General features: G+C 43.4%; 1 protein-coding gene across 1 annotated transcript; it reads right to left on the reverse strand.

Annotated features, from left to right (window-relative positions):
* Positions 1-51,316: 51,316 nt before the first annotated feature.
* LOC147429277 (ras-related protein RABH1d-like) lies at positions 51,317-58,028 on the reverse strand. Its single transcript, XM_086495168.1, has 6 exons — positions 57,900-58,028; positions 53,869-53,942; positions 53,648-53,736; positions 53,443-53,554; positions 52,322-52,412; positions 51,317-51,928 (listed from the first exon to the last, which is right to left on the reverse strand). The coding sequence occupies exons 1-6, from the start codon at positions 58,026-58,028 to the stop codon at positions 51,794-51,796; spliced, it is 630 nt and encodes a 209-aa protein (XP_086351294.1). The 3' UTR covers positions 51,317-51,793.
* Between the last annotated feature and the right edge of the window lie 14,061 nt (positions 58,029-72,089).

Here is a 72,089-nt window from a genome sequence, read left to right on the forward strand (position 1 = left end):
CGCCCACTTGTTGCCAATGCAAAAACGTTGGCTGATCTGGTCCAAAAAGTTAAAACGCCAGACTTCTGCCGTGATGCAAAAATGCTAGGCCTCTTGAGTGTTCTGTTGAGAAGTTGCCTGTTGAGCGTGTGTTCCTGCTCTTATATATTATCTTAGCAAAATTGCCCTACCTAGTTCCCAACAAAAGTCACTTAATAAATAAGTGAAAAATGTAAAAAATAGGGAAAATAGGTTTAATGCACTCAAAAATTTCCCTGATGGATTCTGATGGTAATGCTCATGATCATGCTGTGTTCAACCAGAGGATATGCATCTACTCTAAGTGTCTGGGCATGCACGGTTTGCAAACAGACTCACAAAAGTGTCAGATCACTTCTTATTCTAGACTGACTTGACTGAACTGAACCCTGGTCATGCTGTAGCTTGTCCATGGACACATAGGGTTGGATGTGTCACGTGACGTCCCCTCCTTTTCAAAGTGAGGTTCTAGTACCAGACTCTATGGCGTCGAGGGAGATCGCCAACAACATCCAGAATCCTCGAAAGGACTCTTCGCCGGCCCACTCTGAGGTGTGGGTCATGCGATACTTGAACTTCATAAAGGTCTGCAATGCTTGCTTCTTTGGGCCGCGCCAAAAGCGATACAAAGTCTTCTGTGGCTCCTTCAATGCTTCAACTATGCTAGAGGCATGCGTCTTCCTTCTTCAAGAATCTCCATGGTTGAAAATTCCTGAAACCACTTCCAACACAAAAACCTTTCCATGTAAAGTGACTGGAAAAAATCTTGTCTTCCTAAAAGACTGTGCATGCAATGTAGATGAACAAACAGACGGAGTGCCAAACCGTTCACCACACATGCAAACAATGAGATCGAATCTTGTCCTGCTGATCTAAATCAATCAACTGTGGCAATTCACAACGGAAATGCCCATGCTTGGTGCTCATACTTTTTTGTGCTCTCTCTACAACTGTGTCGTGCCAAGGAAGAGACATGGAATGTGACTTCCTTGAATGCATACTTTTCAGCTTTTCATGAGAAATCCGCATATAGCTCATTCATGAGTGAAACGTGCTCAACGTACAATATATCATGCCTAGGAAAAGGGATCACATAAAGACGTTGACTAAAATACAGGAAACGATCACGAATGAAACACTCGAACAATGCGTGCTGATTAATCATTCGAACACATAGTACTTCCTGTAAGGGTTCTTTGGACCTAGGCTCGAGAGCCAAGATCTGTTCGTTGTGTTTGATCGAATCTTCCTGGGGAGGTGTTGTGGACCTCGACTTGAAAGCCAAGATCGATTCTTCGTGATTGATCGAATCTGCAACGAGGTTAGCTTTGCTAGAAAAGCATCAACTAAACCATCATCCTGGTGAACAATCACGTCTTGATCATACAAATCATCATGCTTGTGAGAAATCACATCGTGGTCATCATGCAAACCATCGTGCTTGTTAGTGTCATCCAAATCATTCAAATCATCATGCAAATCTTCATGTGTGTCATGCTTTGGAGAAGAAGAGACCGAGGGAGTCTCCTTCTCCTGATTCTGTTCAAACTGCACCTGCACAATTGAAAAGAGTCGCAAGAACTCTTTCATGTGTTGGTCGCTCTTCCTTTTTTTGTTCTCGCGATCAAATTTTGCTTCTCTTGCTTTGTCTTCCAAGCGGGCTTGCTCGTACTTACGCTTGATGGCTACCAATCTTTTGTCGCATTCACGTGCTATGGTTACCATTCGTTCTTCGTATTTCCGTTCTATGGCTGCCATTTTTTCGTCGCTTTCTAGCTTACTGTCCATCATTATCTTGTCGAAATCCTCCATAGGAGTTAGTGCAATCCTTGGCGTAGATGGGAAAGGGGGAGGGTCAGAAAAACCTCCTGGTGGGGAAAATTCTTCTTCGCCTCTCTCATGCTCATCACCTCCAAGCGAAGTATCCATTCCGCTTCGAGTGATGACCATCCACTGAAGTCGTGGGTTCTTGTGGTCTTGGGTTCTTAAGTTCACAAGGAACTTGGGTTCTTGGAAGTCTTGGTTCTTGGGGTTCTTGAGGGTCTTGAGGTTGTTAAGTTCTTGCGGTTCTTCTTTCGCTTGCCATCTGTGTTAGAGAAGGATCTTCTCTTCACCCGAGTTCTGCTCTTTTCTGCGGGCGCACCCCTTGGCGGCCTTGCGCTCACACCAAGGTTGCTTTTTTCCACCTCACGTCGATTGGCCGGCCGCTAAGTGCACGGTCCGCTCTCAATGAGTGAAAAGAGGCACAAGGGGAGGCTCGACAAGCCCTTCTTTCCTAGGATTCCTGTCACTCTTCAAAAACACGATTAGGAATCGACACGCCTAAGCGAACTTGGGTTCGTGCGACCTCAACAAGCAAAAAAAAATTCTTGTCGTTCTTTCCTTGAGTGATACAGAACACTGCCAAAGCTCTGATACCAATGTTAGGTGCAGCGGAATGAATGTTGAACTTTGCTCAAGATGAGTGCTCCGAACTATGCTCAAGGATTCCTTTTACTTACGGAAGGGAGAGCCTTCCGTTCCTTTAGTGAGAGAGTGCAATGGACACAAACAACGTGATGAACACTGTGAATGGAAGTGCATGAGACTGAGAGATAGAGAGAGAAGAATATGACACCAGAATGTTGTCAAACCCTCCTCCGAAGGCCCCACTCTCTATGGGCGAGAGCGGTCTACTTATCATTGCACAAATCTCTACAATGTTTGGCCTTGCCGACGATGTCGACGACAATGAGGACGACGACGAGACGGGCTGAAATCTGAAAATGCTAATGGCTGAAATCTGCAAATCTTTATCTGCTGAATTCTGACTCTATGTCAGTGACGATGTCGATGGCGACGATGCGACGACGACGCGCTGAAAACGCAGATGCTGAAATCTGCGTTTTCCGGGCTGAATCTGTAAACCTTGTGGAATCTGACCGTGCGGCGAGGATCTGTTGCGGGAAGGTGAGATCTACGAGGTTCGGGACTTGTTCTGCGATGTCCAAGTGCTGAAAACTAAAAACGCTGGTGCTTGTGTTGGTTCCGTCGCGGTAGATCTGCAAAACGCTGAAATGCCTGGTAGATGCAAGAACGCTAGGGTTGAAAATGGTCTGGTTGTGGTTGGGTAATCTGCTAACGCTGGGAGTCTTCTGCTTCTTGATGTCGCCAAGCTGTTGCCAATGCAAAAACGCTGGCTGATCTGGTCCAAAAACGCCATCCTTTTGTTGTGATGCAAAACGCTAGGCCTCTTCGGGGTTCTGCTTAGAAGTTGCTTGTTGAGCGTGTGTTCCTGCTAGCTCTTCTGCTAGAAAGTGCTAGCTCTGGTTTGCTTATATATTATCTTAGCAAAATTGCCCTACCTAGTTCCCAACAAAAGTCACTTAATAAATAAGTGAAAAATGTAAATTAGGAAAAATAGGTTTAATGCACTTGAAAATTTCCCCTGATAGATTTTGATGGTATTGCTGATGATCATGCTGTGTGCAACTAGAGGATATGCATCTACTCTAAGTGTCTGGGCATGCACGGTCTGCGAACAGACTCACAAAAGTGCTAGGTCACTTCTTATTCTAAACTGACTACTTGACTAAACTGAACCCTGGTCATGCTGTAGCTTGTCCACGGATACATAGGGTTGGATGTGTCACGTGACATTTACAGCTTTGTATCACCAGCCACTGGTCTAGCAACACTGAGTTATCCCACATCCCAACAGCCAAAAGAATGAGCTGGGGGTTGTCAGAGTCGACCAAGTAGAGAAGACTAGAGAGGGCACGGCCGAAGATGTTTTGGTTGATGAAGAGGGTGCTATTTTTTGGAGTATAGAGACATCAGGAGTTGGTGGTTGATCAATAGTGAATTCTGCATATGCTTTTGTAGACATCCTTGGGGAAGCACGTCGAAGGGTACTTCTCAGACACATAGGTGAGCTTTTTCTTGGTAGGATAGTCAAACATAAAGGAGGTTGCGGGTTGGGTGAACTCATACCAAGGAGATTTCTTTCCTTTGCTATGGTTAATAGGCTCCTCAAGCCCAAAGGCTTTCACTAAGAGAGTAGCTGAGTTATCGGCCTCTTTGACCTCCACACATGCTACTGGTTGAGGTTGTTGGAATTAGGGTTGCAAAGAAACGCACACAGCTTGGAGAAGACGAAGAAAGCTCAAGGTACACAACTGAGAGTGTATTACTTAGTGTGCAATGGAAAGATAGATAGCGGAAAGCTTCGAGATTCTCACGAGACAATGCTTTTGTGAAAAGATCTGCAAGGTTGTCCTGTGTTGGCACATAAGCCAAGCTGATCTCTCCTGTTGGACTGTTACGAAAGCCTTGTTTGACCAAATGAGTGTCAGCTTTCTCATACCAAGCACAAGGAGATTGCTTCAACCCATACAAAGCCTTCTTACATCTGCACACTTTGTCCTCTTGTCCGTTCATGAAAAAACCGCGAGGTTGCGTTACATAAACTTCCTCAAATATGTCACCATTCAAGAAAGCAGTAACAATGTCTGATTGATGTACATCCCAATCAAAATGAGTTGCCAATGCACATAGAAAACGAACAGTAGTCATACGACAAGTGAAAGCAAAAGTTTCTTCATAATCTATGCTTTTTTGTTGCGCATAGCCTTTTGCAACAAGTCGAGCCTTATGGCGATCAACCTCACCATCCGGCTTGCGTTTCAACTTGTAAACCCACTTTGTATCAATGGCCTTTTTGCCACGAGGCAAATCAAATAAAGTGTATGTATAAGTGCATCATATTTTGATTGCATGGCAGCCATCCAATTTTCTGATGCTTCATCAAAAGACAGAGGTTCCTCAACATCATGTAAGCTACACACAGCCAAAGCATAACAATCTGATGCATAAGATGCATGGTCAGAGTTTGAATGAGTACGACTAGACAAAGGTGTATCCAATTTACTGTCACGCAATGTATGCACCAACCATTTTGGCATACCTTTAGCGTGCTCATTTTCAACCCTTTCCTCATCAAGTGTATCATTTACATCTGCATCACTAATAGGCTTATCTGTAACATTTTCGGAAACCCCCATAGGCTGTACATTTGCCTCATTGGAATTTACATTCGAACTTCCACCACTGAAAAGAGGCAACAAAGGGTCATAAATGTCGTGTGAGCTTATATACTGTCTCTAGTACATGACAACAACGGTTGAACAGAATCTTCTACAACCACTACATCCCGTGAAACCAGAATACGCTTTGTTTGCGGATGATACAACCTGTAACCTTTGCTTTCAGCACTATAATCAACAAAAATACATTTGACAGCCTTATCATCCAATTTTTTGCGCTGTGTTTGTGGCACCAAAGCATATGCCAAACAACCAAAAACACGCATATGCTCAATAGAATGCTTTCTATCATCCCATGCTTCATATGGAGTAATAGACTACAAAGCTTTCGTAGGACACTTATTAAGTACATAAGTGGCACACACGATGGCCTCAAGCCAAAAAGAATGCGGCAAAGCTTGACTTTTGACCATACATCGTGCCATTTCCGTAAGTGACCCGTTTTTCCTCTTAGCTACACCATTTTGTTGAGGCGTATAAGGCACTGTACATTGGTGTTTTATCCCACGACTAGCCAGAAATGCATTAAATTCAAGAGACATATACTTCCCCTCTTGATCGGAATGGAGGGTGCCCATAGTACATTTCGAGACATTTTCAGCCATAGCCAGAAATTGTTTGAAGCACGATGTGAGGTAATGTGCTTTGTAGCACCACTGTCGAAATACCACACATGTGAATCTGTAGCAACTCACATGCATGTATCATGGACAACAGGATTGTAAGTGCATTCTACACTAAAAGCCCATTCTGCATCAATATCAGCATCACAATCTTCTTTCACAGAAGACTCAACAATGGTTGTATTTGTAGTGGAACCACCCTCTTTCTTCTTAGCCTCTTTGGCCTTTAACTTAGGACACTGCTTGATCAAGTGATCATTAGCTTTACAATAATGACAACGCATCTTCTTTTTGCCCTTATCACGAGAATTTCCAGATGAATTGCTGTCTGCAGAAGCATTAGGAACAGAAGTTTTGCCACTCGTAGCAGAACCGTAAGAAGTGGCTGCATTGCTGTTACCACCCTTTCTTTGAGAAGCAATAAAAGCTTGTTTAACTGTACGCTGCCTACTCCTGTTTTTTTTGGAAAGTGACTCTTGCAACAACAATGTGCATAATGCATCAAACTTGACAACTTCATAATTTTCTTGGGTCATAAGTCTCCAAGTACTAGCAAAAGTCTGTGGTAAGAATCTGGTAAGGCATCAAGAACAGTCTGCATAAGGGAACTGTTTGAAATGACTTCACCTGTAGAAATGAGTTGCTCATTGATATCCTTGACACCAGCAAGGAAAGTGTCCATATCATCTTCCTCATGCATAATCTTCGATTCTAGCTCTTTACGCAGCAAAGCAATTTTAGCCTCATTGCCGCTTGCATAAAGACCTGCTAGAATATCCCAAGCCTGTTTTGTAGATTTCGCTGAACGAATGTGAGGAGTAATGGTGCGCTTCACAGACAACGCAATCAACGCATCAGTCTGCGTATCCTTTACATCCCAACGAGCTTGTTCTGCCGTAGGCAAAACAACTCTAATAGCAGCAATCCTTGCAGCAAGACCTGCCACATCCTCAGCATCGCCTACATCCTCAGAACTAGGACGTACATCAATGCCGTGCACAATATTCCAGACGTCCTTTGACACAAGAACATGTTGCATCACGTAAGCCCACATAGGGTAATTGTCCCCATCCAATCTGTCCTGAGCAGCAAACATCTTGAACACATTTGTGTTGTTGTCAGCCATGGAAAATGCTTGCACCTGATGTGAAAACTGCTCGAAATGAGGAGAAACTGAGTGAGACCAGCACGTGCTATATAGCACAACCCGCAGTAGACTGTATGGGACCTTTTATGCTGTATTAGGCACTGACAGAAATTCTGCACAAAATGACGAAATTGCTTGCGCAGACCTGCTTGTAGTGGAAACGGAGGCCGAAATGAGCCCGAATCAGAAATCTAAGCTCTCTTGAAAATTTTATTGACTTGCGAACGCTCGCTAAAGCTCACAGAAATCGGAGAGAGTGAGCAAGCGTATGCTAGAGCTGCTGGCGACTAAGCCCGGGAGGACGCAACCTGCTCTGATTTAAATTGTTGGAATTAGGGTTGCAGAGAGACGCACACAGCTTGGAGAAGACGAAGAAAGCTCAAGGCACACAACTGAGAGTGTATTACTTAGTGTGCAATGGAAAGATAGATAGCCCTAGAGAGATGGGCGTATATACAATGCACGGGGGGAAAAACCTCCTAAAGAGGGAAAAAATTCCCCGGCGGTCCTAGTGTGTTCACACACATCACTACCACATGTATATGGTAACAAAGGTGGCTAACTAGGCTCAACTACTGTAGAAACATTGGAAGAGGGTGTATCCGTAGGCAAAGATTGAATAGAGACTCCATAACAAGGCGTAGACTTGGTAGCTTTCAACCACTCGAACAGGTCTTTTACTGACGTGTTAGGTGGAGTAGGTTGTTCCAGCTCAAGGTTGGACTCCATTGACAAGGAACTATGTTACATCACAGGATCCATGCCTCCTTCAAGTTGAATGTGTTTCATTGGGGAGCCAAGAGTATGTATCCACATTGCATCATTTCAAATGGTGCTAACTGCTATCAAATTGATTTTGGGAAAGGTGAATTTAGGTTAGCAATGTTGGCAAGGAGGACACCCTTCTGGCGGAAGAGGACATTTGCTTTGGTACTACCCATATTCCCTGCGTCTGTAGCACAAAATGGGCCGATCGGATGGGCGAGTCGGAAGACAAGGCGGTTTTTCCTCCTGCTACATGGAGGTGGAGGCTGAGGGAGCACTAGCTTGATAATTGTTCTGAGATGGAAAATTGCTCTACATACCCTGCATGGGGTGTGTATTCGTTCTGAGATGGAAAATTGCTCTGCATACCCTGCATGGGGTGTGCATTCGGCTAGGGTGGCATGTAGTTTGGATGGCCATAGAGGGAAACCATGTTGGCTATAGGTGCCATCCCTTGTTGAAGAGTAGGAGCAAGACTTTGCTGTATTTGCGGTAATCCCTTTAGGTAATAGTAGTCCTTGTCCTCATGTCCAGATTTTTCAAAGAAGTGGCAATAAGCCCGAAGGGGGCATTCATGTGGGGGGTGCTTTGGAGAGCGACATGAGCTACACCAGACCACAGCCTTAGACTCCTTCTAAGCCCTGAGCTCTTCTAGCTCTTGCTTGATCTGGTCCAAAGCCTCACGATGTGGAGGTTTCTCCTGTCGAAGAGAGAATGATCTCTACTTTTGAAGAGGCCGTTGTGACTTTAGTGCTTCTAGTTCCCTGTGTAAAGAGGTCAAGGGGTCAGATGGACTTTCCAAGAGTAGTGAGGTAGTCTCTACTTGAGGAGAGTCATTGAATATCTTTCTTTCTCCTTCTATCCTAGTAGCAACAACGACAAACTCCTCCAGAGTAGCTTCAGGCTAAAGACTCTCTCGAAGTTTTTGCTTGGGAAGAGCCTTCTCCACCCACTTCTTGACCATGAATTCTCCTGGTTATTGGGGAAGCTTGGCGACCAAAGATTTTGTTCTTGTCATGAGTTCTGCAAAAGTCTCATTTGGTTGGAGCATTAGGTTTGCCAACTTATCCAGAACCTTCTCTTGGAAGTCACCTGCTCTGAAAGCTTCACAAAACTGCTGTCTTAGTGCTGCCCAAGTAGCGAAGTGGTTCTCATCAAACTGACTGTACCATTTATCGGCTAAGCCGTCCAAGGTTGATGGGAAGAGCACGAGGTAGGAATCTTCTCTGTTCAGACACGACCCCTACAGAGGGAGACAAACCTCCTAGCATGGTGTCTGCATCCTTTGTGGAGAGTCCTTTGAACCTTGGAAACTTTATATTCACATTAGCTAGAATGTTGGTCAGCTCCTCCATGAGCTTGTTGCTCAAGAGTGGGTGAAGATTGTACTGGGGAAGGTGACCTCGGAGGTGAAGAACTGGTTAAGAGAGTGAAGGTAGATGCGTGGGAGGGTAAGGGTAACGGAGCTGGTGGACTTCTACTTAGCACGAAAGGTTGGCGCTCGATGGCAGTACTTCAGAGGGCTCAGTAGTGGGATTTGTCGATCTATGGACTGCCTTGTATGTGTCATGCAGTAACCACAACCCACCCAAGCTATGGGCGCCGTGATCCTTGAACTTGCTGGATAGTCTAGACCCACTGGACCAGGCTCGACTAGACCAAGCTAGACTCGGTTAGACCACTCCTGCTAGATAGGGGCGAGAGAGACTAGACCGGCTAGACCAAGCTGGACGAGGCGAAGATGGACTAGACCAAGCTGGACTAGGGCGAAGCTGGTCTAGACCAAACTGGACCACACGGGCAGACTAGACAGACGAGGAGCTGAATCCGCTAGCTCCTAAATATGTAGGCTCAATGGAGTGGAGTGAGACTTCAATTGCCACCGGGCATGCCAAAAATGAGAGCACTTATAGAAGGGACAGTGTGCCGTGCTCTCTACAATGGGTGCTCCTCAGTGCAATATGTGAAAAACCTAACACCAACAGAAAGAAAGCATCAGACAGAAATGAAACAACAACTCAAAGCACAACAACAGACTCAGAACTTAGTGGAACTCGACAAACTCATAGAACCATACAGACTCTGGCTGACAGCACACTCAGCTCCAAGCCAAGGACTCACAGGTACAATGGGGGTGTCCGAGGTTCCAATGTGCAGGAAGAGTGTGTGTGTGGTGCTGGACTCAAGACTCTAGACTCAAGACGATAGCCCATACAAAATGGATGATGATCATGATATCCGATGACTGGAACCAACCACACATATGTACAACCATGGAGAGCCACCAATGGCTAGTAAAATATCCCAATCCACCTAAGCCTATCTCCAAACTGCTGTGCCAGTGATACTGTAGCCCTGCTACTGGCAGGATATTAGAGAGGTAGAGGAGCAGCGACACGAGTTCTTTCATCATTGCCAGGATTCCCAATAGACTCAGTTGGGAGATAGGGTGATAAGAGAGTTCTTTGAGATTACAGGCCCACGCCATAGGGATGGAACAACTCAGGAGACTGGATGGTACTATGGCCATGGAGCTGACAGAGCTGCACGAGGTAGCTACTGATTCTTATCGGGAGCTACTTTCAGCAGATGCACCCACCGAACAACATGATGTATGTAAGTAGTTGTGGGCACATGTACAGTGGAGGGTTGCTGCTGATAGTATGCGTGCTGCTCTAACACGGCCCTTGTTGAAGGTGGAGCTGTATGATGCTTTGATGGCACTGCCCTGTAGTAGTTGCCCTGAGGAGGATGGCTGACCCTAGCCTTTTGTTATGTAGTATTGGGAGACTCTGGGGCCCGGTCTTTGCAGGGGCTTTCAACATATTTAGGATTCTAGGAGGATGCCGCAATGCTTTTTAGAGGGTCTCATTTTTCTCATCCCCAAGGAGGAAGGAGTGTCAGATAACACATTGTAGTGGAGGCCCATTACGATCCTCAACACAGTTTACAAAGTCTTGGATAAGGTGAGTACTGTAGAATTTAGCGAAACTTGAACAAACGCTCGCTGTTGCTGCTCCCACTCCACCGACGTGTCCCAATCCCCATCGCCTTGCACCTGGCCCCCTCGCCATCGTCACCCCCCCACCTCCCCCCTCGCACTGCGCGCCTTCCCATCCATTGTTTGTGGGTTGTTCTCAGCCTGCCAACAATCATTTCATCACCAATGCCGTCCTCCACAGCAGCAAACACGAATGGAGGCTCATGTTGCACCTCAGAGGGACTTTGACGAAGCTCCTTGACCGATTCCGCAGAGACCACGTTCGACTTGCTCTGTCGCTAGCAGAGCAAGTGAGCCTTGCAACAGAGGTGGAATGCCTCCAGGTCACCTTTGCTATCTCCAAGATCATTGGCAGTCGACCTAGAAGAGGCAAGGTGCACGACCTCCTACAGGCCCGTCTCCTAGCAGAGGTAGTAAAGATCATCGACATATAGCTATGTTGCACCTCAGAGGGACTCTGACGAAGCTCCTCGACCGATTCCGCAGAGACCACATTCGACTTGCTCTGTCGCCAGCAGAGCAAGTGAGCCTTGCAACAGAGGTGGAATGCCTCCAGGTCACCTTTGCTATCTCCAAGATCATTGGCAGTCGACCTAGCAGAGGCAAGGTGCATGACCTCCTACAGGCCCGTCTCCTAGCAGAGGTGGTAAAGATCATCGACATATAGCTTCTCGGGCGAAGGTACTACAAGATCGAGTTTGAGACTCCCGAAATGGCTGCGAAGGTCATTTCGATGAACTTGCTAGCCATCCGAGCAGTCAGGGCTCATTTCCGACAGTAGCACCGTGGTTTTGGCCCAAATTCATATGTTCTTGCCGAGGAGGAAGATCTCCACATTTTGGTTTTCTTTCCCAACATCAATCAGATACAAATCATGCTTCAGGGCAAGGCCTATGCATATGGGTTGGGTTACGACCTAAGCCAAAGACTTGGGCAGACTTCTAGACGGTCTTTCGTGCTTACTTTGTGCAAGTGGATAAGATTGAATGCTATAAGAAGATGTTCAAGGCAAGAAGACCCTAGACGCTTACTCACAGGATTTCAAGGATTTGTCCACAAGAAGAAATCCTCAGGTCATATTGCAGATGCTCTATCTGTTTGGATTGTAGCCGGCTTACCAGAACAAGGTATTGCGGAATCCCATCACATCGCTTGAGGACATCTACAAATTTGCGAAAAACTACAACACTTTGGCTGTATCTGGGAGTGGCCCGATGACAGGAGAGACCTCTCACTGTGGTGCCTTCACGTCAAAGTTGAAGCGCCTCGCCATGCAAGTGCGGCCTCCAATCAATCTAATGAAGCTCCGCAGAAGAAGTTTAAAGACAATGGCAAAGCCAAGTCATCTAGAATCGAGGACCGGAAGAAGAACCACTACTATGATTGTCATCAGACCGGCCACTTCTACGGTGACAAGGATTGTCCCAAGCGAAAGAAGAAGCCATTCACCTCCGCCACGACAAAAATTGTGGTAAACACCATCAACGAACCAAGTACTTTCAACTTTGTCTTGTTTTGATTCAAAAATTTTCATGTGAATGCTCGTAGATGTCGCATCGACAAGGCCGTTTTTGGCCCCCATGACCTTCTTCGTGTCAAAGGAGCGATTAATGGCCGAACCGTTTTGGTTTTGTTCGACAACGGCTCTTCTCGTGTGGTACAGGATCTTAAGCTCCGGACCGTTTCTACAGACCATCCATACTTGGTCCGATACGTGGAGAGTCAGAGTTCGGATCAGTGGATTGAGGTGGTACCGCAGGTCGACCTTTGCATTCAGCACTATCATGAAGTCTTCGACTTTTGTATCATGAGTTTACATCATGCAAATGTCATCTTAGGCATGCCATGCTTCTTTAGTAAGACAGCTTTTTGTCTATAGATTATTTATCTCATACCATGTTTTTTGAGCTTGATGGTGTGTATCATGTGGTCAAAGGTTCTTCATCCTCCGAGACCACCAATTCTGATATAAACCTTATTTCAGCCAAAGAATTTAGTACATTTTGTCATGATCCTCATGTTGAAGTGTCCGTGTGTTTTGTCAAAGATTGTAATGTCGACTTTTCTTCTCATTGTCACTCAATTACTTCACATTCAAATGCATATTTTTTTGAGCATGATGTGCCTCTGTCTGATCACGACGCTATAAAAAGAATATTTACATTTTGTTTTGACGGAAGTCACTGATGTTTCCATCGGACTTACCCAATGGGCTTTCTCCGTGGACCCGATCTTGATCACAAGATAGAGCTTTTTCCGGGTAGCCATGCCATCTCTCAGCAACCTTATCGGTTTAGCCTGATAGAGGAAGACAAGATAGCTAGGCAATTGCAGTCCTACCTTGCAAAGGGTTTTTATTGAGCCTAGTAAGTCTTTATGGGGTGCAGGGTGCTCCTGTTCTTCTTGCCAAAAAGGAGGATGGAGGGATGTGCTTCTGTGTGGATTACAAGGGTCTCAATAAGGTCAACGTCAAGAACAAGTATCCGTTAACTAAAATGAATGACCTCATGGATCTACTCACGGATGCATGGCATTTCACCAAGATCGATCTTAGGTCCAGTTTCCATCAGATACAGATACATCTACGTGATGTCCCGAAAACTGTATTTTGTACATGGTATGGACATTATCAATTTTTAGTCTTACCTTTTGCATTGACCAATGCTTCCGCAACTTTCTAGCAGATGATGAATGACCTATTTCGTCTGTATTTGGAAAAGTGGGTGGTTGTGTTTCTTGATGATATCTTTTTTATAGTTTGCTAACACTCGGGAACATTTGCATCATCTTCGTCTTGTCTTACGTATTTTAAGACGAGAGAAGCTGTATGCAAAGCAGTCCAAATGTGAATTCTTTTGCATGGAGCTGTTGTACCTTGGCCATGTCATCTTGGAAGATGGCATCCGGATTGATCCCTAAAAGGTATGCGTGGTCCTATTGTGGCCTATTTTAAGAACCATATGGCAAGTGAAATCTTTTCTAGGTTCACTAGCTTTTTCAGGAAGTTCATTAAGAACTATTGTTGGAATTAGGGTTGCAGGAAAACACACACAGCTTGGAGAAGATGAAGGAAGCTCAAGGCACACAACAAAGAGTATATTACTTAGTGTGCAATGGAAAGATAAGTTAGCTCTAGAGTGATGGGCGTATATACAATGCACAGGGAAAAAACCTCCTAGTGAGGAAAAAAATGCCCCTGGCGGTCCTAAATGTGTTCACACATGCCTTTCTGTTGTGCATAACCCTTTGCAACAAGTCGAGTCTTATAACGATCAATCTCACCATCCAGCTTGCATTTCAACTTGTAAACCAACTTGTACCAATGGCCTTTTTGCCAGGAGGCAAATCACATAAAGTCCATGTGTCATTTTCTATAAGTGCATCATATTCTGATTGCATGGCAACCATCCAATTTTCTAAATTCTATGCTTCATCAAAAGACAGAGGTTCCTCAACATCATGTAAGCTAGACACAGCCAAAGCATAACAATCTGATGCATAAGATGCATGGCGAGAGCCTGAACGAGTGCGACAAGACAAAGGTGCATCCAATTTACTGTCACGCAATGTATGCACCAGCCATTTTGGCATACCTCTAGCTTGTTCATTTTCAGACCTTTTCTCATCAAGTATATCATGTACATCTGCATCAGTAATAGGCTCATCTGTAACATTTTCAGAAATCCCCATAGGCTGTACATTTGCCTCATTGGAATTTACATTCGAACTTGCACCACTGAAAAGAGGCAACAAAGTGTCATAAATGTCCTGTGAGCATACATTACTGTCTCTAGTGCATGACAGCAAGGGTTGAACAGAATCTTCCACAAACACAACATCCCGTGAGAACAAGATACGCTTTGTTTGCGGATGACACAACCTGTAACCTTTGCTTTCAGCACTATAACCAACAAAAATACATTTGACAGCCTTATCATCCAATTTTCTGCGTTGTGTTTATGGCACGAGAGTATATGCCAAACAGCCAAAAACACATATTTTGCTCAATAGAAGGCTTGCTATCATGCCATGCTTCATATGGAGTCATATACTGCAAAGCTTTCGTAGGACACCTGTTAAGTACATAAGTGGCACACATGATGGCCTCAAGCCAAAACGAATGCTGTAAAGCTTGACTTTTGACCATACATCATGCCATTTCCGTAAGTCATCCGTTTTTCCTCTTAGCAACACCATTTTGCTGAGGCGTATAAGGCATAGTACATTGGTGTTTTATCCCACGACTAGCCTGAAATGTATTAAACTCATGAGACATATACTTCCCCCCTCGATCGGAATGGAGGGTATCCATAGTACATTTTGAGACATTTTCAGCCATAGCCAGAAATTATTTGAAGCACATAAACACTTCGGACTTCGCTTTAAGCAGATATACCCATGCATGCCTAGAGTAATCATCAATAAAAGTCACAAAGTAAAGGTTATTGCCCAAGGACAGAGTTTGCATGGATCCACAAACATTACTATGCACAAGCTGCAACGTGCATGTGGCCCTGATTGAACCATCCTTTGGAAACTTAGAACATTGCATCTTACCCAAAATACATGAGAAGGCAGTAGGGTCCACGTTTGATGGTTCCATTAAAGCTCATGCGCGAGCAAAGCCATCATCGCCTACTAGCGTCATAGCCTACTCTCTCTCTCTCTCTCTCTCTCTCTCTCTCTCTCTCTCTCTCTCTCTCTCTTCTCCTATAGAGATAGACGCTCTTACCAGATCAGTGTCCTTTATGCACAGTCTATGGGATACACATAGAGGCAGATATACTAGATTGGCTCTTGAGTCCTCTAGACAGTTAGCGATGCAGGGAGACGCATCATGTTGGTATGCGCAGATGATCTCCTGGTTTCAGAGGCATGGTCTCAGCATGGATAGATTGCCTCCCTTTCAGTATTCTCTCGATGCAGCCTCCCTGCCAGTCACACGGACGGAGATCACTAGACTCATTCGTCAGGATCTTATACAGTTGGACTGTCATAATAATCAATATCTAATTCTCCTAAATGATTTTCTCATGTTAAACTGATCATTTAATATGGGGAAGTGCCAGGGGAGAAAAAGCTAGAATATTGGTTAAGCTAGCAGACCGGCCACAATAGGGATCCAAAGGAGGGAAAATAGGGATCCAAAGGGGGGGCCATCTGCAAAAGAGCCATGTGTAACAATGGGCTAAATAGTAAAAAGACCCTAAGGTTCAGCCCATTAAGACTTCCAAAATGCTAAGGTTCCAAAATTCAAAGGTTGTGTCCAAAAGTCAACCTTAAGGGAATTGGATGCTTTGTGTGTGACCCAAAAAGTCCTTACAAATCCCTACATAGGAGGGGGCGAGCCTTGGGATTAGGGGATGAGAGAGAAAGTCACACACACACACAAGCTCCCTTTACACAAAGGGAATGAGGGACACATGTCAGCTCCCTAGCCCAGATGCCCACAAGGTATACCCAATTCCTATTGGATGGCCTTGGAGGTGGACCAATGAGAATTAGGCTAGAGTAAATCTAGTTTAATTAATTTAAAAACACTTAATAAAAGAACCAATGAGAATTAAGTCCTCTAGAAGACTATTGGAGAGTCTCCCAAGTGGTCCAATGAGCATTCAGCAGCCCAATGGCTTGCCTGATTCCTATTGGCCAGGAGGCAAAGGGGTCCAATGAGAGTTTAGTTGAATTATTAAATTACCTTAAGCTCTCACAAAAGGGGAAAGGGGGACAAATGTCAGAAGGCTATCACTTATGCTGCTTAATTGTCATTGGCTAGCTCTAGGGAGGTCCAATGGGAGGTCAGCAAGAGCAAATAGCAAGGGGGCTCGCCCAAGAGAGAGAGGGGGCTGATTTTTGCAAGGCATTATCACACACACACTCACACAATCTCATGTGTGAAGTAAAGAAGAGTCTCTCTCCTTCTCAAGCTTTAATGGAAAGCTTACCACCTACTCCAAGCTTGTGAGAAGGGAGGCCTACACCAACAACTCTTGGCTTTGTGATGCAAATCCAACCAAGAGCCAAGCTTCAATGCATGCTCATCTCCTCTACCATGCTAATTACTAAGCTAAGCTATGCTAATATGAGTGATTATGTGAGGAGATGTACATCTTGCTTGTAAGATACTCCTTCCTCTCAATCTACTCTCATACCCTGCTAGCTCTCACCATCTTCGAAGGTGTGTGAGGTCTTGGGTCTGAGAACGGGGATAATTAATGTTGTGTTTGTTAAGTGTTTTGCTTAGTGCATGAAGCTTTCATCTTCATTGCACTAGGTAGTCTTGAAGGAACACAAAGAATTGTATTGTACAATGTCTCTCTTGATGGGAGAAACCATAATACAAAGCCTTTTGGAGGGGGGACCGGCTCCATGCAAATCCGGTCCTCAACTGTTGTCAATAGCTTAATTTCTCTCTCTTTTGAAAGTATTGTTCATGCTATCTAACTAGGTGTTATGCTTTTTGTTGCTCTCTCCACCCAAGCACTCTTGTAATTCTCATTAGGAATCTATTCTAATGAAATTTCCTCTATGTTCATGCTAATTTCTGCTACACACAAGTTTTTAGGCCATTAAATGTTACATTGGTATCAGAGCACAAGGTTTCTCTTTTCTTGATCAAGAAGGGAGGTCCTCAAGCTAGCTATAAATGGTTGGTATTATTAATTGCCTGTGAGTAAGTAGAATAGGGACTTTTAAGCCTTGCAGTGCGCCTGTCTTCGTGCAATTAACGGGGCATCATCGTCGAGAGCTATGGTCTTAATAGTGGAGTCCTACGGGGCTTACCTACGGCTTAACCACTATTGAGCTATTAGAAGCTTGACAGGAGCCGGTGTTGTTTTGGTGTTGAAAGACCTTCTCTTCTATTACTTGCAATTAGTGGTATTCGAGCCACGGGTACAGTAGCTTGAGTGCTTTTTCTAAAGTGGTAAAGAGGAGTAGCAACTAGGGCTTGAAGTGCCAAAGTACACCTAAAAAGTTTACACCTAAAAGTTGTTAGAATGGCTGACAGTAGTAAAGAGAGTGAAATTAATGTTGATAACTTTGATTTTGCTAATGAGCAAGCTACTAATGATGCTCCGATGCTTGTTAACTATCTTGTTTCTAGGCTTCAACAAGCCATGGGCAATCCATCTCTCCAAAGTGAAGTGCAACGGCAGCTCCGTGCTCACGGGATTCTCCAAGCTCATCACCATGACGAGAGAACACCTAGTAAGCCTCCTTGTGAGACTCCCAAAAGAGGTCTCTCTCCGATTCGGGAAGAAGAAGAGAATCCATACGAAGGGCTCAAGAATTTACTTCTTGATGATGCATCTCCTTCCCAAAGGAGAACTCAAGAGCCTCCACTGAAGGAACGAGAAAGAAGTGAGTCTCCCACCATCTCGGCGGAGATGGCTCCACGAAGACAGCGGGCTAAACACTCTCCATCACCACCAAAGCGGAGAAGACCATCACACTCTTCTCCACACCATAATTCAAAGAGGGATGATAAAAAGCAAGAGAAGAAAAAGGCGAGAAAGAGGATACCCTCTTCTCCATCTTCTTCATCCTCTTCCTCTTATGAAAGTGATGGTGAAGAGGACGAAGATCAAGACAAGAAAAAGGCGAGAAAGAGGTCACCCTCTTCTCCACCTTCTTCAAATTCTTCACCTTCTGAAGAAAGTGATGGTGCAACCTTTGAACCATCAAAAAGAAGAGGCCATAGGAAATCCTATGCCGCATGGAAGAGGTTGTCCAAGTTGAAGAAATTCAAAGAGGGAGGGAAGAGCATCTCTTTCCTTACCTATGATGGTACCTTTGGTGCTACGGACAAAGTCTTGGCCTTTATCCAACAGTTTGATGCGGCGTTTGGAGATGAGGGATTCACGGAGTCCTCTAAGCTACGCCATGTAGCAATGCACTTTCAAAAGTCCGCCACGCAATGGTGGTCTAGCCTACGAGCCAACGGTGAAGCTCCACGAACATGGAAAGCTTTAAGAGCTTCCATTATGAAGCAGTTTTTGGCCACCGATGCCAAAGACAAAGTACTCACCGAATGGCGAAGCTTAAAGCTCTCTCCCTATGAATCCATCCACAAATATGTAGACAAGTTTTGGGACCTACAACTCAAAGCCACTGTCTTCAAAAATTTGGATTTTGGAGAGCAAAAGCAACAATTTTGTGCGGGCTTAACCGAAGAAATGACGGAGTATGTCAACTCCCAAAGGCCACGTACCATATCGGCGGTAATACGCCATACTATGGTGGCCTCTCGAATCAATTTCCAAACGGGGGCTAAAAGAAATAATAAGCCCACGGAAAACAAGGGTTCCAACGAGCCTAAGGGGAAGGACAATGTCCAAAAGTCTCCTAAGGGCAACTCCAACAAAGCTAAAGAGAAGGGAGTTTACAAAGGTAAAAACAAACTCTTTCCTGAAGAGCTTGAGCGTTATCGCAAGGATAACCGGTGTTTCAAGTGCGGCAAATAAGCGCATGCGTACCGCGCTTGTCCCCAAAAGAACAACCGCCAAGATCCTCCTAGAGCTTCCTTGGTTGAAATCCAAGAGGAGGAGACTCACCAAACTCACCACAAAGGATCTCCTCTATGCCATGCTTGGGGAAAGGTAAGAGAACATGATGCTTTTATTCTCTTTGACCCTGGTTCTACTCACAATTTTATATCTATAGAGTTGGCCACCAAGCTAGGCATACAAGCTTACGAGATGGGAGATGTCCTACCCGCGCAGACAGTGCCTTCAAGGGGCAAGAAGCTTCAGTCACTCCCTTAATTGGGAAATTGAGGCTTCATGTCCAAGGCTATGTGGACAAAGAGGACTTCTTTATCTCTCCTCTCAAGCATGAGGATGTAATCCTACGGCATAGTTGACACGTACGGTCACGTACGATGGGTACACGTACGAAGACGTGCAGTACTAATCGAACTAAAAAAAATTAGACGTACGGTGACGTAACGTACGATGCAAAAAAAAATCATGCGTCTTACACATGATAGATCATATGAGTCATGACATCGACCTTAGTACTTAGTACCAGGGCTAGAAACAAACATTTTTCCTAATCGATCAAAATAAGGGAAAACTTGAGTTTTCAGGTCAAAATTTGAAGCTTTTGCCGGTAATTACACTAAAACTTGTGTAAATTTGCCGGTTTTCTTAGAGGCAAGCTCAAAATCTAACCGGGATTTTATAATTTCAACCGGTTAAAATACACTAGACCCCGGCTTTTTTCTAACATTGCTTAGTGCTAAATACTTGTAACTTAAGTCTTACAAGTTAGAACATGAAAGATCTGTCCATGGACATTGGAAACGGCAATGTCCGAAGAAAGAAGAATCATGATCTCCAAAGTGGTGGCGGCCATAGTAGATCCGCTACCCAAGCCTCGTCGCACATAGGTCGTGGTGGTTTGAGCCAATGCAGCCATTGGGCTCTTGTTAAAATGCAGTCGAGATGCAAAACATTCCCATAACAAAAATCACCCAAAAAAAAAAAAACGGACAACTCATGTACGGAACGTACGAGTCGTACGGTACGGTACGGAACGTCCCGTACGTCGAACGTGGACAACCCTGTCCTACGGGCACCATGGTTTGACCGCCTGGCTGCCAATGTTAAATTCCCTGAAAGGAGAATCTCCTAAATTAAGTTTAGGGAAAAAGATATGTATATAGATGCTAAGGAAATGGGTAACACTATCCCCATTGTACATACACCAGCTTTCAACAAGTCAATAAAGAGCTCTATTTCCGTGTACATGTTTTTGTTAAAGATTTTCAAAATGAACCTAATGCTTTAGCAAAAGAAAATAAAAGCAACCAAAAGGAATTAGAGCTATCCAATTTTCTCAAGGGGTTTCAAGATGTTTTTATTGACGATATCCCTTGTGAGCTACCTCCTAAACGAGGTAATGATGACCATGCAATTGAACTTCTTCCAGGAAGTTCACCGCCTAACAAACCTCCTTATAGAGTTTCTCAAGCTCAACAAGAAGAGATTATGCGGCAAGTGCATGAGTTAGTTGAGAAGGGCATGGTTAGGCCTAGCTCATCTCCATTTTGCTCACCTGTGCTATTAGTGCAAAAGAAAGACGGCACATATCGTATGTGTGTCGACTATAGAGCACTAAATAGGATCACTATCAAGAATAGGTTTCCCGTTCCACGGGTAGAAGACTATTTGATAAGCTACAAGGATCGACCTACTTCAGTAGGATTGACCTAAAAAGTGGCTATCATCAAATAAGGATAGTTGATCAAGACATTGTAAAGACCGCATTTCGCACCACATTTGGTCTTTACGAATACATTGTCATGCCTTTTGGCTTGACCAATGCACCAACCACATTCAACCGCTTGATGGAGAAGCTGTTCAGGCCTCATCGAACCTTCACTGGAGTGTTCTTTGATGATATTATCATCTACTCTAATTCATTAGATGAACACAAGCAACACCTCCAGGTAATATTTCAAGTTTTAAGAGAGAATAAACTTTATGTTAATCGAAAGAAAAGTGAATTTTTCTTGCAAGAGATTCAGTATTTAGGTCACATTATCTCTCAAGATGGCATCCAAATGGATCCATCCAAGTTAGAGGTAATAAAAGGATGGCCTAAACCAAGGAATCTTCATGAACTAAGAAGCTTTATAGGTATGTGTGCATACTATAGACGCTTCATAGAAAAGTTCTCACAAATTGCGGGACCATTACATCAAAGATCCCAATGGGAGAAGTACTTACCCTTAGTGGAGTATGCTTACAATAACATTGTATATACTTCCACGGGAAAAGCACCTTTCGAGGTAATTGAGGGAAGATCAAAAAGTCCCTTGCTACTTAAGGTACATGGGAAGATCTTCGCTGCAGATGAGTATAGCTGAGACCTACAAGAATCTTTTCAAAAGATTAAGGATGCTATCTCTATCTCACAGCAAAGGCAAAAGGTTGTTGCTGACAAGCACAGAAGAGCCCAAGCCTTTAAAGAAAATGATTGGGTTTTATTAAAGTTTCCCAAGGCTCGATTAAGGCACACGACGGGCAAGAATCCTACAGGACACCAAAAGTACTATGCTAAACTAGCAAAAAGGTACTATGGTCCCTTCCAGATTCTTAGGCCAATCAATGAGATGGCCTATCAACTCAAGTTGCCCAATCATTGGCTCATACACAATGCTTTCCATGTGAGCCTATTAAAGCCTTACAAAGAAGAGCCACCTCAAGAACCAACTATTGAAGACCCACCGGAGATCGAGGACCAAGAGGAGGTGCTGCAGCCCGAGTCCATTCTCCGACATGAAGACAAGGTACTAAGAGGCGGTAAGACTATCCGACGATATCTTATTAAGTTTAAGAATTATCCTTTTGAAGATGCTAGATGGATGCAAGGCATACAATTGAAGGATAACCTAAACCTTGTCAATGCTTACAATGCTTCCCAAGAGTAAGCAAATGTACAAAATGTTAAAAATGAACAAATTTTTTGTCTTATAAGACTGTCTTTTTCTTTATTGTGCACAAAAATGAAGTAGTATGCATGCTTAGATCAAGTTTGCGGAGACGACGTCTCCCAAACACCAAGTAGAGCTTGTCACTCTACTATGGAAGACTGATAAGACTAATGTGCAGACATGCTTGCGGCAGCCTCAGGCTCTCAAGCGCCAAATGGACTAGTCATCCATTGTGGAATGATGTCGTAGGGTAACATAGGGATTCTCTACCCGCTAAGAAAAGGACTCATGAATATGATTTATCTTCTCTACACCATAGTCGAGGACGACTATGATTTCAAGAGAGAGGTAATGTCATAAGAATCAATATCTAATTCTCCTAAATGATTTTCTCATGTTAAACTGATCATTTAATATGGGGAAGTGCCAGGGGAGAAAAAGCTAGAATATTGGTTAAGCTAGCAGACCGGCCACAGTGGGATCCAAAGGAGCGAAAATAGGGATCCAAAGGGGGGGCCATCTGCAAAAGAGCCATGTGCAACAATGGGCTAAATAGTAAAAAGACCCTAAGGTTCAGCCCATTAAGACTTCCAAAATGCTAAGGTTCCAAAATTCAAAGGTTGTGTCCAAAAGTCAACCTTAAGGGAATTGGATGCTTTGTGTGTGACCCAAAAAGTCCTTACAAATCCCTACATAGGAGGGGGCGAGCCTTGGGATTAGGGGATGAGAGAGAAAGTCACACACACACACAAGCTCCCTTTACACAAAGGGAATGAGGGACACATGTCAGCTCCCTAGCCCAGATGCCCACAAGGTATACCCAATTCCTATTGGATGGCCTTGGAGGTGGACCAATGAGAATTAGGCTAGAGTAAATCTAGTTTAATTAATTTAAAAACACTTAATAAAAGAACCAATGAGAATTAAGTCCTCTAGAAGACTATTGGAGAGTCTCCCAAGTGGTCCAATGAGCATTCAGCAGCCCAATGGCTTGCCTGATTCCTATTGGCCAGGAGGCAAAGGGGTCCAATGAGAGTTTAGTTGAATTATTAAATTACCTTAAGCTCTCACAAAAGGGGAAAGGGGGACAAATGTCAGAAGGCTATCACTTATGCTGCTTAATTGTCATTGGCTAGCTCTAGGGAGGTCCAATGGGAGGTCAGCAAGAGCAAATAGCAAGGGGGCTCGCCCAAGAGAGAGAGGGGGCTGATTTTTGCAAGGCATTATCACACACACACTCACACAATCTCATGTGTGAAGTAAAGAAGAGTCTCTCTCCTTCTCAAGCTTTAATGGAAAGCTTACCACCTACTCCAAGCTTGTGAGAAGGGAGGCCTACACCAACAACTCTTGGCTTTGTGATGCAAATCCAACCAAGAGCCAAGCTTCAATGCATGCTCATCTCCTCTACCATGCTAATTACTAAGCTAAGCTATGCTAATATGAGTGATTATGTGAGGAGATGTACATCTTGCTTGTAAGATACTCCTTCCTCTCAATCTACTCTCATACCCTGCTAGCTCTCACCATCTTCGAAGGTGTGTGAGGTCTTGGGTCTGAGAACGGGGATAATTAATGTTGTGTTTGTTAAGTGTTTTGCTTAGTGCATGAAGCTTTCATCTTCATTGCACTAGGTAGTGTTGAAGGAACACAAAGAATTGTATTGTACAATGTCTCTCTTGATGGGAGAAACCATAATACAAAGCCTTTTGGAGGGGGGACCGGCTCCATGCAAATCCGGTCCTCAACTGTTGTCAATAGCTTAATTTCTCTCTCTTTTGAAAGTATTGTTCATGCTATCTAACTAGGTGTTATGCTTTTTGTTGCTCTCTCCACCCAAGCACTCTTGTAATTCTCATTAGGAATCTATTCTAATGAAATTCCCACTATGTTCATGCTAATTTCCGCTACACACAAGTTTTTAGGCCATTAAATGTTACATGGACACCAGGAGGACATGGGTAGAGCCGATGCAGGAGTTGGGCACGAAGATGGCTTTTTACAAAGAGAATCTTCTCCAACTTTCGGGAGATGGGTTTGTGACTCATCCGAGCTACATGGACACTCATTTGTCTCATGGTCTGCGATGTGCTATTGGTCAGACTCGCACATCCTCACACCATCTGGAGATTGAGACGGGTAGATTCAGAGGGATACCACCAGAGTCTAGGATATGCCAACTATGCGGTAGAGAGCCAGAGACAGAGCTGCACTACATATGCCAGTGCACTGTGTATTATGAGATACGAGGGCGCTTCCATTGCTTATTCAGGGAGGATTTTGGACTCCTAGATAGAGTCATGAGGTATCAAGATCAGAGATGCCTTGGCTTATATCTACTTGAGCTACACCGACATAGAGATAGTCTGCTGAGGAGACATGGAGTACGACAGTCACAGAGACAGATCACAGATTTCTTTGGATCGAGGGAGCCAGGAGACCAACCACCAGCACAGGGTTGTACCCGCATTCATACCAGAGGCACCCTCATTGACAAGGTGACTGAGCTCGGGAGATCGAGACGACCACGACCGAGACACAGGAGCACACTCCATCGACGGAGACTCCAGCAGAAGATCAGAGGCATTCTAGCACGACACCCAGATTGTCATTGAGGGCCTATTCTACATTTTCACATTTCACATTTCACATTTCACACCATTTTCAATTTTCATTTTTTACATTCAGTACTTTTGTACTTGTACTTCAGACATTGTATTAGATTCACCACTTTGTATCTGATGGTCTCATAGGTCATTTTGGCCCTTTGAAGACGTTAATATATCATTTCATTTCTCTCTCTCTCTCTCTCTCTCTCTCTCTCTCTCTCTCTCTCTCTCATAGTTTCTAGTTTGTAGTTTTCTTTGTTTGTACCTAGACTTGTGCCTAGACTCACCATTGTAATCAGTTTGGTCTCATAGGTCATTTTGGCCTTTTGTAGACGTTAATGTATCATTTCATTTCATTTCATTCCCCCCCCCCCCCCCTCTCTCTCTCTCTCTCTCTCTCTCTCTCTCTCTCTCTCTCTCTCATGGTCTCCCTCCATTGGGCTACCATTGACCCCCTTTCACATGGCCTCCCCAGTGGCTATAGCCCGCCTCCCTCTCAACATGAAGTTCTCGATCACCAACAAGTGGATATCAACACTTTGAAGTTGAAGTGAAGGAATGGAAAAAAGAGATGTAGGCAACCTTTCTTCAAAAGATGGAGGAATGGAAAGAGGAGAAGAAGAACCTATGGGAAAGGATTTCTCGCATCAAAGAGCAAGGGCTTCACAAGAAGCCACAATTTGAACTCTCCAAGGTGAACTTCTTGCAGCAAAAAGTGGGCGGCTCGAAGAAGACGAAATTCAGCCATCCATGATGGAAGAATTGAATACCATGAGAGAAGAAATACGGGTTATCAAGGAAGATGAGGAGAAGAAGTCATGGGCCACGGTCATCTCCGCAACACAAAAGAAAGTAGAGGAGGTTGAAAAATGGATTGAGGTCACCAAGAAAGGAAAAGGTAAGGAAGCTCCTTGTACACCCACTCTTATTAACATGATCCTCGAAGAGGAACAAAGGAGGAGGATACGGGGTCTACATGTGAGGGTAACCGGCCTCAAGGACATAAACAATGTGGAAAAAGAGGTCACAATCCTCACATCCATGATGGGGGTGGACAAGCCTTCACACACAAAGGCATGGAGAGTGGCAAGAAGAGTGATGGCCCGGGAGAATCTTCAAAAGAGAGAACTCTCATACTACGCTTCCCCTCCTTGGAAGAGAAGAAGAAATTCCTGAAAAAGAGGCCTACTCTCAAGAAGACAGGTATTTTCCTCGGTGATGATCTCACTCTCTCACAGCTTGCGCATATGAGAGAGGTAATGCCAGAGATTACCGCGGCAAGGGAGAAGGGAAAGACAGCCTTTTACACAGATGGTCGAGTGGTGATTGTAGAGCGGCACTCTACATGACGGTGTGAGACCTATGGGACCACACTGAAGATGGCTACTTGGAATTGTAATGAATCTATGAGGTTGGACGTTGGTGCCTTTGAGGACAGTTTCAAAGACAGGGACATTGTTTTCTTCTCAGAGACTCATCAGGTCCCTAGACAGCTTCTGCCACATGTGGTGGGATACAGATGGGAGACAGACAGCCCACAGGACAGTCGCAAGATCTGAGCATGGGAGTAAAGGTTCAGGAGGAGTAGCAGTGCTATTTAGGGAGGAGTCACAGCCACTACTACATATTGTATGGAGAGATGATCATGCTAGATACATGTGGGTGAGGCTCCAAGCGGACACAGGCTGATTTCTATACATTGCCATATGCTGCACCCAGAGAACAGTCGCCTTTCTACTAGATGATGATATATGGGAGTTTTCTCGGAATGGTGATATTATCCTCCTAGGGGACTTCAATGCCCGAACGGCAGTCTTCTACGACACTTCAAATGAGATGCTTAGAGAGCTGGATGTGGGTGACTTGGGGCTTGACAGATGCTCACATGACAGAGAGCAGACGGAGTATGGGAGATACCTTACAGAGATGACGACCACATATGGGGTAGCCATACTTAATGGCTTACAACGATTTCCTGGAGCAACCGGTTTCACGTGCTTTCCACACAGACATGGGGCTAGTACAGTGGACTACGTTATGGCATGGAGGAGCTTTATTCCTTGTATTCAAGATCTCATAGTGGGAGCCAGACCAGTGGGCGTAGCAGTGGATTGTGCTCTTTTAACATTGTCCGTTTCATTTCAGTATAGTACAACCCAAACATCAGGAGGCAGGTCACATACCCGTTATACATTTACATCAGAGACTGACTCGGTTTATTCAGAGGAGATTTATAACAGTCTATGCACAGCTAGTCCTAGCCTCTCAGTGGAGGAGTGCACCACTTTATTGACTGAGACACTGCATGGTGCAGCATTAAAGGCATACCCACACACTGAGCCGGGTCGGAGGCGACTTTCTGGGAGCATGCCCCAGAATAGTTGGTATGATAAGGAGTGCAGAGATATGAGAGCCTAGCTCCAGAGAGATAGTCATCACTTACAAACAGTCTCGGATTGCTTCCTAGTGCCTTGTGCGGCGAAAGAAACGAGCTTACTAGGCCTAGATGGAGTGAGACTTGTATCAGCTGTTCTTGAGTAGAGACTTAGGAGAGGCATGGCAATTCTTTCATGAGCACTCCCCTCCCCCAGTGATTACTTCTCCTGATGTATGGGGCCAGTATGCGACATCGTTATATACAGTTCCTAGACAGGACCCCCTTCCAGATCCTACAGAGCCATGCCCACCTACCAGCACCTTCTTTACCATTGAGATGGTAAAGAGAGCCATTGACAGGATGAGGACCAATAGGGCATATGATCATGATGGTGTAGAAGCTGAGCACTTTTTACATGCTAGAGATATGCTGGTAGAGATTCTTGCAGTGTTCAATCGTGCCATGTGTGAGGGGTTACCTGAGACTTGGAGGTTGTCTACTATTGTGCCTATCTTCAAGGCAGGTGATCCTACAGAGCGTGGGAATTACCGCACTATTATGGTTGGGCACACATTGGCACGGCTGTATGCATCCATTCTTGAGCAGCAGTTGAGTAATTGGGCAGAGGGTGAGGGTGTACGGGCAACGGGCCAGGCCGGTTTCAGGAGGGGTTTCTCTACTCTTGATCATATTCTGACACTAAGAGCCGTCATTGAGGAGGGCAAGTCACATGGGAGGCGGATCTATTGTAGCTTTGTGGATTTCCACAAAACATTTGACATGGTATTGAGAGCTTGATTGATGCACACGCTGCAGGAGATAGGAGTGCCCATAGTGTTGATTTGGGGGATTATGGCTCTATACAAATCAGTGATGGGACATGTACGCACCTCGGAGGGGATATTTGATTTAGTTCACTCCACCATTGGGGTGAAACACGGTTGCCCATTGTCTCCTACTCTATTTGGTATGTATGTTGATGAGGTGTCTGATTACATTGACAGAGAGGGTGATAGACGTGCCCAGCTGGCAGGGACATGGATCCCATTGTTGTTATATGATGATGATATTGTGTTGATCTCTGACTCACCAAAGGGTATGCAACGACTTTTGGATGCATTACACGGTTTTGTAGAGGATAGTGGATTGTCTATAAACCTTGGTAAAACCAAGGTTATGGTGTTTAACACCACACCACAGTGGATCAGGAGATCAGCACCAACTTTCACATATGGTCAGGAGATTGTAGAGTATACAGATGCATACACTTACCTTGGGGTTGTCTTCACTGGGCCGAGGTTTTCTTTGGAGAGAGAAGGAGAGACTAGACTGACTAGAGCTTATGCGTCCTTGGGAGGCTTGGAGAGGATGTGTTTGCGGGTTCAGTTCCAGGAACCTCGGACAAAGTTATGGCTCTTTGATACTTTAGTAGCCTCAGCTATGTTGTATGGGGTGCAGATATGTGGACCTTCCATAGGCCAGGATGGTTGGAGACGTATGGAGAGGCCCTTGGTATCTATGATCTCTCGACTGATCAGAGCCAAGGCCTCCGTACCCCACGCTATCATTCGAGTAGAGCTAGCTGCCCCTCCTATGGAGATTGAGGTGCTTACTAGATAAGTCTCCTTTGTGCACAACTTGTGGGATACTACTAGAGACAAATATGCTAGACTGGCCCTTGAGACTTCCAGACAACTAGCTCTTCAGGGGGACACTTCATGCTGGTATGCACAGATGACATCATGGTTTGAGATGCATGGCTTCACCATGGACAGGTTGCCTCCTTTCCAGTACTCTCTTTAGACACCCTCGATGTCTCTTACACGGGTGGAGATTACTAGACTCATTCGTCAGGACCTGATCCAATTGGATACCAGGAGGACATGGATGATTCAACCCACACTTACATGGATACACATATGTCTCATGGTTTGCGGTGTGCCATTGGTCAGATACGCACATTTTCACATCAGCTAGAGATTGAGACTGGTAGATTTAGAGGGATACCAGCAGACAACAAGATATGCCGCTTATGCTAGCTAGAGCAAGAGACAGAGCTACATTACATATGTCATTGCACAGTGTACTATGAGATTCGGGGCCGTTTCCATTGCTTATTCAGAGAGGGTTTCGGTCCTTTCTCTAAGATCATGAGTTATGAGGATCAGAGATGTCCTGGGCTATATCTACTTGAGTTACACAGATATAGAGACACTTTAATGGGGAGAGCTAGAGAGAGACAGTCCCAAAGACAGATTACAGATTTCTTTTCACTAGATATGGGACAGACAGAGGAGCAGTCATCACTGCAGAGCTCCGCCCACACTCATTCGACCACTACCGACACTCTCATCGACCGAGCACTAGAGCTACGGAGATCCAGACGGCCACGATTGAGGAGAGGGGCTACACAGCATCGACGGAGACTAAAGCAGAGGATTTGCGACATACTCTTTTGACATCCAGAGTGCAGATGAGGATGGATTCTAGTAGTAGTAGTATTTTTGTTCTAGTCTTTTTGTACCTAGACATGGTATCAGATTCACAATTTTGTAACAGTTTGGTCTCATAGGTCATTTTGGCCTTTTGAAGACGTTAATATAACATTTCATTTCATTTCTCTCTCTCTCTCTCTCTCTCTCTCTCTCTCTCTCTCTCTCTCTCTCTCTCTCTCTCTCGCGCGCGCGCAAAGAGTGGACAGAGACAAACCTGCAGACAAAGATCCGAGCTGCTTCTGGGGAACCTGCAAACTGCTTGTGGAGAAGATCGAAGTGGTTCTGAGAGCAATTGAGAAGCCTTGGGAGCTTCAGAGGGGATCCGTTCTGTATCTTGGGCCAAGGATGATGTTGACTCGATTGTCTTCAAAGTTGAGATCATCCTTTTCACTGTTGCTCTCGCCCCCACTCACGTTGTCTGTCTCCTCTTCTTTCTCTGACGAGTACTCTACATCATCGCTCTCCAGACGAGCTCTTGCGGGTCATCGCTTTTCCGAAGGTTGACAAGTAGCCAAATAAAAGCGTTGTTCTTGTTTTTTTACTTGTTTCCAGCGGGGCTTCTGGCCGTGCGATTCGAGGGGTGGGCAATGGCTCAAATCATGCCAAGTGGCCAGTTCCATGTTCAAGAAACAAGAAAATCTCCTTTGGCTCACCAAGTAAAAATGATTTACAAGAGTGACGGTTTTTCTAACGTAGTTCTATGTGGTGATCTGTAGCTTTTTTTCAACAACTTTGGGCGACTTTGTTTAGCATCAGCATCCGTGTTGGATCTTCCAACACTTGGCGACCGGCGGAGGCCGGGAGCCATTGGGGAGCAGGTAATATGGGGGAATGGATTCCTAACCGTTAAGGGTCCGGGCCAAGATCGCATGCTGACAACTGCAAGACACTTCTGTAGAGCTGTACAATGGTGTTGAACTCCTGCTGCGCCTGCACGTGCAACTCTGGTTTTTCCACTGCACATTGATGTTATTCCCAGCCCTGATTTGCTAAAAACCATTCGATTAGGTGGGTAATAATTACATTGGCTGACGTGGCGTGCATCATAGCAGCTAAAATATGCGTATTTTATTTAGAATACACGACGTCTCGTATTGAAACGTACAATACGTCTCATAACGTTTTCTATTCTAATGTTTTTTTGCTCAAAACGTATGTCTTTTTCTAATTGATCAATTGTGTTTTAGAGCTTCATGGTGCTTGTTTATGTATGCTATGGCTAAATATTGAAGAGTCATTGAGGAGGTCCATGAACCGCTTCATTTGTTCTTATTAAAGTATCATATCTAAAAAAGTTGACGTATTTTATTTTTTATTCTCAAAAATACGTCTAGTACACGTATTGTACACCACGTATTAAACGTCCCGTCCCGTACCGTAGCTGCTATGGCGTGCATCCACGCCCTGCAACATTGTATTCTACACAGGAACAGGCAGTAGATGTACAGCTTAGATTGTCAGCCTACCGACCACCGACCTTGACGGATTTGTTGTCACTTTTGAGGCTTTTGGATTCATTATAGTATTTGTTGGGATTGCTATGTGTAGATTTACTGTTATCTTTTAGAGCTATAGCCTCTTTGATGCATTCCTCAAGACTTATGCTTCTTTCAAGGTATGCATCCTCTATAAACACTTGTTCACAATACATTATCTGAAAGTATGGAACGTAGACATTGTATTGTGCTTAATGCCCCTCTTGGTGAATTCTTTGATGATTTCCTTTATTAAGGCATCTACATCCCTAAACTAATTGGTGCTTAGTTTGTTGGATCCATGTTAAGGCATTTCCTTCTGATGTTAATCAAAATCCCTCAACTAGGTATAGAAGTCAGTGACTTGCCCTACCATAGGTACTTGTATAAATGCAAAAACATGCTCATAGGGATCACCAAACCCACTACAGGGTTCTTTGTTGAACTTGAGACATGAACTTCAGATGATCTGAGTCAACAGTAACTGGTACTTATTGTGCTAGATTTACACAAATCATTTGAGGTTCATTGTGATGCCTCGGGTGCTTGTATTGGAGCTGTTTAAAATCAAGACAAGCATACTGTGGCATCGAGAGTAGAAGATTGAAGGATCATGAGCTTCACACTCCAGTATATGAGAAGGAACTTATGGCAGTAGTTCATGCACTATCTATCTCGAAGCATTATGAATGTTATTGCCTTCATCTCAACAACCTGGTGTGAACGCTATTACTACAACATAACACCAAGATTCGATAGATTTACTTTTTTATACCCTACTGATTCAGATTTCTCTACTTTTGGACTTAGCATCAATCTAGAATGGTTGTTGTACAATATGCACTCAGAGATGGATACTTCTATTATAATCGTGCTGTATGTATCACTGAGTCTTTACGGCAGAAAGTGATGAATGAAATTCATGCCTCTCCATATACAGGGCATAGAGGAATTTTGGCAAGTACATAGGCATTGGAAAGATATTTGTTTGCCACTCTCAAAGCTGAAGTATGACAAGCATAAAACACCTGGTTTACTAAGATATGTTCCCATTCCTAGCGAACCAAGGGAGAGTATAACAATGGATTTTATTATGGATTTGCCTCACACACAGGCAGGAAAACATTGGGTACACCTGCACTTGCTTATTTTCAAATTCAAGTTTACCGGTTTTTTTCTGGTAGTTGTGTTATTGTATTTATTTCGTATTCTGTACACAATGAGTTTTAAGTAGTATTTGGGGGTTTTAAAGATTAGCCCTTTATTTTATTAGTTTTGATTTTCTTTTTTGTTGTTTTCGTAAGTTCTGTGGTTTTGTTCATTTAAAGAGGTTTTGTTTTTAATCAGTCTATGTTTGGTAATATATCTACTTATTTAAGTACTAATTCAAGTTTCCTAATTTTTTGTTCTTAAAATTGTTATATTTTGTATGTTTCATGATTCTCGTAGTTCTTAAGTTTGGATTTCTAACTTACGAAGATGTATCATAGTATGCCACTGGTGACAATGTGATCATGATACCACCTTTTAGTGCAAGATGGGGTCCAACTTTAGCTCCTTGTAGAAGATAATCTGGGAAATTGTTGTAAAAATTGCAAGGCCTTATTATCCTATACTCCAGAAAAGGAGAAAAACTTGACTGTAGACCCACCATCCTCAAAAGGTTTAGGCACAAAAATAGGCGATGTAGCATAAGGTGGAAAAGGATAATAAGGAAATTGATCACGTGCTCCTTCAGAACTTGGCATTGGAATACTTACAGGAGGTGATGATCTTGGTAGAACAGGAGTGATTAAAGGTGGAATAAAAGGATGAGGGGGAGGAACTGTGGGATTAGAGCAAGTGGCATAAGAATTGTGAGAACCAAAGCTGAAAAATTCCCAATCGTGATGGAAAATGTCGTAATAGGAGGTACGGAAGAAGGTAAAGGTAGAGGAAAATTATATGATCAAAAAGGCTTGAAAGGTGTTGAAGTGTTGGGGTAAAGGCCGCATGTGGCCATCTACCTTGAAACTACATTCAATAACTCTTTAACTCCTAACATTATCATTCTTTGATATAATAGAATAGAACAAAGCTGTCACTAACTTGCCAACGGTGGCACTGCCTAAGACACACACTTTTTTTGTAAATCAATTTGATTTATCTACCTGTGGGAAACATCAAAGAGAGGAAAACCCACCAAAAAGATCAGTACAAGAGAAGGAACACAAAAGTGTTCGGCTGTACAAAATAGCTAAAAGCATTCATACAAAAGCTGATATATCTCTGCAATGATATCACCAACTTCCAAGGCGAACCGTAAAGACTGCCTAAGGGATAGCTTGAAGAAAGGGAAGGGATCTGCATGAATGCGATGGAACATATAGCCATTATGTTGTAGCCACAAGCTCCAGTAAGCCCAAAACCTGACACACATGAAGAAGACTGTGAAGCGCTGCAACGCCGGTGAAAAGATACCAAGTGCCTAAAATCGTTTATGGAAGACCGTCGTGGGAAAAAGGAGCCGCATACATGCCCACACACACACACACACACACACACACAGAAATGAAATGAAATGTTATATTAACCTCTTCAAAAGGCCAAAGTGACCTATGAGACCAAAAAGTTCTCCGCAGTCGTGGGCGTCTGGATTTCCCTAGCTCAGTCGCTCGGTCAATTAGTGTGTCTCTGGTGTGAGGCGACGAGCTCTGCTATGGTCCGGGTGTCCAGTCGCAGGTCTAAAGAAGTCTGTGATCTGTCTCTGAGATTGGCTAGCCTCTCCTCTCATCAAGCTCTCTCTGTGTCTGCGCAGCTCGAGCAAAAACAAACCCAAGCATCTCTGATCCTTGTACCGCATGACTCTGGAGAATGGTCCAAAGCCCTCTCTGAACAAGCAATGGAACCGGCCTCGTATCTCGTAGTAGACGGGGCAGTGGCATGTGTAGTGCAACTCTGTATACTCCACTGTCTCCTGGCTGTATGTGAATGCGGGCACTAACCTGTTGATCCACTGTGGGGTGGTATTAAATACCATGACTTTGGTTTTACCAAGGTTGACGGACAAACCACTTTCCTAGGCAAACCTATGCAAAGCATCCAAGTGACGTTGCATCCCCTCCGGAGAGTCGGAGATCAACACAATATCATCAGCATATAACAATAGTGGAATCCATGTCCCTGCTAGCTGTGCACCTCTATCACCATCTCTCTCAATGTAGTCATAAACCTCATCCACATACATACCAAATAAAGTAGGAGAGAGCGGAGAGCCTTGCTTCACTCCAATAGTGGAGTGAACCGGTGTGGATAGACCCTCTGACGTGCGTACCTGCCCCACTACTAACCTGTATAATGCCATGACCCCCCAAATGAGCTCTGTGGGTACTCTCATCTGTTGTAATCTGCGCATCAATCTAGCTCTGGGCACTATGTCAAATGCTTTGAGGAAATCCACAAAGCTACAATAGATCCGTCTCCCACGCGATTTGCCCTCCTCAATGATGGCTCTGAGTGTCAAGATATGGCCAAGAGTAGAAAAACCCCTCCTGAACCCTGCCTGCCCGGCTGCGCGTATCCCCTCCCTCTCTGCCCATATACTCAGCTGCTGCTGCTCAAGAATAGATACGTACAACCGTGCCAATGTGTGTCCAATCATGATAGTGCGATAATTCCCAGGCTCCATAGGGTCTCCCGGCTTGAAGATATGTACAATAGTAGATAGGCTCCAAGTATCAGGCAAGCCCTCACACATGGCACGGTTAAACATAACTGCTAGAAGCTCTGCTAGTAGATCTCTGGCATGCGTGAAATGCTCAGCCACTAAGCTATCATGATCATATGCTCTCCCAGTCCTCATCCTGTCAATGGAATTCCTCACCATCTCAAGGGTGAAAAAAGCACATGTGTGTGGGCATGGATCGGGGGGGTCGGGGAAGGGGAGGCTGCTCAGGAACTGTGTACAGGGATGATGCATACTGGCCCCAGGCCTCTGTAGAAGTGATGGCAGGGGGGGAGGGGAGTGCTCATGAAAGAGCCGCCATGCCTCACGTGAGTCCTGACTCAAGAATAGCTGGTATAGATCCTACTCTAGGCGAGCCAAAAATGCCCTCTTCTTCCACCGCACTAGGCGTCGGAAGTCAATCTATGACTGTCTGTGAGTGACGTCCCCCAAAATCACCTCCCTCTGAAGTCTAGCTCTAGTGTCCCGGCATTCCTCATCATACAAACTGTTCTGGGGCATGCTCCCCGAACGGCGTCTCTACTCAGGCTGGGTATGTGGGTATGCCTCTGCTGCTGCATCATGTAGTGTCTGTGTTAGTATAGTAGTAAGCTTCTCCAGAGGTCGCCCCGGCTCCTCTGTGCACAGACGTCTGTAGATCCCGTCTATGTATACAGAGTCCGCATCCCGCGTGAAGGTGTAGCGAGTAGGGGTTGCTGCCCGTAGCCTGTGTGCTACACTAAACTGAAAAGAGATGGTCAACGACACAAGAGCATGATCCACTGCCACACCAACAGGTCTGGGTCCAACCGTGAGATCCTGGATACTAGATGATGCTCGGCTGTGCCATGACATAATCCACTGTGCTGGCTCCATGTCTGTGTGGAAAGCATGTAAAACCCCTCGCCGCGGGAAATCTCTGTAGGCCATTCAAGATGGCCAATCCATGTGCAGTCCCCATGTCTATCAAGTGTCGTCCATACTCAGTGTGTTCTCCATCTTGTGATAGTCTAGATAGGCCCGTCTCTGCAACATCCTGTTCTCTCAGCATCTCCTCTGAATTATCATAAAATGCTGGTATGGGGAGATGACATCATGGTTTCAGGCGCATGGGTTCAGCATAGACAGATTGCCTCCCTTCCAGTACTCATTGGATGCACCCGAGAGAGAGAGAGAGAGAGAGAGAGAGAGAGAGAGAGAGAGAGAGAGAGAGAGAGAGAGAGAGAGAGAGAGAGAGAGAGAAATGAAATGAAATGAAATGTTATATTAACGTCTTCAAAAGGCCAGAATGACCTATGAGACCAAACTGATACAAAAGTGGTGAATCTGTTACAATGTCTGGGTACCTTAGTACTAAAGTACTAAGTGTGAAAAGTGTGAAAGTAAATGTGAAAAAACTAAATACAAAGTATTAAATAAACTTCTTAGGAGCATTCTGGGTGTCTGGCTAGAATGCTTCTAATCCTTTGTTGTAGTCTCCTCTGGTGAAGTGTGCTTCTGCATCTTGGTCGTGGTCGTCTCGATTTCCTAAGCTCAATCGCTCTGTCAATTAGGGTGCCTTTGGTATGAATGTGGGTACTCCTTTGTGTTGGCTGCTGGCCTCTTGCTTCCCCTTCCACTCTTGCTTCTCTCGATCCGAAGAAGTCTGTGATCTGCCTCTGAGGCCGTAGTGCTCTGTGTCTTCTCATTAGATTATCCCTGTGCCGATGTAGTACCAGTAGGTACAAGCGTAAGCATCTTTGATCTTGGTATTGCATGATTCTATCTAGAGGTCCAAATCCTTCTTTAAAGAGGCAATGAAAACGCCCACGTATCTCATAGTATACTGTGCAGTGGCATATATAGTGTAATTCTGTCTTCGGCTCCATTCCGCATAACTTGCAAATTCTGCTCTCAGGTGGGATTCCCCTAAATCTGTCAAATTCAATTTCCAACTTGTGTGAGGATGTACGAATCTGACCAATAGCACATCTCAAACCATGAGACAGGTGGGTATCCATGTAACTCGGGCGAATCACAAATCCATCTTCAGATAGTTGTAGGAAGTTTTCTTTGTAGTCGGCCATCTTTGTGCCCAATTCTTGTGTAGGGTCTAGCCATGTCCTCTTAGTATCCAACTGTATAAGATCCTGTCGGATGATTTTATTAATCTCCGTTCGTGTAATTGCCAGTGATGGAGCCTCAAGAGAGTATTGGAAGGGGGGTAATCTTTCCATATTGAACCCGTGTCTCTGAAACCACGAGGACAGTTGCGCATACCAGTATGATGTATCCCCTTTCATTGCCAATTGTCGAGAGGATTCGAGGGCCAGTCTAGTATATCGGCCATGTATAAAGGACACTGATCTGGTAAGAGCTTCAATTTCTATTGGAGGGGCCGCTAGTTCCGCTCGGGTAATCACGTGTGGTACGGAGGGCTTGGCTCTAATCATTCAGGAAATCATAGATACCAAAGGTCTCTCCATTGACTTCCAATTATCCTGAGATGGTCCCCAAATCTAGACCCCATAAAGCATAGCCGAAGCCACCACAGTATCAAAGAGCCAAAGTTTTGTTCGTGGTTCCTGAAACTGCACTTGTGAACACATCCTCTCCAACCCTCCCAGGGCTGCAGAGGCTCTGGATAATCTAGCATCCGCTGCTTTCTTAAGAGTAAACTTCGGTCCTGCAAATACCACCCCAAGGTATGTGTATGCATCTGTGTACTCTACTATATCCTGGCCATATGCAAATGTAGGTGCCGATCTCCTAACCCACTGCGGTGTGGTGTTAAACACCATAACTTTGGTTTTACCCAAGTTTACCGACAGTCCACTGTCCTCCGCGAATTTATGTAATGCATCTAGATGCCTCTGCATTCCATCTGGTGATTCTGCTATCAATACAATATCATCTGCATACAACAACAAAGGGATCCATGACCCTGCAAGTTGAGCACCTCTGTCACCTTCTCTATCAATGTAATCTGATACCTCATCTATGTACATACCAAATAAAGTAGGGGACAGTGGGCATCCCTGCTTTACTCCAACGGTGGAGTGAACAATGTCGGAATCCCCTTCTGGAGTACGTACATAACCAATTACTGACCCGTATAAGGCCATGATCCCCCAAATAATCTCTTTGGGGACCCCTAACTCTTGCATCCTGCGCATCAATCTGGCCCTTGGTACTGTATCAAAAGCTTTCCGAAAATCCACAAAGCAACAATACATCCTTCTCCCATTTGCTCTTCCTTCCTCAATAATGGCTCTGAGCGTAAGAATATGATCTAAAGTGGAATAACCCCTTCTGAATCCAGCTTGTCATGTTGCCCTTATGCCCTCATTCTCTGCCCATCTACTCAATTTTTGTTCAAGAATGGATGCGTACAGTCGGGTCAAAGTGTGACTTGCCATAATGGTACGGTAGTTCCCGGGTATCATAGGATCCCCTGACTTGAAAATAGGTACGATAGTAGATAATTTCCAAGATTCAGGTAATCCTTCATACATGACCCGATTAAACAGACGAGCAAGGACTTCTGAAAGTAGATCGCTGGCATGGATCAGATGTTCTGCTACTAAACCATCATGATCATATGCTCTTCTTGTCTTCATCTTATCAATGGTTTTTTCCACCATTTCCGTAGTAAAGAGAGAGAGAAAGAAAGAAAGAAAGAAAGATTTTTAACGTCTATGTCAGGCCGAAATCGGCCTATGAGACAAATCAAATGTACATGGTGTGTATGTCATCCGTCTATCGGAAAGACAAATGAAACAAAATTGATACAAAACTGAACTGAATGTAGGTAGTGGAGTATCTGAGGAGAGATGGAGCTCTATCTCTAGGGGTATATGCATGTCTATATGCTCAAGGTAGTACAATCATGAGAATGCATCAAGCTATCTAGCTCCATCCTGTACTAATGGGGGGATGTAAGATGTGGTACATGGGCGGGTCTGGTGCCAAGGCTACCCGGATGAAAGCTGTCGGGTCGGCCCTCATCTGAGCCACTCGCTCCTCAGTGGCACGGCGCTCCCGGGCTCGGATCTCCTCGATCTGTCGGTGGTGGGAGCTCGCGCCCCTGTAGCCTGTGACTCGTGGTCGTCGTCTAGCTCGGCTCACCTCCGCTGTGGGAGTGTCACTCCCCTCTGAGTGTCTGGTGAGGGAGGGGCGGCAATCCTCTGAAAGAAGTCTGTGAGCTGCGACTGTCTCCCCTCTGTCTGTGTAGCTGTGTGTGGCTGTAGTAGTGTGTCCCGATGGCTCTGTATCTCTAGTAAGAAACGTCCGAGCTGTCTCTGATCTCGAGAGTCCATGATCTCTCGGAGAGTGGGCTGTCCTCTGAATAAGGCCTCATACCTGCCTCTGATCTCAGTGTATGCTCTGCATCTACATACAAAGTGCTCCTCACTCTCCACCTCCTCTGTGCAGGCTCTGCAGACTCGCTCCTCCCTGGGAACACCAGTATGTCTCCCGATCTCAATCTCTAACCTGTGTGAAGCCACTCTCAGCTGACCAATCGCCACCCGTGAGCTATGTGGCATATATGTGTCCATATAGCGTGGTCTCTGTATGAACCCCCCAGACAATATGGTGAGAAACTGGTCTCTGTAATCTGACATCCTCGTCCCCAAGCCAGGTGACTCCCAGACTCTCCTAGTGTATAGCTGCCGCAGATCCTGTCTCAATACCAAGTTCCTCTCACTGCGAGAGAGGTGAACATATGGTGAGTGGGGGTCGTACTGGAATGGTGGTAGGCTCTCCATGTCAAGACCGTGTCCCTCAAACCATGCTCTGACCTATGAGTACCATGCTCTCTCATGCCCACTCTCTGATAGCTGTATAGCTGCCTCAAATGCTCTACGAGTAAGTCTGTCAGGAGGTAGCTCTCTCATCCTCTAGATGAAGCAGACTGTCTGGAATAGTGCCTCTACAACCATAGGTGGTGTGGCGAGCTCGGCTCTAATAATGTCATGTGGCACTGTCTTCTTGCTGCGGAGCAAGCGTGAGATCATACATACCTGTGGCCTCTCAAGGTGTGTCCACTGGTCAGCTGTCAATCCTGGTGCCCATACTGCCGCAGAGTACATCAAGGCCGGGGTGACTAAGGTGTCGAAAAGCCACCCCTTCGTGCGGGGCTCCTGAAAGTGTGCCTGGTGGCATCTCCGCTCTAGCATGGTCAGAGCTGCATATCCTCGGGTAAGCCTGTCAGCAGCAGCCTGCCTCATAGTGAAGGGTCCTGGTAGGCTGGTGAATGTGATGCCAAGGTAGACATAGGAGGTGACTACATCAACCTGTCCTCCTGCTGCTGTGAAGGTGGCAGCGCTCCTCACTGCACTGGATGTGTGAAAGATCATAACCTTGGTTTTGCCAAGGTTCACAGTCAACCCCCTGTGTGTGCTGAATTCGTCCAAGGTCTCAAGATGGCGAGAGAGAGAGAGAGAGAGAGAGAGAGAGAGAGAGAGAGAGAGAGAGAGAGAGAGAGAGAGAGAGAGAGAGAGAGAGAGAGAGAGAGATATTAACGTCCTGTCGAGGCCAAAGCTGACCTATAGGACAAATCAGAATACATCCTTGGTTACAGTGTCTTCCATCAAAGCAAAATGAAAATAAAATAAAACTACCTCAATAGCTCAGAGCTCCATGGTCATGAGCTTACCATTACAACATGTATTACCCATGCTTTCTATATATAAAGAAAAGAAAGATGTGCAATCAGGTTTCTTTAGTTTCCTGTGCTTGAGGTGATTTGTTCACAAAGTCTCTAATGATGGCTCTTCCTCCTCTATAGATTGCCCACTTCCGAGAGAGAGAGAGAGAGAGAGAGAGAGAGAGAGAGAGAGAGAGAGAGAGAGAGAGAGAGAGAGAGCGCTCTCTGTAGCAGCATACCTTGCACTCCTTCTTGCCCGTGGCACGTACTTGTTTAGCTACAATCATAGCTTCTTTAGGAAAATGAGTATATGGATGCCGAGTGGAATAAGCTTGATGCCAAAGCTAGATCCATGATATGATTGCACTTAGCAGAGTGAAGTGTATTTTACCATAGTTGGTGAGAACACTGCAAGGGACGTATGGCTATTCTATACTATGACTAGTAACTCAGGCTTCAACACCTAGTGGTCTAGTGTCACAGACGGGAGTGCACACAAATAATCAACAAACTGAAAATAAATAATCTTTTAGCCTAAAAGAGATGAGGGAGAAGATCGACACAGTATTTGGGACCAACAGATGGGTTGGTCCCCCCCTTAAAGAGAATCTTTATTAGGGAGAATCTTTTTACAAGCTCAAGAACCGGAGCGACTCCGTCGTTCTATATCTTCCGATTCGAAGGTCAGTTCCTTCCCTTGCGGGGAATTTCCGAGAAACGAGCTCTCAATTCGGTTTCCGCTGTCCTAGAGCGAAAAAGCTCTATAGACCATTCCCGATTCTCCCAGGAATCCTTTGAGCATAGGCCGAGGCCTTATTGCTTCTTTTCCATTATGGAGTATCTACAAAAGCATGAACACGAAACAACTCGTACGGCGAATTCATGATTGATACCTGTCACTCCGAGTACGGACTCCTGTGTATTGGCTTCGCTCGATTGCTCGCAGGTTCTCCGCCAGGTAAACTCTTGTTGCTAGTGCTAGCACTTCTGTGTAGCTGAGAGAGAGAGAGAGAGAGTGTGCTACTTTTATAGGCTCCCGCACCCGCAAGAATAGTAGGTGCGGTGTCCGCCAACAAATTACCTGCAAGAGGTAGCGCTAAAAGAGAGGGGGCTGGCAGTGCCTTTTGCTCACTTCGAAATTTTCAGCCTGCTCGGTAGCGTTGGTTTTGTTTTAAGAAGAGGCCTTGCTTAATTTAATTATGGGCTGCCCACTTAGTAAGTGGACGGCGGTCAAAGTTTTTAAAATGTGTGAACGTGTTTAAAAACTCAAATGAACTTGGTGAGCTGAAATTTGATGCCACACAACACTTTCCAGGTGTCCCTCGATGCAGTTCTCAAGCACAGATGCAATGCAAACATAGATTCCTCGTGGGAAAGCATATGCTTTTCTTAGAAAATATTCAGAAACCATCTTTATTCTTGTGCTTGCGTCTTTACGCGTATTTCTTTTTTCAGTTCGGGTTTCCTACCAGACCAATGGAATAATCCTTTTTTGATACTCATGTCACCCATCATGTGACGCATCGGAAATATCCGTTTCCCGGTCTATCCTGTCGAACTAACGATACACCCCTTTGCGATGCTTAATGTCACCCATCATATGACACATTAGAGTTGTCCGTTTCCTGATGGATTTTAATAATTCCCGTAGATCTATGGTTCCTAACCTTACGGTTCAAGTGCACACATTTTAAATATCTTAATTTCAATAAAAATAAATTACTCAAAAAAAAAGAAAATAGTCTATTTAGCAACATCCCTCTGGCTTCTAAACAGTTGTCCTCAACTGTAGTGCTTGTACATATCCTTCCAGAATCTAGGGATAAGTTGCTAGCTCGGTCATCCATTGAGCATCTAGAGTAGAATATTTCTTGAACTTTACCAAGTACTTCCGTGTAATCTTCCCAGACTTGAGTGGTTGCTCCTGATGATGAATGATTTGCTCCGGTTGGAGTATTTCTTCCGTTTCCTCAACCTCAAGAGGTTCCTCAGCAATGCCTGACTTGGAGGTGGTCCCACATATGGCCGGAGTAAACTAGCATGGAAAGCATTGTGGATCTTCCAATTAGATGGTAGCTCTAATCGGACCGTCACATCGTTCACTTGGTCAATTATCTTAAACGGCCCACAATATCGATTGGAAAATTTTACCACTTTCCCTCTTTGAGTTGCTTGTTTCTTTAGCCTTGCCTTCTCAAACTTGGGTAAGACTAATTGACCGACTGTTAAGTCCAGATTCCTTCTGTGCTTGTCCGTAGCTTTCTTATGTTTTTCTTAAGAGCGCAAAATTGCTCTCTTAACTTGCCAGTAGGTCGTGTCCAAATCTCGGACAAACTCTGCTATAAAAATCTTATCCTTAGTGACAAGGATCGGTGGAAGCAAAGGCTTACCATAAAGAATCTCAAAAGGTGCTTTCCCCTTAGACGAATGCTTCTCCCAGTCAGACTGTCTTTCTAACACATAAGATTTCAGCATATCCAATAGTGTGGAATTAGGGATCTCACTCTACCCATCTGTTTGAGGATGATAAAAAGAAGAGAAATTCAACTTCGTGCCAAGGTTATCAAACAAGGCACGCCAAAAGTTTCCTATCATGGGAGGATCTCGATCACTCACAATAGACTTGGGCGTCCCATGATGCTTAAAGATCTATGCTAGAAAAATCCTAGCCATATGATCCGCTTTGATCATTTTCTTGACTGGAATAAAGTGAACTTGCTTTCTAAATCTCTCCACAATGGTCCAGATCGCATCGTCTCCTGTCCGAGTCTTTGGGGAGAGGACACTGCTGAAGATTGCACTGTAGGTGAAGAAGTTGTCGCGTGTAGGAGTAGAGAGACATCATGAGCTGGGTCATCCACTTTGAGAGCGAAATCTTTGTGTTGTAACCCGCTTTGAAGAAGCTTGGTGAAGTGTAGTACAGTAGACACAAAGGATAACTTTGGCTTGGTCGGAGAGTCAAACACAGATGGGGTTGAGGTTGATGTGTGTGGGAACAATGTAGATCTTTAACATTGGCTGCTGGCTCAGGTGGCTCATTGGGCTCAGACATTGTAGAAAATTTGGATGAGGGTGTATCCTCAGGCAAAGGTTGAATAGAGACTCCATAAGAAGGCATAGAATTGGTAGCTTCCAGCCACTACAATAGATCTTCGTCTAATCCGTCAGGCGGAGTAGGCTGTTCCGATTCAAGGTTGGTTTCCACTGACAAAGAACTATGCTTCACTACGGGATCCATGCCTCCTTCTTGGCGAATGGGTTGCATTGGGGTGCTAGGAGTACGTATCCCCTATGTATCCGCATGGCATCGTTTCCCCAATCATGAAGTGCTTTAGTGTGTCTCAGCCATGGTCTACTGATGAGCAAAGGAAATTCTCCCTCAACCTGGGGAAGACGAACCACAACAAAATTTAAGCTAAAGGTGAAGACTTGTACCTGCAGAGGCACCTTGTCCACTATGCCCACTGGGTAGACTGTCCTCTGGTCAGCCAATGTAACTGTGAAGGGAGCAGGGCGAGTAGGCTGTAGACCTAAAGCCAACATAGTGAATTCGGGCATCAGGTTGATGCCATATCCACCATCCACTATCACACCTAAGAATTGACGCCCCAAGACAGACACGGTGAGACGAGGGCTTCTATAATCATGAAGGGGAGCAACGGGATGGGATATAATATAGGACTTTGATGGTTGCACTGGGAGGTGCCCGCCACTAGGACCTCCTCCGGGCTAAAGTGATTGAATAACTACAAGGGTGTCACTTTGAAAACTCGCATCTAGCCGCAACATGTCATAGAGCGACACTTGTTGGAAGGTGTTCTTCAAGATTGTCTCTATTGTAAGGTGTTCTTTTTCTACCATTGGTTTCTCTTGTACCTTGATCTGCTGTAGATTGGCAACTGCTTCCAAGAAAGCTTCATCAATATCAGAGAGCAAAGATTTGGATCCTTGCTTGACACTAGGGGATGGCTTGTCATCAGCTAAAAGCGGGGTATCTACTGGTGGGAGAATGTGTGGGGGAGTTGAACTTGCTGGAATGCTAAGATCGAGAGCGGCCCTCCGGCCTGAGTGAGGACACCCGCTGTCTCCTCTACCAGCTTGAGGAGCAACCACATGGGCAGAAGGGGGCGACTGGGGGATGGTGTTAATTGCTATTAGATTGATCTTGGGAAAGATAAACTCATTTTGGCTTTGACTTGGGCTCAAAGACGTGGATGCACGTACGTTGGGACAATCCTTATTGTAGTGATCCTTCGCTTCAGGGCAATGTCGGCAGGGAGGGGACCCTTTTGGCAGGGGGCATTTGCTTTGGTAATGTCCATATTTTCCGCATTTGTAGCACAAAATGGTCCATTCAATGGGCGAGGTGGTCCTTGATCTGGGTGCATGGAGTTGGAGGTAGAGGTGTAGAAGCTTTGAGGGGATGAGGGAGTATGGGCATGATAAAATCTCAAAGAGAAAAGTGCTCTGCATACTTTGCATAGGAGGGGCTGTCAGCAAAGGTGGCATGTGGTTTGGATGGCCATAGGGAGAAACCATGTTGGATGCAAGTGGTGGCCCCTGTTGAAGAGTAGGACCAAGACTTTGTTGTATTTGTCGCAATCCCTTGAGGTAGTGGAAATCCTTGTCCTCATGTCCAGACTTTTCACAAAAGTGGCAATAAGCCCGAAAGGGTCATTCATGTGGAGGGTGCCCTGGCAAACGGCATGAGCTACACCAAACCATAGCCTTAGTCTCCTGCTGAGACTTGAGACTTGAGCTCAAGTCTCCTGCTGAGACTTGAGCTCTTCTAGCTCGCGCTTGATCTGTTCCAAAGCCTCGTGATGTGGAGGCTTCTCCTGTCTAAGAGAGGACCTCTCCTCTTGACGAGCTCACTGTAACTTTAGGGCTTCCAGTTCACTGTGTAAAGAAGTCAAGGGGTCAGATGGAGTTTCCAAGAGTACAGTGGCAGTTTCTACCTGAGCAGAGTCGGTAAACAGCTTTGTTGCCCCCTCTAACCTAGTAGCAGCAGCAACAAACTCCTCCAGAGTGGCTTCAAGTCGGAGACCCTCTTTGAGTTTTTGTTGAGAAGTCTTAGGAAGAGCCTTCTCTACACATGACCATAAATTCACCTGGTTGTTGAGGAAGCTTGGCGACCAAAGACTCAGTTTTGGTCATGAGTTTTGCAAAAGTCTCTTTGGGCTGGAGTATCAAGTTGGCCAACTCATCCAGAACCTTCTCTTGGAAATCCCATGATCTGAAAGCTTCACAAAACTATTGTCTTAACATGGCCCAAGTAGTAAAGTGGTTTTATGCAAACTAACTGTACCATTTATCTGCTAAGCCATCCAAGGTGGATGGGAAGAGTACTAAGTAGGCATCTTCTAGGTTGAGGCCACGACCCCTGCAGAGGGAAATAAATCTTGTGAGCTCCTCCATGGCTGTCTGTGCAGGAGCCTGTTGCTCAAGAGTTTGTTGTAACATAGTGGGTGACACACATACACACGCACATTGTAATATGCTCGCAGACCAACCATAAAGGAGCCAACCGGTTTTTTTTTGGCTATCAGTTTAATATCTGATATGTGGTCCATCGGGCCAACTGGTTGAGGGAATGGAGGTACCTGCGGGGGAAGATAAGCGTAATGGGGCCGGTGGACTTCTACTTGGACGAAGGGTTGACGCTTTTTGTGGTAGAACTTCAGAGGACTTAGTAGTGGGATTTGTCGCTCTTTTGACTACCTTGTGTGTGTCATGTACTAACCAAAAGCCACCCCAAGCTTTGGACACGAAGACCTTTAACTTATTGAACACTGGTCCAGACTCCACTAGACCAGGGTGAGTGACTAGACCACTTGGCTAGACCTGGACGAGAGAGGACTAGACCAGGACGAGAGACTAGACAAGCAAGTCTAGAACTAAGCAGGTCGAGGTGAAACTAGACTAGACCAAGCTGAAGCAAGTCCAACCCAGTCAAAACCAACTGACCAATACAGAGATCTTAACCCAGGTAGCTCCTTGACTTGACTTTCGACGGAGTGAGACTTCAGTTGAGGTCCCACCTGGCGTACCAAAAATGAGAGCACTGGTAGCGGAGATAATGTGTTGTGCTCTCTACAGTGGATGCTCCTCAATGCAATGTGCGTGAGATCTCACTCCACAGAATGAAAACACAGAAGACAATGAATAACAGAGCAACAACACAAAGACTCAGCAGTGGAACTTGAATAGCATGAACATCGCCTAACTCAAAGAAACCAATACAGACTCTACCATGGCAGCACACTCAGCTCCAACCCAGAACCTCCGGGGAAAACGGGGGTGTCGAGGCTCAATTGTCCAAGGATGGTACAAACGTGATGTGCGTAAACTCAAGATGCTAGACTCAAGACGAATGACCCCACAAAGTAGATCAGCAGTCAGCGCAAAATTCGAAAATCCGTACAATTTGCCACGTCAGTAGGCTAGCGCAAAATCCGGAAATCCGTACTTCTATGTCACGTCATCAGTTGGTTATGCTGTTTTTTGTGTGTGTGAGGGTCGAGCTTTATTTTAATGCCTTTATGTCACTTGGGCCGTAATCTTATAAGTTGGTGGGAACTTCTTCCGCTTCCTCTTCTTCTATTGCTTCTGCTTCTGCTTCTTAGGGTTTAAGCCCCTCGGCCGTGATCTGAAGGTTGGCTCCGTTCTTTGTGACTTGACATGTCAATAGTTTGTGACACATAGCGATGTGTGTGGTCCTATGCAGACCAAGTCTCTAGGGGGTGCTAGATATTTTGTGACCTTCATAGATGATTCTATTAGGAAGATGTGGATCTATCCTTTGAAACATAAGGATGAGGTCTTCTCAACGTTCCAGAAGTTCCTAGCGCTAGTAGAAAATCAGTCTCACAAGAAGATTAAATAAAAGACCGTGGACTGGTAATTGTGGAAAATACGTCTCCAAAGAATTTACGGATTTTTGTGTGAAAAGAGGCATACTGCAGCAACTTACTGCACCTTACACAACAGAGTTGAGCGTATGAATAGAACAATCCAAGAGGGTCACAACTATGCTTTCCATGGCAAATTTGAATCAGGGTTTTTGGGCAGAAGTTGTATTGACATCTATGCACATAATTGGTCACCTAGCATATTATTGAACTATGAGATTCCAAAAGAGTTATGGTCTTAGAAGAAACCACACTACGATCATTTGCGTGACTTTCGTTGTGAGGCATATGCACATGTGCCAAAAGAGCTTTGCAAGAAGTTGGGCTCAAAGTCACACAAGTATACTTTCATGGAATATGGTGCATATGGAGAGATGGGATATCGTCTCTGGCACTCGAAATCTCGAAAAATTATTTGTATTTCACACATAATCTTCTATGAGTCAAAGATGTACAAACAACTTAAAATAGAGGTTGAGTATAGAAAGGTCACATTTGAGGATGTCGCCTCAAAGGTAGTTAAATTAACTGAGGGAGCTAGTGATGTAGCTTCGACTAGCAATGCTCCAGAGAGAGCGGAGAGCAGTAGGTAGGTCTTGAGACGATCTAGTAGGATCTCACACTCGCCTAAGCGGTTTCAACCAGGTGTGGACTACATTATGCTGACTAACTGCAATGAGCCTAGTTGCTTCCAGGAAGCTATAAAAATGGATGACAAGCTTAAGTGGGAGTAGGCTATAAGTAGCACATTGGAGTTGATTTTGATGAAATCTTTTTGTCGGTAGTCAAGATGACTACATTGCGGATAGTGCATGGATTTGCAATCATTGAAAACATGCAGCTTGTCCAGATAAATGTGAAGACCGCCTTTCTTCACGAGGATCTTGAAGAGGATGTATAAATTTAGCAATTTGAAGGGTTTGAGAAGCCAAGCAGAGAGGAGCTTGTATATAAACTCAAGAAGACGCTTTATGGTTTAAAGAAAGGCTCAAGGCAGTGGTATCAAAAGTTTGATGCTTTCATGAAGTCTCAAGGATTTAAAAGGAGTCAAGAGGATCACTGCTTGTATACAAAGAAACTCAATGATGGTTCACTAATCATTCTCATCTTGTATGTAGATGATATGCTTATTGCTGGAAAGTCCATTGAGAAAATTGCCAATCTAAAGAAGATATTAAGCAAGAATTTTTCCATGAAAGATTTGGGAAATGCCAATCATTTTCTTAATATGCGTATCAGGAGGGATCGGAAGCGTCGTATTCTTGAGTTGTCTCAAGAATCCTATATCGATTAGGTCTTACAACGTTTCAATATGCGGGGGGGAGACATTGAGTACCCCAATGCATGTATCTTTGAAACTTAGCAAGAAGGATGCTCCCAAATCGGATGTTGAGAGAGCAGAGATAGCTAAGGTGCCATATATTTCAGAGGTGGGCAATCTCATGTACGCTATGGTAGCTACAAAACGAGACATTGCATTTGGTCCAGTGAGAGTGGTGAGCCGATATACGGCTAATCCCGACAAGAAGCACTGGGAAGCAGTGAAGCATATCCTCAGGTACCTTGAAGGTACAACTAGCAAGTGTCTACGCTTTGGGAACAATGATGCATCTATTCTGGGTTACACGATACAGATTATGCGGGTTGTGCAGACAACAGAAGGTCTACTTCTGGCTATGTATTCATATTTATTGGAGGAGCCATTTCTTGGAGATCACATCTTGAGGATTGTACGTCCTCTTCCACTACAGAGTCTGAGTATGTTACAGCTTCATATGCAGTACATCTAGTGGGAGACTTGGAAATTCATTAGGTTCCAGTTTTGCATTGTGATAGTCAAAGTGCCATACCATTGGTGAAGAATCCTGTGTTTTCGAGGTGAGATTCCATCTCATTTGGGATTTCTTGACTGGCAAGTGTGCAGAGTTAGTCAAGGTTCACACAAATAACAACCCTGCAGACTTACAAAAGGCCTTAGCTTCAAAACGGTTTGCACACTGTATAGACTTGATGGGTGTAGGGTGAAGCTATTGGCATGCTTCACGGTTGTACAAGTTTTGTACATATTGACTTTAGTCATAGCCACTTATGACCACATTGGCCTTTAAGCGACAGATTAGTGGGATAAAGGCCGCCTTTAGTCGTCTACCCTCCTAAAACTATACCCACTAACTCATTAATTCCTAACCTTATCATTGTTTGATATTTAGAACAATAAGGAGTGTAGACGAATCCTCATAGAGACTCCACCAAATGGTGAGCTTATCTGCTTCTCCACCACACGAGCACGCACGTAGGCTCCTATCCGCACACGCTCTTGCACCCGCACTCTTCAATAAGCTGGAATATAAGAACACTAACGTGGAGGAGCTGATAGAACTGGAGGACTCAATGAGTCCAAATACTGCAGCCACATCAACGGGACGCAGCTCTTACTCTTTGCCCTTGCTTTTGTCTTGTGTAGCGTGGGACTTACCTCGGCTGCATGCTAGGCACTTATTATAGTGGAGATCAGATTCTTGTGAATTTGCTAACCTTTGTCGGATACGCTAATAAATAGTAAGTGGTCCAAATCAGCCTCCATGTTCGACTTTCGTTGATGAGAGCCGAACATGGTTTGATTTCAGCCAGTGAATGGAGAGGTGGATGTGGTTTAGGTTTTCGATTGCTTGCAAGATGCAGAGGCCAAAAACAGAAATCATAGAAATCAAGCAAGCAAGAGTGGGGTTGAATTGTAGAGGGCATAGCAATTGCTATGGGCAATTTTCCTCTCTAACTTCTTTCTGCGCCGTTAGGGCGTCGGAATGTTTTTTAGAAGTGTGTTAATCCTATTTCTAAGTATTTCCAAGTGTTGCAGAGACTCATTAAATTTTGTAGCAGGCTGCAAGTGATCTATTGTCAGCAAATGTCTCCCGAGAAGATTTAGTTTCTAGGTTCTTGGTATATATTCTAAAGCAATGGCGGACAGGCTTGTTTGATCATAGCTTGTCTTTTCTGCAGCTCAGTCAAGTACCTCAGCATGGTACATAGTGATACCGGATGCAAGGGACGAGGTGATCAAGTCATGGATTAATGTGTTATGCAGGAGAGCCACTGTTTCAGTGGCTTATCAGTTCATCAAGTTTGGCTTTCACACCTAGATTCTGTTCCTGTAGCATCCATTGAATTTGCATGTTCAGAAGACGTCTGTAAGCTCATGAAGCCATTGTGGGGTGCAAGGGACAAGGTGATCAAGAGACGGCATTCATTAATCTGTTATGCATGAGAGACCTTTTTCAATGGCTCTTCATTTCATCAAATTTGGCTTGCACACCTCGATTCTGTTCCTGTAGCATCCATTGAATTTGCATGCTCAGAAGATGTCATGAAGCCATTGGCTGCTGATGTTTCCATTCAGTCATCTAGCATACATTTTTTTGCTGTTAGATACCACAAGAAGTTTTGGACAAATTCTCACAATAATTCCCACATTGTGACTTACCTCAACATCATGAGCTTTTGTGAGGGAGGCACGGCATACCTAGCTAGGTACGATTAGGGGCAGGAGACCGCCGCCGCCCCCACCGGGCTGGCGGTCCCCTGCCCCCAATCGTACCTAGCTAGGTATGCGGTGCCTCTCGAACAGAAGCTCATGATGTTATTCATTGTGTGAAAAACACTGGAAAAGACTCCGTTTTCCTACATGAGAAAATTTCTAAATCTTCTTGTGCGTAAGCATTTTTTGTTATTAGCACGAGACAAGCCAATACTTTTTTTTACCGAGAAAAAGATCCTTCTATTAGTTAATGAAACTGCCCATAGGGCTAGAGACAAGCCAATACTTGATACTGCCCATATTGAGGACTTTCACAAACTATTCAAAAAAGGAAAGATCAATGTTTTAGCACTCTCTTCTTCATGTCCTATGTCGTGTTCTTTGGCTATTTTCTAATCTATAATTTAAGATGACCATAGCATAGGCATCATTTTCAAGGCATTTAGAAAACATGCAAAATACTTTTAAATGAGCAAGTCGAATATCTCGAATTCGGGACATTGGAGAAGGCGACTTGAGGTAAAGGAGACACTTAAGAGTCCACAAATCTTATTAGGGGTAAGCAACTTGAAGAAAATGATGCTCAACGTATAGCTTTTGTGGTAAAATTATAATACAATAGTTTCTCAAAATACCTTCTTAAAGGTACATGGAAGTCCCAGCTGGTGTTCATTGGAGATTTGCCCAAATTTGTTGGCTACCTACTACAAGAGCAATAATTCATGAATATTTGGTTTATGACAATAGGTATTGGGATCAAATGGTAGCTCATCTTTTGGATTATTTTGCCTATGCTCTTACTAAAAGCAAGAGATGTCAATCAATTTTTGGGTTACTAGAGGAGGAACATTTGCGATACACCTTACAGGATCAAAAGGCTATAGAAATTTTACATAGTGGAAGTGTTGCTCACATTTTAAAAATATTTTGCAAAAACAATATACAACATGAGAATCAATCGTCAAGCTTTTCGAGGATGAACTAGCATGCACATATACTTGTATCCTTTTTTCGGATTTGAATTGGTTGTAAGTCAACTTCCACTAGCCTTTCTTTCCTTGCAAGTACACCTTCACATTGTTGTAGTTGAATGTTGATTATCTTGTTGAATATGCTCTGCAACATATATAGCATAGAGCAAGATCGATTTATTTGATTTAGAAAATTTTTACAGATGTTACATGGCACAAAATTGTGATGACAAGGCTAGTAGCCTAATAAAGAAGTAGCCATTGAACTTAAAGACCCACAATACATTTACAACATGAATAGTGTAGCATTAATATCAACTTTTTTTAAGAAAAGGAACTTGATCCTACAACATAGTCTAATGATAGTCACATCATAAAAAATTTTATGGGGCAAGGGAACCTTGAGCTGGGATTTGTATTATGAATCCAACTATATGTCATCTATCGATTCAAAAAGCTACCATTAGGCTTAGGGCTACACAGATTTTTGAAAACAATATTGATTAAAATATAAAAGAAAGAGATAGATAGGAGTAACCTTTATGTTGAAGTCTTCTTTTGCACTTGCTTCCATAAAATCTACACCCAGCTGTTTAGCCCTCTCAATTCCTTCTTCAACAGAAACTTTTCTAAAATATTCAAGTTGTAAAGAGAAATATCGATAACTTGTATGATCCATAATAACATGGTGAAGTCTAATAAGGATTGTTTAAAAAGTTGGATGCTATTTGGAGGTATAATTTTGAGGATGGATTTATCCACCCTTCACATTACGTTCTTTGTCAAGTGGATGCAATAGTTTTTTCCTAATTTGTGTTAAAGAAATATATTGCAAGAGATAACTATAGGAAACAACTAATGAAACATTTTTTGCTAGTTTGTTTTAATGAAACGTGTACAGGCGAGAGTTTTTGCCTACTTTGGGTTGAACAAAATATCTTTAGGTAACTATATCCACAATATTCTATTTCTAAGTGAACTTTCCAAATGAAGAGATCTAGGGTGAAGGAGCGAATTGAGTATAGTTAAAATATAAGAGCCAATAGAGCGAAATTTAAAGGCCATCTTGTGCTAAGATCACTAATTTTGAAGAAAAATGATGTAAAGAAAGCTCATGTCAAGATCTCTTCATACCAAACCCTATCCACTTCATGAATCCCTAGTAGTTCGATGATAAATTAAAAAACAATTTAACATCTCGTTGTTTTAGACCCTCTCTACCTATTGGCTCCATTACCCTAGTATAAGCTTTTGGATATTAAGCAAAAGATGAAGAAGAGAAGCTAGGTGACTAGCTGTCCCTAGTTTTGGGTACAATCACATGAAAACTTGTACTTAGTTAGCCTTAAAGCTAAAGATTATTTGTTAATTTTTGTAAACATCTCTTTTTTCCTCAATAAATTTTCATGAAGTGGGAATTGGATCCATGCATAATCTTTCAAAGTCTTGCCTTTATCTCTTCCAAGGAGATGAAGGTTTTGTTTCAACACAAGGTTTTATGGAATGGCTTGCAAGAAAACTACATAATAATAACGTGCACTTGAGAAGCGAGCTACATTGCAAATGCATTTGTTTTATAGCTATGAAGTCAAAATATCTACATATTGAAACTAGATATTTATAAAAAGTGTCACCACATATCCATGAACTAAAGGATACCTCATATTGACCAAGTCAACCATATTTCCTACTAAAAGAACTATGACATCTTTTCCACGCTCGTTTCGCAACTCCTCAATCCATTTGGACGCGCTTTCAAAAGATGACCTATCTGTAAACTCATTAAAAGACACATCTCATGAGGAAGTTGTAAAAAAATGTGGGATTAGTACATCAAAGACTCATGGAAGTGTAATTGTTGTACCTGCCACGCTATAAACAACGATTCCCATAGAAGAATCTCGCATGTAACTTGGGATTATACATCGAAAATGCTCTTGGCCAGCAGTATCCCTACATGAAATAAGAATGAAGTTGTGGTGTTACTATATCATTTCCTCATTATAAATCAAGACCTAAAACCTTATTTATGTTGCTAGAAAATTGTTAGATGGATGCACTCACTACAATGATGCTTCTACCCACCAAATTTGTAGACGAATTGTGTGACCATTCTCAAGATGAATTGTTTTGCTTATGAAGTCAATGCCAATCGTTGCCTATAAAGACAAAATGTACCTTAATCTAGTGTTTGTATTGAAGATTGGTATAATGGAAAAAGTTAAAGAATTTATGAGAGAATTTAAGCTCAATAAATGCTAATCAAGATGTGAACAATAAATAGCATAATCCAAAATGAAAACTATGAATTGGTAAACATAAGCTCTTAATACTGTGTACATAAACACTTTGAGCGTTATATTTTCCCCCACATTTTGTATTTATTCGATGAAGCTCACAATTAAATGTATAGGTCTTGCTTAAACTGTAGCCAAATTATGAGATGAAAAGTATTGAGCATTTTTCCTACTAAAAAAAGGATAATATATTAACAAGCTGACAATAAGACTCGAGTTGAACATATCACCAAGTATGTGCCTCAAACGATTTTTGCATTTATTTTTATAGGAATCTATTGAGATGCTGTGGTGGGTTTCAGGTCAAAAACGGTAGAGGCGACACATGGTCATGTATCGACAAGGGCGAGAGAGAGAGAGAGAGAGAGAGAGAGAGAGAGAGAGAGAGAGAGAGAGAGATCCCATGTGTCAACGCCCAGGCAACTCAATGACAACTTTGTCTCTTTCTCTTGTGTGTAGGTGATTGTGATGCGGGGAGCATGGACATCGCCATCGAGGCACCCCAAGAGGATCTGCACAGTTGGATCTCACTGATGGTCACGCAGAGAGAGAGAGAGAGAGAGAGAGAGAGAGAGAGAGAGAGAGAGAGAGAGAGAGAGAGAGATGCAAGGACAACATGAGCTGGGAGAGCAAGTTAGGGTAGTCGAGCTTGCGATCAATGTGCAAAGCAGGGATCGCGTGAAGGGACTCAAGATTTGGAGAGCGTGTGAACTAGGGTAGAAGGCTACGACTTTGCATTGCAAAAATGTGAGGGACGGAATCTGTGTTGTAATTAATTAATGAACTGATGGTAGACCCACTATGTACTATTTAATGAAGCTATAAAGCTATTTTCTCAAAACTCTCATGAAATGTTGAGGAAATGGCTTCCTATATGTTTGTTGATCTTGATTAGCTAAAAAGCTTCACCTTAAAAAACCAATATCGAACTCCTAAAGCATAATGGGGCAAATTTTGGCTCTTTCAAAGCTCTTTCAAACAAACAAGTAATGCTGTTTTAGTGAAAAGTTATGCTCCAAAGTGAGTCTCTATATAGGTCATAACCAAGAAAAGACGTAAATTTTGGGGGGTTCAATTTTACATAAATCTTGTTCGATTTAAAAAAATTTCATGGTACAAATTTCAAAAATCCAAAATACATCTTATATAACCATGTAAATAAGATTGTAGATCTCCCAATGGTGCCTACTCAACTAGTCAAATATATAGATGCTCTCAATTTTGTGACTACTGTCATAAATTGAGAAAGAAAAATAAGTGCAGCTCGGCAATGTAGATTCTGTACTTTGGAAATTTATTAACACAACATTTTGAGTTCGTTTTGCATAGATTAAGTGGATATGTATCCAAATAAAGGAGTACATAACAAACATGTTAACTTGGTCTATGATTAAATGTGCAATAGGGCACCCAGCCATGGTCGGTGGCCCAATTAAAGAAAATCTAGGCAAATTCATTGGGCACTCAACTTTTTCCTCCCTCATGCATTGCTCTATCTTGGATGTTTGCATGCCTTGCTAACATGTTTATAGAGGGCCAAATGGAGAACACGAAACTATTGCGCTCTCCCTCTGCCTTTTGGTGGAGTTGAGCAACTAGGGCAAATGAAAGGCTAGGCTAACACACATCTACCCTTTTGGTCTCTTTTTCTTGTGCCAACACTCTCTCTCTCTCTCTCTCTCTCTCTCTCGCACACACATATTATATCGTGCATTTCCACCTTTTGACTTGAAGCATTCAGAAAATAAGTTATACACTTTTGCTAAAGGTTTGGTACTTAAAACACTTCATATCAAAAATCATTTGCACTGAGTAGGGTAATAGTTAGTCTAGATGTTTTTAGGTTTGACATGGATAACAACTAGTAAGCTCTGCATCACTTGTGATATATATTCAAACCTAATTTCTCCAGTATTCGTTTATATCGACATTGAAGATGAAGATAAAAGACATCTACTTCCAAAATTTGAAGTTCATGTCCTATAAGATAATTAAAATGCATCTACTATTCTTACTTAGAAGTACAAGCCTTTGAAAGACAAACAAGTGATAAAATCATCAGGCCTGCCAGACATAGTAGAAATTTATTTTGACGTGTAATTTTTCAAGCCCTCTTTCATATGTTTTGTGTAATGCGATCAACTTATATATTTTGTCATATATAACGTTAACTCAAGGGTATAAAACACAAAAAATGATAGGCAATTTTGAGATTCTAAGAGTCAAATGACATGAGTTTTTCTTTAAGCACTTGTTTTGATAGGCAAAATAGCCCTTGACAAAAACAAATAGGTGTCATTTTAAGGCCTTGATTTGAGTGTAGATCCCAGTTTAAAAGCTCTACATCTTTAAGATAAAAAAAACAAACAAACATGAGCACAGAGAATTGAATTAAAATAGCACCTCTAAGCTCTAGCTCTCTAAGCTTTAGATCCCACTTTAAAAATTCTACATCTTTAACTCCATAGCTCCCTCTACAAATTTAAAACTCTAGATCCCTAAGCTATAAATCCCACTTTAAAGGCTCTAAAATTCTAAGCTCTATAACTCTAGCGCCTCAGAGAGACCCTTCCTTTACCTGTGAGTCTATGTAATCTTTTTTTTTTTTTTAATTCAAATTTTTACCTTCTTAAAAAAAAAAACTCTAAGTCCTCATTAGAGACCTTACCTTAAAAGTTATGCATCTTTATGTTCCAAACTTAACTTTAAAATCTTTAAAAATAAAAATAAAATATCGCTAAAGATTAAAGCTCCAAAGGATAGATCCCTTCCTTATAATTGTAAATAGCAAAAATGACAACTTTAGCCTATCACGTCAAGTTCCAAAAGATAAAAGAACTTTTTAAAATGAAAAGGTGGATGAAAGAACTTCTCGAAATGAAAAGGTGACTCTTCTGATTTTTGGAGCCACCCAATAGTTAAGTTTATCATTTAACCTATAAAACTTACAAAGTTTCATGCTTTCAAAGATTTTTTTTTTGATAAATGAGCATTCATTTCCTATTTCAAAACTAAAAACATGCTCATCATTAACTTTACACACTCTTCATTTAAAAGAGTGACCGCTATTTTATTTCAATCAATCATTTTTTTTTCCTATGAAAAATGTTTGAAAATACAACTCTATTTTAGTCAGCAAGAAGAGAAGCATCTCTATAGCCTTTGCCCTTTGGGAAGGGAAAAAAAGTTTTGTGCTAACTCTTTTGAGGTCTGGAGTTATATGTCCTTTGAACATGTAAAAGTGTTCTTTTGTGTATAATTTATGTATTTTTAAATGAAAACACACAGTAGAGGAATTTTATTGTGTAAACCGATCTTTGACCCTTCTTCCCCCTTTCTTTCATGTGGATGCGTATGTCCTCGAGTGGGAGCAATGCTTGAATGAATGGTATCTCTTGCGATGTGGATGTAGGATGATGGGGAAAGACCCGTGTCCTAGAGGTAAGCACGCCTCATTGAAAAAGAGGAAGGGGGGGGGGGGGGGGGGGGGGGCAATTCTATGTCCCCAGCCTCAGCATGCTAGCTATATTGCAAATTTGCATACGTTTAGCTAATTGATGTCGAACACGATAGTAAGGTCATCATTGAAGTGGATGGAGGCATTCATTGCATGAGAGGGGGGGGGGGGATCTTGCCAAAAAAAAAAGAGCCAAGAAATAGAGGTTGCTAAAAATAGGGTAGAGGACTCAGGAGTGACAGACGAGATAGCTATTTGCCCACAGCAAAGATGGCAAGCCTAAGCGTAAAAGACAGACGCTGACAATATCTCTCTCTTCACTTCTCACACGCGCGAGCGCTCACACAGAGTTTGTAATGCACCTCATAATCAGTGTCGAATCTTTCAAAGACGAATCTGGTGATGATGCTGGTCTTGCCGACGGACTGGTCTCCCAGAAATACAACCTTGTGCTTAGGAATGGGAACAGGCAGCAGACGGGCCATTGCCATTTGCACTCACAAGGTAGAGAGGGATCGCTCTGCTTTAGTAGAGAGAATAGCGTTGGTACTCTTGAGAAAGTATATTCCTTCTACGATTAGCGCTTGCGTCGAAGAGCTGCAACTTCTTGGGGTGTGTTCACACACTACCTCAAAGCCACCAAAATAAACAGTGCTTGCAATACCAAAAAAAAAAACAAAACATAGCTCTTGCGTCCTGACATCTATCTATACTATTTATTATGCAGCTTAAATCTTTTGAGGATGAAGAGGGCATCCACGTGTCGTTCATTGGTTCGGTTTAAGAAGCAGTGGAAAATAAAGCAAGGCAACTCAACTCATTAGACCCAATGACTCACCAAGTGAAGGCGAGGCATCAACTCATGTCCCAGAAAGCAAGGTGGCTCGGAATGCATTGCAGCTGCCAACAAGCAAAAGTACGACAGTGTTTGAAAAAAGCAAGGTGGCTCGGAATCCATTAGAGCTGCCAACAAGCAGAAGTACGGCCGTGTTTGAAAAACATTTCCAAGAGCCCATTAAAAATTGCAGTACTCTCCAGCAAGTTTTTCAAATTTTAAGGGCCTGCGTGCACTATCGCTCGAGCTGTCTCACCATTTTTGCACAGAGAGAAAGGATTGGTGAGACGTCGATCTGCTTCAAGAGGGAGGTGATTCTCCCCCCCCCCCCCCCCCCCCCCCCCCCCCCTCTCTCTCTCTCTCTCTCTCTCTCTCTCTCTCTCTCTCTCTCTCTCTCTCGTTGGTTGCAAACCATCCCAAGGCCCCTCATGGCGTACTCAGCCAACCCGCTCGCTGCGCCTATTCGTTTTGAGTGGTATCTCTCTCTCTCTCTCTCTCTCTCTCTCTCTCTCTCTCTCTCTCTCTCTCTCTCTCTCTCTCTCTCTCTCTCTCTCTCTCTCTCTCTCTCTCTCTCTCTCTCTCTCTCTGTGCACCAGCTCCAACCTTGGATGCGCCAATCCTTCCAGGTCGCTATGGCGCGGCATGGTCAATGTGTAGGCTATGGCTATATCATCCCTTTTGGGCTACTACCTTGCTGCAGGCTGCCACGTCCTTGCGTGCTGCAGGTTGCCTTGCTTGATGCGTATGCCAGCGAAGTACCGCTTTGTTGCAGGAGAACAATGTTGCTATCAGCGTGTGCAACGAACCGGGAGTGAGCAAAAGCGACATGAGCTGTGGGAAGCAAGGGAGGGGTAAGGGCGTCAATCAAGGCCCGTAGGTGGGGACGCGAGGTGCAAAAAGAATGCGCCAATATGGTCGCAGGGGCCGAGCTGGGGGGTGCCCCGTACATTGTGCACGTGTGTGATTAGGATGCACGACCTGTTGCTATTGCCTCCCAATACATGTAATAGCTGCTCAGCACCACCTTGCTCGCCATTTTGGGCCGCCTGCAAAAATCGAACCTCACACCACCTACACTCAGCACTCACAACCATCGGGCATGGAGCTCGGCACAGCTGAAACGGAATGAAACGCAATGTTTCCTTTATCATGGAGACGAATGGTCCTAGGTAAATAGCTGGCCGCAACTATGAGGTCCTTGAGTTTGGCGCTGTGGTTTTGAATGCCCAACTGAGTTTCTTCTGCACAGGCCTGCAACCGAAATCTCTCCCATGACATCAGAAAGACGCACTCTCTCTCTCTCTCTCTCTCTCTCTCTCTCTCTCCGCCCTGGAAGTTCAAGACAATCCATTTGACTGCTCGGTCTAATTTGTGGAAATTCCAAAAATACCTCTCAAATTTCAAAAGTTCCCAAAGTACCCCCAATACTTTGTTATAAATTTTGAAAATTCCCTTCAAATTTTCCATAATTCCCAGAGTACACCTGCTTGTGAGATTAAATATTTCCAAAAAATAAAAAAAGTTGTAGCTTTTCATAAGAAGACTGATTGTCTAGTAGTACAAGATGCTAAAAGTAGAATTTGAGCTGGTTTTGGTGATGAATTGCTTCATTATTTTTAAACATAATTGCCTTTGTCGCTAGGTAATTTGTGACAAATGACATGATAAGCACTAAAAATAGATCTCAATTGTCAAAAAGGAATAAAGATTATGCAATTTTGAACAATACAACAAAAATAGATATAATGGTTATTTTGGTAATTTTTGAAATTTGAGGGGTATTTTGGTAGTTTTCCCCTTTTCTTCGTGCATATATGGAAGTCAACACGGAATATGCAGTGTGGGAAGGTTGAGGGAATGCACGTAATTGCTTATTGAATATGGTCATGAAAATATTTTAGAGCAGAGCTCATTGGCACATAAGTGATGCTGACCTGTTTTGCTCTTGTGTAGCAAGAAAAGAGATGCCGTCAGTCAATGAACACATACAAATGAGCATCTCACTCTCATGCACCATGCTAGCATACACAACAAAAGACTCGATTGAGTAGTCAATCAAAGATAACCTATATCAGTCGCTATGAAGGCATGTGCCTGCAGTATATCCACATTAGTGAGCACATTGTAAACTCTTTGAGATTGTGGTGTAGATATGTCATTGTTTAGTAGTTAGCCTAAGTGCAGAGAATTCCAAGCTACTACATGGTGTTTTTGTCATTTGACTTTGACAGGTCGCATGCCGCTAAAGCCATAAGAGGGAACTTCAGATGCCAGTAATCCCTATGCGAAGGTCACAGCCATGAATTTTTGGCTTGGGCTAATCTGTGAATAATGACAACGATATAAGAGATTTGCAAGCATCTCAAGGCCAAGATAATTGAAAGCCTTGACTTTATTGTGAAGTTGAAATTGCATTGATGCATCATGCTCAAGAAGTTTGTTTTCCTATGTTGTAGGATAATGTGCACCAATGCATTTTTTGAGATTTTTATAGATTTTAAAGGGATCTTGGGCCTTCTCTGTGTGTGCGTGTGATGCAGCCCATCACTCTCTCTTTGCATGGCACCTTGCCTTCTCTCCGGTTGGTCAACATTCAACTTGCAAGTACTTCCCAATCTCTACACAAGGTTGAATGCAAATGTGAAGACTACAAATGGAGTAGCATGGTTGCATGCTTTTATAGTCCAAAGCTGAGTCAGTCGAGGGTTGGCAAATGCAGAAGTCACATATAAGGATATCAATATAAGAAAAGAGGATATATAGCCTAGATTATAGAACCTTAACACTTTGCAAGGGGTTTTGCTAGCATTGAAGACCTAAAAAGAAGTGTCCAAGCAACTGCAAGTGAAGGGGCTCTAGGAATAGTATGTGGTTTTTAGCCACTCGCTTAGAGCATAGACGCAAGGCTCGCCAGGACGTTATTGAGGTAGGTGTTCTTTGATGTGGAAAATTTTGTTTGAAGCTATCCTTCCAATTAGGGCCTTTTTTATATTTAGGAGAAGATACGTGAAGCAGGGCTTTGAACTTGGCCACACCAAAATGATTACTTGGAAGCCACCTTGGTGGTAAGAAAGGAGATGTCACAGACTGCACAACGAGTGTTAAGTCAAACTAGGGATGGGAGATTCAATGAACTCCAAGGCAAATGCACACCCTATGTACATATGCAAAAGAGAGCATAAATCACACATATACTACACAAAGAGGGCAATCACATGGTTGTACAACAACAATAAGAGTGCCAAGATCATGAATTTTGATTGTCACAATGATATCGGATTCAAGCCGATCGAGAGGGCTCATAGGTAGTGCTCACAAAAAACTGGGATTTAGTGATTTTTTAGCAAGCTAAAAGTATAAAATCTCTACCAAATTTTGAGCTTGCCTTTCAGAAAACTAGCAAAGTTTTGAAAATTTTAGTGCAAATGTCGACAAATGCTTCAAATTTTGACCTAAGTATCAAAAGATTCCTAGAGTTGTCCTTAATTTATTCGACTAGGAAAAATGTTATTGGCAAGCCCTGCTCATAGCCAACACTTTTATGTGGTTAGTACAATGAATAATAAGGGTCGCGACACTACACCCCCCGGGTCTTATCTACACCCTTGAGTCCTTTCTCTATCCTCTGGCTAATGCTGCACTATCACTACTCTATTCACCCTACCCCTATGTCTATGTCACATGAACACAACTCTCAATTTTTGGGATGGAGATCCTACTCTAGCTAATGCTGCACTATCACTACTCTATGCACCACACTACCTCCGAGTTTTATCTACACCCTTGAGTCCTTTCTTTGTTCTCTGGCTAATGCTGCAATATCACTACTCTATGCACTAAACCCCTATATGTCTATACCACATGGCCATAACTTTGAACTTTTGGGATGGAGATCCTACTCTACCCTATGACAAGTCCAATTTCTCAATTTCTCTCTATATTCTCACTCTGACACAACTTTTGGGGTTGGGGTCTACTCTACTCCATGACAAGTCCAATTTTCCATTTTTTCTCCCTATATTCTCACTCATAGGCACAAAAACATACACACAAGCGTGCACAAAAGTAAGTGTTGTGCATGAGTATAAACAATACAAGAACTATGTGTGCATGCATGTGTTGGTATGCAATGGTACAATTGTGAGCTCTCTCTCATACACTTGCTCTTCCTCCAACCTCTCATTCAAGTTTGTATAATATACATGTAAGTAACAAGAAGCATGCAGTAAGAGTTTAAATGAGAGTATAAGTCCATGAGATGAGATAAGAAGCAGATGGTATCTATTTGAGTATGTGTTATAGTACCAAGTTGGCAATTGAACACAAGTCTACAAAGGAGAGGAGCTATCATAGCTACCCATATTGGAAAGAGAAAAGTAGAGAGAGAGAGAGAGAGAGAGAGAGAGAGAGGATTAAGAGATAACAAAAAAAATGGCTCTTCACTCCATTTCTCTCTATCTACAAACCACCGCCGCATGCAGCGTAGTGGGACAATAGCCCCATTTGGACATCTACTTTTCAGTTTGAGGGCCTTAAAGAAAATCCCCTTTTCATCATACCATGGACTGTGCCAACTACCCTCAAATTTGAAGAGTGACTACTTTTCATTCTGCACGCCTTTTCATCCTACCATGGGATGGACAACAACCCTTAAATTTGAAGGGCGAGTATCTATCTGAAGCAGATTTCAAAAACCCAAAACCCTCACATCTTTAAGAGAGCCATTGTGGTAGCTCAATTCAATGATATCATGCATGAAAACATTGAGCTTATATGTTTGATAAGGTCAAGAGTAGGTTAACTACACAAGGAAAAGAATGGAAACGTGCACTTGGATGCTCGGGGTGGCACTTGCTGAGGGAAAGCACAACACTAATCTTTGGTTGGAATTGCTATACAAGGAATGATCAAGGCCTCTTACTTGGGAATTGTACAACCCCGTTTTGGAAATGTTGTCTCCTCAGGCACATGTAGTTCTTGAGGCTCATTGTACATCCTTTGCTAAGTTAATATAACATCTCCACTCACAATCTTTTTTTGAAAGGTAACTGTACTTTTCATTTTGAAGGCCTTAAAGAAAGCCCCCTTTTCATCCTACCTATTGACGTTGCTTTTAACAAAATACATTACGTCTAAGATCCCCCCTCCTTTCGACTTTCTTACAACAACCATGCTGGGAATATCGATGGCATATCTTGCGATCAACGCATTTCAAGGGCTGACCTTCTAGACACACACACACTTGCTCTCTTGCTTGCTCATGGCATACACATGCGTGTAAGGCCACATGCCTACAAGGTGAAAGCAAATGTGATTGCATCTGCTGAAAGGCCTTCCATTTAGTTAATCTATTCCACACACACGCACACACACACACACACAGAGGACTGGTTGGAGACAAAAGGAGAGAGTGAGCATGTACAACATGGGGCAAGCCACACTTGCAACATCGATAGTTGTGCGTAGCATGGGATGCATCACACTCATATTAGAGGGGAAGACAAAAAAATTGAAGACCATGCAAGAAGCTGAGATGTGAGGATGGGGCAAGAGGAGGCCTAAATGAATAACTATGGCTCTTAACAGCATGTCGATCACCCCGAGAGAGAGAGAGAGAGAGAGAGAGAGAGAGAGAGAGAGGCAAATGGCCATGCCCTAATTGGAAAGAGCGTGTTGTAGCTTGGCATGAAAAAGTAGGTACCTAGCGTGGAAACCACAAAGGATGTTTATATCCTGGTCGATCTAGGAGCAAGTCGAGAGTAGAAGGAGAGTACCTACATATTGTGAGTTACCAAAGCTTGCTTGGTAAAAGTAGATAGAGTGCTAATCCAAAAGGTAGATTTATACTTGATTTAATCAATTTGTGAAGAGCACCTACATTGTATGAGTTGTTAGTCTCATCCGTGGAATAAGTAGCTAGAGTAGTAATTGATGCACGATGCATGTATCAAAGAGCTCCAAAATCTCACAATAGAATCACATATATTTACAAGTCATCGTGGAATGAAGGAGAGTGAGGTTGCCACGATTGACATGTATCTTTCTCTTCACCGCGGCAACGCGCGGGTCCCATACTAGTTCGAAGAAATGTTTCCATAAAAATTCCTTCAATTCTTGTTGCAAGTGCGTTTAAGTCTATTGAAAGGATTGTCTTCATAGGAATTTTTTTTGTAATTCCTTGAAGAATTCCTACGGAGTTTGCCACAAGTGTGTGTCAATGGTGTGTGTGTGTGTGGCTTGTGTGTGTGCGTGTTGGTCTTGCATAAGGCTCCTTTGCAATATTTTATCATAAAACTTTCTATCCAGTATGTGCCTACATTTTTCCAAAAAGAAAGTATGTATCTACGTTTTTCCAAAAAGAAAATGGATGAGCATCTCTGTGAGATTGTTGCTAAATCGGTTTTATTTGACAAGAAAATAATTCTCAATGAATTATTGGATTTATAAGCGAGAGGGTTTTTTCGCTTGGAACACCAAGAAAAATAATTATAAATGAATTATTAGAATTTTAAGTGAGAGGGTTTTTCTCATTGGAGACATCCGAGTACAGAGCATCTCTACAGCGTCATTCAAAGTAATGACTGAAGCACTGAGAACGGGAATACTTGTAAGGCCATCAGGAATGGGTACTTCTAATACGTCACATCGGATGGGTGAGAAGGAGCATTGGGAAGAAGTATCCGACCATTCGAGAATGGACAACTCTGATGTGTCATAGGATGGGTGACATAGAGCATCGTGAAGGAGATTGTACCGTAAGTTCGGTAGGAAGTCACTAGGTGGGTGACGGGTGCATCGGAAAGGGGATATGCATAGTCGAGAGGAAATTCCAAACTATGTTGGAATTATGCACAAGGAAAAGAAAGCACTTGAATGAAGATGGGTTCACAGGAAACTTTGAGGGAAAAACGGATGCTTTCTGAGAAAGCGGGTTGCTTTTCAGAAAAGCAGATGCTTTCTCGCGAGGAAGTCTATGTCTGCATTGCAATTGTGCATGTGATTGCATTCAGGGATGCCTGCGAAGTAATGTGAAAGCATCGTTTTTAACGTATAAGGTTTTATTGAGTTTGTGGGCAGATTCAGACCATTTTTAAAGGTGACCGGCCGCCCACTTAATAAGTGGGTAGCCTATGGTTAAATAAAGCAATAAAAACCAACCAATGATTTTTCTCTCTTTTTTTCAAGTAGAACAGCGCCAAAAAAAAAAAAACCGACCGCGATCTCTACGCGAGCAGCCAATGCTCTGCTATCTTTGCCACGGCCAGGGAGCTATAAAAGCATCACACTCCCTCTCTCAGAGAGGAGATAAGTTCTTGCAAGAAGAAGATGCTGCTGCAGATTTCATCTGCAAAGAAGACGTTGCCGGTGATGCCCATGGCTGCCCCAAGTGTACCAGATGTCGCCAAGACCCAGTGCGCGAGTTCCCTCGCAAAGACGTGCCTACAAAGCGTGCTTCCATTGCGACAAGTTGCTGTTTTTCTCTGTTTTCAGTCCATAAACGTCGTACAAGGGGCTGATTTACGAGAAGGAACCCAAGAACACACCTCTTGTGTGTGTAGGATTGGAAGAGAGGACTTTCTATGTAGAGATCTCTTCTGGGGAATTGCTTTTTCGAGAACCGACTTGCGTTTTGAGCGTCGAGACTTTGAAGGTGACGATTTTCATGTTATGATCTTTATTTGTTTGCAAGTGTACTTCCTCTTAGTGAGGGAGTAGGAGTAGAGGAAGGCATGAGCCTCTGCAGGAGAAAAGCGCTCTGAGAAACTAGAGCCAGATCAGCCCAAGGGTTTCGTAGCCAAGTTTGGGAAGTAGATCCACGGATCGGAGAGAGGTAGTCTCTCGAGTTGTGATCCAGAAGTTGGGATTCCCAAGGACTTCGTGTTCGGGAAAGCAGAGTTGTTTTACGGGAAGAGGACTCTGGAAACAGAGTGGGAAAGAGAGTTGCAGGGATGCCATGCCATGAGTCTGGAAGGTGAGATCCAGAGGCGAGAACCTTGATTCTCGAGGATTTGGAATAAGGAACGGAATTTCCTTGGAATAGGGTTTTGCCCTAGGAATAGGGAGCCGAGTCTTTCGGGAACTATCAAGTCTTATTCTAAAACGAACGTGGTAATACGTTCGGTTCAAGTGCTTGTATAGACTTCTCCTCAGTAATAAAGATACTATTACAGGGGGGGGGGGGGGGAACTCCCCAGTACTGTGTCGATCCTCTCTTCTCTCTCTCTCTCTCTCTCTCTATATATATATATATATATATATATATATATATCCTCTGGTTCAATAATAAGTGATAAATCCTATTTATCCGAATGTGTTTTATATTGCTATGCGCTCCCATTTGTGACAATGGTATCAGAGCATGGTCTCCTCTCTTTCTCTGTAAAGGAGGACCACTCTGGGAAGATACGGGAAGAAGCCATGACAAGCCAAGAGAGAAGTAAGGAGGCAGAACCCTAAGTCCCTCAAGGAAAAGCTTGCAAAGTTTGAAAAAAAAAATCTGCAAGAAGTCGACACAAGACTTGGGATTCTCTGAGAAGGTGACAAGAGCATGATGCTCAAGAACCTAGAGTATCCAAGGAGCGGAATGCTCAAGATCCTTGAGAACCCAGAAGATATCCATGAACATCAATCCAGAACCATAGCCAAGAAATCCTGTCATTTCGGGAAGGATATGAAGAAGTCTTTAAACCTCAGAACCCTGCGGTCAAGTTTGATACTTTTGACGGAAGGGAAGATGTCCCGAAAGCTACCGCGTAGCTTTCATTCAACAATCTGAAGTTGCCTTTGCAACGGCAATTTCTGAGAAGCGTCGAAGATGAGGCATGTGACCAAACATCTCAAGGGGATTGCAAGTACTTGGTGGTATACCAAAGCTCTGCAAGGAACTTACAACAAGACTTGGATTCAATTCAAGGCTGAATTTTCCGACAAATTTTTTTCCTCTACGCTTTTGAGGAAGGCATCCAAGAAGATTGGGATCGGTTTGCCCAATAGAAACACGAGTGAGTCAAAGTAAGTAGTGGTTCACTCTTGTCAAGGTAGCTTCGCTCTTGATCCTCTTTGAGGAAGGAAAGATAAAGAAATTTAACGAAGGAATTTTGCCCGAATTTTGTAGACACATCAGCAAGATACTTTGCAGCAGATGGTGGAGTCAGCAATACAAGCTGAAAGTGTACACCTTAGTAGTGTACCTAGAATCTCATCCCCGCAGTGGGACGGGAACCATTGAACATAGATACATGAAATTTTTGTTATCCCTCCTCAACGGATATGTGGCTATCCGAAGAACGTATTGGAGTAAGGGCATTCAAATTGACTCCTGAGATTTTGAATAGAAGACCCTCGAGCTTTAAGTGAGAGGGCAGGTCTTTGATCAAAGCTAAATCTTTGAGGAACTCATAAAATGCATATTTCTTTTATGCACGAGATATGTATGTGTCTAACCAAGACAATCACTCTCAAGTATTTATGAGAGTTGAATTGAGTTGAAACATTGCTTTATGCGATGAATTGGTTTGCTCAACCACCGGAAGGTTACTGATTGATCTAGTATCCAATAGTTTCCTGACAGATTACCTGCTATCGCGGGTAGGACCGCAGAAAGGAAGGAACCATTCCAAGATTTCAACCAAGAAAAGCTTTCATTAAGCTTGAGTACTCTTTAAGCCCACACCCCTACCCGGTAAGAGAAGATATGGTAGTGCTTTTCGCACAAGTGAAGGAATACTCTCTTTATGAGGAAAGAAGCAAGAGACGGCCTTCACCTATGCTCGTAGAATTTTATATTTGAAATCCAAATTTATTTGATGAGCGGGTTTTGCTATAACCGGCATGTACACAATAAAGGGCAGTAAAAAATCTACAACCTGTTAATTACACACATAGTACTGATGGAAAAGAGAGAGACTCAACACTTGCGTCCAGTAATTAGAATGTCACTGCGCACACGAAACCGACACCGTGTAGGCCCCAAAGACTTGCGCCCCTTTTGGTATTTCTTTATTCAATTTAAGGTAGACGATCCAAGCGCTTAGTACAAGCTTTCACAAAGCTGTCCAAACCTGGCAAGGACTGAAAACGCAAGTTTCCAACCCGATTTTGGTAGCCTAACGGCGCAAAAACCCCTGTAGGTCAAAAGTACTTGTCCAAGTCGGATTCCCTCGCTATCTGGAAGCTTTCTGGTGTGCTGTCACAGAAACTCAACATGCTGTAATTCTCTGTTTTTTACTGCCAGGTGCCCAAAAGCTTGTACATGCATCCCAAGGCTCTCACAAGGCTCCCTGGTGTTCCCTTGCAGTTTAGGTGTGAAACCCTAAACCTGCAAAAAAACACAACAGGTTGTAATTCCATGTTTTGAATTGTTTTTAGTGGAGCGAACACGCCTATGTGTGTCCCAAGGGCTCCCACACGCAATGGGGCAGTTCCCCTGTGAATTGGACAAGTTTTCACACGAGAAAACTCTCCAAACTCGCAATCTTCCGTGATGTTACTGTGCGTACGTGTGGGGGATTAGCAATTAGCTAATCCGGTTCCTGTTCAAAAGGCTCTTGCCTTGGCAAACGTGCATAAACCACCAGAATTGTACATATTCATATGAGTAGCCCAACTAGTGGGGCATTACCATATGTGCCAAAGGGGAGAGAGAGATGCATGAGAGCAAGTCATCGCGCTACATGAGACAGAGGAGAAGGCAAGCTTCCCATTAAAGCTGTAGACCTGCACCCACTACTCACATACACATTGTAGGTCACTTAATGGTAAAAATTAGGCTCCTCTCTCAAATTGGGCGCCCCCTCTTTATACTGGAATTGGTAAAGTTACCTAGAACCGCCATGTGTCCAGTTTGCCCTTTTTGAGTTAATTCTCTAGTTCCCATTGTCTTATAAAGTTATAAGTGACTTGCCGAGTGGCCCAAATTCTATCTGGCCGATACAAGATTTCATACTCATCAGAATTTAGTGCTAGTTGGTCCGACCAGTCCCAGACTAATCGATCTAGACTCCCGATGTGAGAAACCCGTTCGTCGGCTACAGCCGTTTCACACTAGCCATGCAATGTCCACTTGCATCTTTTTAAAGGTTCCGGGGAAAACAAGTAAAAATAAAATAAATAAAAATACGTAGTACATATTTAAAGAAAGCAACAGGAAAAATACACCTCCTGGTGACACACCCCACCCTTGAAATACTGCAAGCGACCTTGCTTGCATGCCAATAATACATGTTGTTATCTCCTGATAACACATATATTCTATGATGGGAATCCAAGATATACATGCTTCCGAAAATGTAGCGTTGGACGATTAAACAATCCCACCAACCTGGCTACCACACGTATATCAACCATAGAAGTCTTCTGGTGGACTCTCAAGCACAAACTTCTCTAGTCAAATTCTGTATGGAAAGAGTAGATACAATTGCTTTACTACTCTTTTGAGCATCATGAACCATGCTCTCACATTGCGCCATAGAGCTATATCAAGTCACTGTGGGTTCCATTTGAAAGGCTTCAAGATATAGTTGCAATAGTTGATGTAAATCAACCAATTCAGACTCTTCCATCCATTTAGCATCCAATGATAGATAGTTCTTGAACTTCACCCAAGTTGCGTCTTGCAACCTTTCCTCTAACCTTCCTTTCCTTATGTGCTAATATCTGTTCAAGAACAAGAATCTCATCCAATTTTTCCACTTCGGGCTGTTCCTCATAAGGCATTTTCTCTGGCACATCACCAACAAAGGGCCTTAGAAGGCTGACATGAAAAGCATTATGTATTTTCCAGCCTTTTGGTAGCTTCAACCTGTAAGCTACATCGCTAATCTTTTTTGAAACCTGAAAAGGACCATAATATTGCATACTGAGAGTTGAAAACAAACGTTTCTTGCCTTTCCTTTTCCTTAACCTGGCCTTTTCAAAGCGCAAAAGCACCCAATCACCAAGTGAAAATACAAGTTCACGACGGTGATGATCAACATCTTTCTTTTGCTTAGTCTGAGTCTTCTCAAGAGCAATCTTTATCTTCCTGTATGTTTCATCCATATCTTGCACATACTTGTCTGCCTCAAATATCTTGCAAGTCCTTAGTCTGCAAAATGGGCGGGACTTTCTTCCCTCCTTCCACTACGTCAAATGGTGCCTTACCTGTTGACATATGCACAGTGTTATTATAAGCATATTCAACCAATGGGAGATGGTGTTCCCAAGTTGCCTTGTGCTTTGACACATAACATTTGAGCAGATCCAGGACAGTAGAATTTGCCTCTTCTGACTGTCCATCAGTTTGTGGATGAAACGAAGAAGAGAACTTTAGCGTAGTGTCCATGTTCTCGAACAATGCCTGCCAGAAAAGACTCGTCATACGTGGATCCCTGTCACTCACAATTGACTGAGGCATCCTATGATATTTAAAGATATTGCTCATGAATATTTTAATCATGTGTTCTGGCTTTATCTTCTTCCTAACAGGAATGAAATGGGCCTGCTTACTGAAACTACAAATGATAGTCCAAATCCCATCATTGCCTATTTGCATCCTTGGAAGATCAAAGATAAAGTCCATTGCTATGCTTTCCCATGGCCTATCAGGGATCGGCAATGGATGCAACAATCTCGGTTTCTTTTGTCTGTAAATTGACTTTTTGGCATACTGAGCATGATCTTACAAATGTGTCTTGACACAAAGCTGGCCAATAGAAGAATGCCCCAACCCCTTTCACTGTTGCATCAATTCCATGATGCCTAGCATAAGGTGGAGCATGACTTCCCATCAAAAGCTTTGGCCGTAACTGTTTAGTAATACATAACTTTCCATGCTCATGAGAAAGTCATTCTTAAGCATATAGTGTTCATGATGTTGGCCATCAACAAGCTGATTATAGATTCTTGCAAAATCTGAATCTTTAGCATATTGTGTTTTCATTTCGTCTAGTTCACAATGGTACGGAATTGACACTGCTGAAATTTGGGGCTTTCGTGACAACGCATTAGCCACCACGTTCCTTTGCCCTGGCACATGCACAATCTGAAAATGGAACATTGACAAGATGTTTGCCCTTCGCATGTGTTTATCAGACAACTTCGTTTGTGTGAGAAAATATCGCAAGGTTTAATGATCTGTTTGGACAACAAAATCACTCCCCAGCAGATAGTGTTTCCAACTAGTGAGAGAATGAATTATTGCCAGCAATTCTTTCTCATAAACTTGCAAGTTCCTTTCGGTCTTCAAAAGAATTCTGCTCTCATATGCGACTACTCGACCATTCTGCATTAGAACTGTACCAAGACTATTGCCACACGCATCACACTAAACCACAAAAGGTTTCAAAAGATCTCGCAAAATGATTACCGGATCTGAAGTCAATTTCTCTTTCAAGTGTTTGAAGGCTAAAATTTCCTTGGATGTCTACTTGAAAGTAACTCCTTTCCTTGCAGTGCATGGAGTGGAGAAGCAATCTTAGCAAACTTTCGGATGAACCTCCTGTAGTAAGAACATAAGCCTAGAAAGCTTCGAATGTCATGTATGGACTTCAAGTCTGGCCATGACCTAATTGCTTCCACTTTAGCGGGATCCATGCGTACCCCATCCTTTGAAACAATGTACCCAAGGAAGTGAATCTCTTCCAGAAAGAATTCACTCTTCTTCGCATTAATGAGTAGCCTGTTCTTGCGTAGCTCATTGAAAACTGCGGTCAAGTGATCTCTATGCTCCTCTTCAGAC

The sequence above is a fragment of the Adiantum capillus-veneris genome, chromosome 22, assembly GCF_014529385.1.
Source record: "Adiantum capillus-veneris isolate H3 chromosome 22, ASM1452938v2, whole genome shotgun sequence".
NCBI classification, from domain to species: domain Eukaryota; kingdom Viridiplantae; phylum Streptophyta; class Polypodiopsida; order Polypodiales; family Pteridaceae; genus Adiantum; species Adiantum capillus-veneris.

Coding starts and splice junctions, on each gene's coding strand:
- LOC147429277 (XM_086495168.1), bottom strand. CDS start 58,028: ATGGCAATGGCCCGTCTGCTGCCTGTTCCCATTCCTAAGCACAAGGTT. Junction 53,943..57,899: donor GATTCGACACTGATTATGAG/GTGCATTACAAA, acceptor TTGTCTTTATAG/GCAACGATTGGCATTGACTT. Junction 52,413..53,442: donor GTTGACTTGGTCAATATGAG/GTATCCTTTAGT, acceptor TGAATATTTTAG/AAAAGTTTCTGTTGAAGAAG.